This window comes from Lycium ferocissimum, chromosome 7 (assembly GCF_029784015.1).
Source record: "Lycium ferocissimum isolate CSIRO_LF1 chromosome 7, AGI_CSIRO_Lferr_CH_V1, whole genome shotgun sequence".
Taxonomy (NCBI): domain Eukaryota; kingdom Viridiplantae; phylum Streptophyta; class Magnoliopsida; order Solanales; family Solanaceae; genus Lycium; species Lycium ferocissimum.
In genome coordinates this window covers 41086095-41158183 of record NC_081348.1, presented here as the reverse complement: position 1 = coordinate 41158183, position 72089 = coordinate 41086095, and the positions used below count along the sequence as shown (strand labels likewise).

The 72089-nt window shown below is 34.5% G+C and overlaps 5 protein-coding genes and 2 non-coding genes across 8 annotated transcripts; 4 read left to right on the top strand and 3 right to left on the bottom strand.

The window, feature by feature from the left end:
• Positions 1-977: 977 nt before the first annotated feature.
• Positions 978-7906, top strand: LOC132065061 (SH3 domain-containing protein 2). Its single transcript, XM_059458287.1, has 10 exons — positions 978-1170; positions 3672-3788; positions 4450-4519; positions 4613-4764; positions 6024-6125; positions 6310-6510; positions 6609-6671; positions 6767-6922; positions 7016-7090; positions 7518-7906. Exons 1-10 carry the CDS (start codon positions 1111-1113, stop codon positions 7632-7634), a joined length of 1113 nt encoding a protein of 370 aa, XP_059314270.1. The 5' UTR covers positions 978-1110; the 3' UTR covers positions 7635-7906.
• An 827-nt stretch (positions 7907-8733) lies between these two features.
• Positions 8734-17178, bottom strand: LOC132065060 (squalene synthase). The gene is made up of 14 exons (XM_059458286.1): positions 16925-17178; positions 16416-16458; positions 15928-16017; positions 14213-14288; positions 13316-13385; positions 12621-12764; positions 12423-12527; positions 12104-12250; positions 11307-11382; positions 10739-10827; positions 10054-10145; positions 9935-9980; positions 9773-9842; positions 8734-9001 (listed from the first exon to the last, which is right to left on the bottom strand). The coding sequence occupies exons 1-13, from the start codon at positions 17117-17119 to the stop codon at positions 9780-9782; spliced, it is 1236 nt and encodes a 411-aa protein (XP_059314269.1). The 5' UTR covers positions 17120-17178; the 3' UTR covers positions 8734-9001; positions 9773-9779.
• Positions 17179-36285: 19107 nt separating this feature from the next.
• On the top strand, positions 36286-36388 carry LOC132065851 (U6 spliceosomal RNA). The gene has a single exon (XR_009416822.1). It is a non-coding gene; the product is annotated as a U6 spliceosomal RNA (small nuclear RNA).
• Positions 36389-44395: 8007 nt separating this feature from the next.
• LOC132065058 (protein DETOXIFICATION 46, chloroplastic) lies at positions 44396-52545 on the top strand. Of its 2 annotated transcripts, none has more exons than XM_059458284.1 (14): positions 44396-45105; positions 45793-45887; positions 46218-46326; positions 46460-46515; positions 47571-47626; positions 48898-49036; positions 49181-49318; positions 49398-49466; positions 49570-49680; positions 49962-50090; positions 50689-50766; positions 51735-51806; positions 51956-52050; positions 52108-52545. In XM_059458284.1, coding segments are annotated over exons 1-14 (1605 nt in total). In that variant the 5' UTR covers positions 44396-44648; the 3' UTR covers positions 52109-52545. The 2 variants fall into 2 exon arrangements, with proteins under 2 accessions (XP_059314267.1, XP_059314266.1); XM_059458283.1 differs by having other exon boundaries at positions 44399-45105; positions 51956-52018.
• A 126-nt stretch (positions 52546-52671) lies between these two features.
• On the bottom strand, positions 52672-55964 carry LOC132065059 (uncharacterized). The gene is made up of 3 exons (XM_059458285.1): positions 55431-55964; positions 53444-53659; positions 52672-53099 (listed from the first exon to the last, which is right to left on the bottom strand). Exons 1-3 carry the CDS (start codon positions 55935-55937, stop codon positions 53040-53042), a joined length of 783 nt encoding a protein of 260 aa, XP_059314268.1. The 5' UTR covers positions 55938-55964; the 3' UTR covers positions 52672-53039.
• Positions 55965-56024: 60 nt separating this feature from the next.
• TRNAP-CGG (transfer RNA proline (anticodon CGG)) lies at positions 56025-56096 on the top strand. Its single transcript has one exon. It is a non-coding gene; the product is annotated as a tRNA-Pro (tRNA).
• Positions 56097-60623: 4527 nt separating this feature from the next.
• Positions 60624-62565, bottom strand: LOC132062215 (protein terminal ear1-like). The gene is made up of 4 exons (XM_059454831.1): positions 61763-62565; positions 61442-61564; positions 61174-61315; positions 60624-61085 (listed from the first exon to the last, which is right to left on the bottom strand). The coding sequence occupies exons 1-4, from the start codon at positions 62188-62190 to the stop codon at positions 60915-60917; spliced, it is 864 nt and encodes a 287-aa protein (XP_059310814.1). The 5' UTR covers positions 62191-62565; the 3' UTR covers positions 60624-60914.
• Positions 62566-72089: the final 9524 nt, after the last annotated feature.

The window sequence follows — 72089 nt, the reverse complement described above, 5'->3', positions numbered from 1 at the left end:
AATGAGCTGGTACAATTTAATTGGCCACTTAATCCACGTAGGAGAGATCGGTGTTGGTTTTGCTCCGATAACGGTGCAAAAGTGTTTAAGTGAATAGAATGACCCACTCCAGTGTCTAAATGGAACAAGGGCCACTTTAGGTGCTCAAGTGAAAGAAGTGGACAACCACAGGTGTTTGTCGATGGGTTTGGCCAATTTTAAACTTCAATCAAATCATATTAAAACGACACACCACTGGCTCTTACAACAAATATTATCACCCAGCAGCATTATTGACAATTGTTTTAGGAATACCAATACTCCCACCTGAACAAATGATTAACATTCCTCTAGCTGCTACATGAAAAAACCCAATGATCGTCACTCTTGTGCTCTTTTACATTAAATTAGTCTGAAAATCATTTCTAGATTAACATAATCCTTTAAATAATAATAATTTTTTGTGATTCAATACAATTAGGTCTGGAAAAAAACTAACAATAGGACTTCAGGTAAAGCGTTTTTCAAATCGTCGCACGGATGATAATTATTTCATTCATTCTACCTATTTTATGTGATCCTATTTAACTTTTAATTTTTTTAAAACAAATGATTCCTTTTGAAATTTGAAAACAATTCAACTTAAACTTTCTGCTTTACCCGCTAGCAATAAGTTTTTATTGACACAAACATTATAACATGTTTAAGACCACACATTTCTAAAATCTTATAGCTACACAACTTTTATGACATGTTTACAAGTTTTATTTATTTTTTAAACTCAATGATTAGTCAAATATGTTCACATGAAATGAAATTGAGGGAGTATTTATTTAAGGAGTATTTTATAAACAAATAAAAAAAAATCTTTTTTCTTTTTCAAAAAAAAAAAAAAAAGCAAAAAGGGGCAACACGTCAAATTCCAAAACCTCAGGGGAAACAATGCAATTTACAGAGCTGTTAAATTCATCTTTCCTTATTTTCCAAAACAGCCCCATTCAAATTCTCCCATTTCGAAAAATTGCCGGTCCAAAGGAAATACATCACGCTTCGACGGATCGGGACCTAATCGGCACAATCTCAAATCTCTCTGCATTTCTATAAATTTAGAAGGTCCTGTTTGGTTCGTCAATGGACGCGATCAGAAAACAAGCTACTAGGCTTAGGGAACAAGTCGCTCGTCAACAACAAGTGTGATGCATTTCCTTTATCTACATATACTTGTTTGTTACTCCGTAATTCGTAATTTTTGTATTTTTTTTTTTTAATGTTTGTGTAGTGTATGTATTGATCCGTTTGTAAGCTAATTACATCGATTTTTTTACTTTGTAATTGCATTGATCTTTGAGAAATGAGAGTCGTGCCTTTTGAATTTATGAGTTCTAGATTCTAGAAAAGGCGGCTTATTAGGTTCTGAATAAATTTCTTATACATGTTAAATTAATTTTTAATACAAATATAAGATTTGAGCTAAAATCTTATATTTTTCACTCCGTAATTTGTAAATTCTATAGGATTTTGGTGTTTGTGTTGTCTATTTATTGATCCGTTGTTAGCTAATTGCATCAATTTTTACCTTTTAATTGTTCAGTGATTCGATTGATCTGTGAAATTGTGCCTATTGTAGCCCTGTTCTGAATATCGGATATTTCCTAGTTCAATTAGTTGTTGATTCATGTGCACCTATAGCTTTTACACCTATTCATTTCAATGATATCTGATGTTTGATAATTTTAGTTTTGGTAAAATGTATTTCGATTGATTTAGTAGACTAATTTTTTTTTTATTAGGGGTCGTTTGGTATGCTGGACAAGCATAAATAGTCTTGGGATAAATTATTACTGCCTTATCCCTTGTTTGGTTACAAATCCTGGGATAAGTTATATCAGGATTAGAAATAGTATCGGGATAAGTTATCCCTGCAAGATGGTGGAAGAATAATAGTACTAGGATAAGTTATCCCCGCCAGATGGTGGAATAATAGTTCCAGGACTAAACTTGACCAGTTTCCACCCCCCACAAAAAAAAAAAAAAAAAAAAAGGTACCGGGATTAGCTATCCCTGGATAAAACAATAAAAATGACAAAAGTACCCCTCAGGTCCCTCAAACCCTTTTTCTGCTATATAAGATGAAGGATATTTTTGTAAACAAACAACTTCTTCTTAGAAATAATGCAATGCATGTTATTTTTAATACAACACACCAAACAGAAATAACACCAGGATAACTAATCTCAGCTTAACTAATCCCAATATAACTAATTCCAACATAAATAATCCTAGCATAACTTGTCTTTAAATCAAACGACCTTGAAAATAGTATCATATCCTAGTAATGCTCAAAGATAATAAATTTTATATTATATGTCTTATTGTTTGAAGGGGAGCCTTGGCATAACTGGTAAAGTTGCTACCATGTGATCAGGAGGTCACGGGTTCGAGTCGTGGAAACGTACCTCTTGCAGAAATGCAAGGTAAGGTCAACGACAATAGACCCTTGTGGTCCGGCCCTTTCCGGACCCCGCGCATAGCGGGAGCTTAGTGCACTGGGCTGCCCTTTTATGTCTTATTGTGGAATAATGATAGTGAAAGTTTAACCCGCAAGGGTGGCTCAGTTGGTTAAGCATGGTACTTCCATAATGGAGGTCTCAGGTTTCAAACCCCTGCCTACGACAGCTGGGGATTTGTCTTCTGGGTCGAGCTCGTCGCACGGGGCTTGCCTAGTGCGGGTTATCTCTCCTGTGTAGTTTGCGGGCTATTGCACAGGAGCGGGGTTTACCCTGTGCGCACCCCAAAGGTATGGCTGCAGGTTCCCTTGTCATATCCAAAAAAAAAAAAAATGGTAGTGGAAGTTTAAATTTGTTTGATGTATTTTTAAAATATTCAAGGAGTCTGTATTGCAGTGTGTACTAAATCTCCCTGGTTTTAGACGATTATGCTTTTTGCTAGGTCTGACAACCAAAGATTTTTTGATGCTTTAAGATGATAAACTCATCATCTACGGAGATGAGAATGCATTGTTTGTTCTGAAATGTCTACATTGTGAAATCTTATGACTTGCCTTAGGCTCTCTTCAGTCAGTATGACACTTGTACTATCTTTTAAGCTTGTTCGGTCTTCTGAAATAGTAGATATTGAAAATCTTGAACGAGAAACCTGTTGTTATATTGTAGACTTGTAGTTGGGGTGTGTGGTACTCAAATTCTTGTAAACAATCTTGCTGCAAAATTCTGAATGCTTTTTCAATTTATTTTTCGAGTGATTTTTCTCGTCCACATATTGCAAAATGTTGTAGATTCTGTCATATTTTATAGTACTGTCGTTATAGCATAGGAAATTGAAATTTGAGAAGAATTGTTTTAGGAGATCAGTTATTCTCCTCGAAGAATGAGTTCGAAGTTCTCTACTCATAATTTATGTTATTATCTATTGTGTGGCCCACATGTCCATTACAATATTTATCAGTTCGTCTACCAAGCTCCTCCTTCATTTATAGATTCTTGATCCAGGATAGCTTGTCCAGCTTTAGCTTTGATATGATTTGTGGCTCTAATTCATCCATCTCTGGCCTCAATTTTTTTATTTTACGCTTTTTTTCTCGAATGAATAGTAATTTGGTATTTAGCTGCTGCAACTTATCAAATTGCTGTTATTGGAAGTACTTAATATATTCTTCACTTCTCTCTTTTCAGGCTGTCCTCAAGCAGTTTGGAGCAGGGGGATATGGTTCAGATCTTGCAACTGATGAAGCTGAACTCCAGCAGCATCATAAGCTTGAAAAGCTTTACATATCCACTCGTGCTGCAAAGGTTGCTCTTTTCAGCTGATAACTCTCCCTTTTCCCTGATTTGTAGGAGGCCTTTGTATTGAATTTAGGAAGTTGAGTCTCACTTGCAAACTAGTTTATGTAATACTGTATCTTACATTAATCAAACATTTTATCTTCTGCTGATGGTATATCTGTTTGAATGCAGTTTTTCATAATCGGAGTTTTGAATATTCTCATTTTTAGAGTCTTTCTGTGGATGAACTAAGCCACGTTCTTGTAGTTCTTTAGTTGCATTACTTTGAATCAATCAGTTAACTACTTCTCGATTGAAAACGAGTTGGGGTTAGTTATATAAATCATCTCTATTGATTTCTGCCCTAATCAAAGTCCATTTTATTCTAATTTTAAAGAATTTGCTTTTTAAGGAAGACTAGATTTTTTCCTAAATCTCACACTTACACCTACAAAGATAACTAGTTTTAACCCAACTAGTCGTCATTCCTACATAGATCGCTTCTTTCCATTATGTTTTATCCTTAGCTAAGTCTACACTGGCTCCTAAAGAGTCCCATTACTTTGAACCATTGAGCTTATTTTATTGTCAATATTTTGCTGTTTCTCTTTTCCAACTGGAGATACATATACAGAAACTTTGAGCTATAGCCTGAATTTGAAAACATTTGTCATCTTTTGAAATGCAGCATTTTCAAAGGGATATTGTTCGTGGTGTTGAAGGTTATATTGTTACTGGGTCTAAACAAATTGAAATAGGTCATTTTCTGACCCCTTCCACATTGATGATTGTTTTTTAGGTCAAAAACTAACTTTATATATCAGTTGACAAAATGAGCTTCTCTACAACAGGAACTAAGCTGTCAGAAGATAGCAGGAAATATGGCGCTGAAAATACATGTACAAGTGGTACAACATTGTCAAAGGCTGCATTAGGTTTTTCACGTGCTCGTGCACAGATGGAGAAGGAGCGAGGAAATCTGTTGAAAGCCCTCGGAACGCAGGTTAATGAAGAGTCTCAACTTTATAACCTTCTCAATAACGTCACTCTCTCGAACAAGTAGATCTATCTAATTGTTGTATTAGATGCATATTCTTTGTGGTTTATGTTTGGTATTAGGCAGAAATTAAAATGAATTGGCTCCGAAAGTACTCTGTACTTGTAAATTCTTTGTCTTGTGGGACCTTTCTATGTCTTGTGCATGCGTATGTTTCTATTCTGAAGTGCTTCCTTGTTTCTTCTAATCCATGCATCAAATAAGACGGAGAAGCATTTTCGACCACCACTTCCTGTACTGCACAACCCTTGTTATTGTTGAAGACCATTTTTTTTTCCTGCTACGCCATCTATTGTTTTTGGCCATGATGTGATTTTCCAGGGGAAATATAGTGTTTAAGTTTTTATTAAACATTTTATGTATTAAGAATTTATCGTAAATTGGAAAGTTATATGCTAGCTGGAAATATACTACTATCCTCCTCCTTTACCTGGGCTTGGGACCACCAATATGGGCAAACTCATACTAGCGATTTTTAAAAAAAAAAAAGAAAAAGAAAATGTCAGTTTCTTAAAATATGCCGAGCACTATTCACTCTTTGTCAAAGATAATGACGGAAGGACTTTTATGAGAATGGTATTCATTATATTCCTTACGCATAACAAACCAAGCGGGAGATGTCTTATTTAGTTCATCTCTTTGTCACGTGCTATCTCTTTGTACTCTTTACTCTTGATGAACCCTGGACATGTTCAAGCTTTTCTTTTGGGGTAAATCAGACCTCATCACAGTAAATGAAGTCAAGCGAAATGCTGCAGGTTCTTGAGATTGACCAAGGGGATAAGATAACTTGTTAGCAGCGCAAGTGCCTAGTTATCAAGAATTTGGGGCCATTGGTCGTACTTGAAGTTCATTTGGGTAATTAAGAAAGGGGGTTGGAATGAATCCATTAGATGAAAGATGACGTGGAGTTGTATGTATCCTTCTAGATAACAATGTTCTTTAAGGTTTTAAAATTTCGCCGCTTCAATCAATTGATGATTTTGGTTTATGTTCTATTTGTACAGCCAAAATTTGATGAGCTCTAGCAGATGTTATTTCTTTTAGATCTGAGACATTTTTTTTTCCCGTAAGTTGAAGTCCAAAAACACACTTCATTTTGGTAACCGTTTAGCATTTCTGTGCGAGGACCCTCCAATTGTTCTATGTCTAGCATGTCAGTCTGTTTCAAGCCATCTCCCTGACTGTTGATATTGTCTTTCCAGGTTGCAGAACCATTAAGGGCCATGGTGATGGGAGCTCCATTGGAAGATGCTCGACATCTAGCTCAAAGATATGATAGAATGCGACAAGAGGCAGAATCACAGGTATTTAGTTGCTTCACTGTTTTAAATTGTAACGCAGGACATCAAAGCAATTGATGTGCAAATTTCTTCTTTTACATACTTCGTTGATGGTGCGGCTTTAACTTACTTTGATGACAATAAAAACTTTGGAGAAGTTAATTGCACTTGCTAGATGCCAGTTCTCCTTTCTGACTAACCTAGATAGGCTGTTGAAGTATCCAGACGACAAGCTAAATTGAGAGAAGGAACAGGTCATCCTGACATGGCATATAAACTGGAGGCAGCTGAGGCAAAGCTACAAGACTTGAAGTCAAACATGAATACATTAGGAAAAGAAGCTTCAGCAGCTATGGCTGCTGTTGAAGCTCAGCAGCAAAGATTGACACTCCAACGATTGATTTCCATGGTAACCTTCCTTTTTAGAGCTATGGAATATAGTGCTGTTAAAAGGTACCACATAAAGTAATTTTGATTATTTTAAATGTCATTCATCTTTATGATTAGGTTGAATCAGAACGGTCATACCATCAGAGAATCCTTCAGATTCTTGATCAGCTAGAAGCCGAGGTACGTGTGATTCGTTTAAAAGAATTCTGAATATGATGGACCCCTTCTGATTTTTCCGGAGCAACTAAGGGTAATTTGTTTTTTTTATGATTCAGATGTTATCAGAGCGCCAGCGTATTGAAGCAGCTCCTGCTCCTGCTCCTAGCATGGATACTATGCCTCCACCTCCCTCATATGAAGAAGTAAATGGTGTCTCTACTTCACCCGTACAAAATGGATCAACTGATAGTATGGGTTACTTTCTCGGAGAAGTGAGTATTTTGAACTTTCAAGTAACTTGAAACGATTTACCAAACTCGGTGTTGAGTACTCAATAACTTTGCTTCTTTCTGGTTTGGTAACAGGTCATGTACCCGTATCAAGCTGAATCTGATGTGGAGCTTAATTTGTCTGTTGGAGAATATATCGTTATTCGCAAGGTTTGTTAGTTTATTTTGGTCTACTCGATTCACTTCTGCAGGGTGGTGTCTTATTTATGGTATTTCTCATCCAAACTTGAGAAATGACTTAAACAGAAGTATAGTATGATGCATTTAGAAGACTTTCTGGAAGCTTTTGGGTTCCAGTGATATAGCAGTTCCAGATGTTTTACTGAATCTCCTTAGCTTGTGATTTTACTCCGTATCTACATTTATAGTTTGCGTATTGGTTCAGTTACGACCTCTACGAATAATAGTTTTCTAGAAGTATTAGATACATTTGAGAGCGATATTGTACCTGGGAGTCGCCTGCTCTGTAACATCTGTTTCTTGTTACAATTCTCTCCGTCAACTCCCCCAGTGGATGTTTTTCAAATGGTTGCTAATCATTTTTAGATAACTAGCCAATGTGTTTCATTGGTTGCAGGTTTCTAACAATGGTTGGGCTGAAGGTGAATGCAAGGGCAGAGCAGGATGGTTCCCTTTTGGTTACATTGAAAGAAGAGATCGTGTCCTAGCTAGCAAAGTGGCCGAAGTTTTCTGAAATGCAGGGATTTTTTTATTCTAAAGGTGCCATCGGATTTCTGTATCTTCTGCTGCTTGCAATCGTTGCTGCCTTTTTGCAACATTCTCTATGTTGTTCCCTTAAATACTTCTTATATGGGTCTTTCTTTCTTCCCTCTTTTTTTGATCGTTTATTCCGTTTGTGGGTAATTTCTTCTTTATATCCCCCGTTTAAGGACTTGGAGATGACTGTTGTATGTTGCAATTGTTGTGATTAATTTTGTAGCAATGGCTATCCTAGATTCCTAGTAACATCTGTTTCTCTGCAAACTCATTTTTATAGCTTGTTCTCTTTGTTTTTGGGTCTCATAGAATGGGAGCAAATAATATGCTGTCCCTTTAGAAGATGATGGATAGCACCACTTTGATAAACATTGCAGAATTTTGTATCGAAACATTTCTAATTGCAAAGACCGGCCACTAAGAGGCGTTCCGCGCTACCATAAAGGGAAAACCACATTAAAGATCAGGATAAACCTACGCTGGTCAATTTAAGAGTTTGAGTAGGTCCTAGCATATTCAATTCACTTACCAGTAGAATTTAAAAAAGAAAAAATTAATAACAGTGATATTCAGGTCAACTTGCTACCTCCCAAGGTTTAAGAGGCGTTGGAAGTAATCAGAGTTTTTTCACCTCCACTTGTGATTCAAACTTGAAATCTTATAGTTCTCTTCTCACTTTATTAACTACTAGGCTACACCTTTGGATGTAGAACCGAAAAACTATCTTTGGCAGATGAGGATGACTGTTCCAATGTTCCGGTTATGGTCCACATGTAATCAAAATCTGAAATGTTTTCTTTATATTTAAATTACGCCTCAAGTAAAAGTATTTTCCTTTGCGTATATTGAACAATAAAATTTTGTAGAGCTTATGGGCTCTAGAGTAATATTGCACCCACCTAGAGACTAGTCTCACCTCAAATAATTGCGTAGAAAGGTCGTCACTTTTCATTTCATTCACACTTTAACGATCACACGAAATGTGAAAGACACTACTGCAATTGCTTCCAGTTCCGGGAAAATATCTGAAAATATGGAAGTCAAAATACAACGGCTATTCTAAAAATATACGTCAATTTACCACAAAAATGGACACACTATTAATATGAAATGTGTATTACAGTAAAGCGCCTCTACAACAGTTTGGAATTTGCTTTTGTAGCTTGCAAACAAGTACATACCCAACAAGCTACCGAAAATAGGCTTGCAATTATCTTGTCAGGTTGAAGGTGCACTATCACTTGATGAACATAGTAATTCAAACATTACAATTTTCACTAATCACATAATTGGCCAAGAGCTTGTGCTGTCTTCCTTGACCAGACTTCTTTTTTGTAACCCAATCTGCAAAGTAGGACAAATAAAACTGGTTTAACGATCTCCATGTTAAAGCTGAAAAGGCTACAATTTCCACGTCTCTTTGTTGACTCTAAACATAATTCACTTACTTTAAGTCTAGGTAAGCAAGATGCTACTCATAATTAATGACATTGTTGACTTATGAATGAATCTAACCAATTATATGATGTTACAATTTTAGCGTTTCAACATATTAAGCAGTGGCACTTCCACCTATGTGAGCTTGCTCATATAACCAGTCTCAAGCCTGAATAAAGGAGAAGAATTGCGCCAGGTTGACAACCAGTGTGAAGCTAGTCAATTTATGATCAAACAATATCTTTGGAGCGTAATGGGTCTAAATGGAGTGAAATGAGTAGTTAGGATCCATACAACCAAACTCAACTAACTAGGAAATGAGGCATTATTATTTTCGTTTGACATATTAAATAGAGGAAAATATCACCTTACACATTTACCAGGAAGTCAACAGTTCATTCAGATAATTTTCACTTAGAATTCGAAATCTGTGATGGCAGAAGAATGACATAATCGAAAATAAATTGTCAATTACGTTCAAGGAAAGAGAGAATACAAATAACATGATTTGGAAAATTATCGTGCTTATTTTTTGAAGGCCAAGAAAAAAAGTCCTGTAATGATCCACAGGCCTATCATTAAAACGAAAGTTAAGGTGCATAGAAGGTATACTTCTGATACATGAGGCATGCATCAGATTGGCATGCCACTCAAGTAAATCGTCATTATGATACTTACAGATGGTCTAAGATCGATTTCCAGATAGCTGTGCAAGAATAATAGCCAGTATGATGAAAATGACAACAATCTGCAGTAAATATGAGAGAATAAGAAAATATCTACTGCAGAAAGGCAAATTGTATCTAAAGCCTGAATAAACAATAAGCATTAAACACTTACCAGAACTGGACTGTAATTAGACTCGCTCTTGATTACGTAAGATTTCCTGGTGATAAGAAGAGGCATTAGTTGATACTCACAGCATTGTGAAGATGAGAGCAACTAGGATATGTACAAACCTTTTGTTCAAGGTTCCCGAATCTCTGCAAGTTTTCAGGATCGCTTCAAGCCTCTTCAAAGTTTTTGTTGCATTTGGATCATTATTATTAACCTAAGACAATAAAAAGGCAGATTTAGTAGCATGTCTTTTCATCAAGAAAGGAAACTTTGACATAAAAAAAGGAACACAGATAGCAGACAGATTGAAAACCCATTTCTCCTGCCCATTAAGCAAAAGCTTCACCAAATTTTGTATCACCAGTTCAAATAGTAGGTATCAGTACTGTACTAGGCACATGTTACGTTTAGAGGAGTATTAATTTGTTCTATTCTTGTGTTACACCTTTCCACATGAGAGAGAGAGAGAGAGAGACTCCAAGGATAACTAATTTTTGCACTAAATAATTAAGTATTTCTGGAAGATAACTCTAAATCTACAGAGTGACAGGCATCTGTAGTAGGAACACAGTTCATAAGCCCCATCACAATTTGTATGCACAAGGTTTGTAGTAGCATGATGCAAGGTCCACATAATCACTACGAGCCACAAAGGCACACTGCACATATACCTCTTCCAAGACAAGACATGGATTTTAAATATTAAGCAAAAGGGAGGGGGTAATCCTCAATATGACCAAGCAACTTCAACATGAGCACATCACAACTGGGTAATTAGGCATGGTCAAAAATAAATAAGTTGCACACCTTGGATTTCAGCATACAAGAAAAGTCAAAAAAAGCACCATATACATCTGCCATAGTCCTGGTCCGGTCAATGACCTTAGCAGTCAGACCTAGAAAGAAGAAACAAAAAGTTATTAATTATGACGGGAATGATGGAAATATTAAAAAGCCGAACAAGGATAGATATATTAAAAACAGAAAGCCACAATAATGCTCAAAAAACACGAAATTTATTTTAAATAAGTTCAATCTGCAAATGTAGTAGAACATATAGATGCATGAATAATACATAGATAGATATAGGGAGCTGTGGAAAGAGTTCTGAAAGAAATGATTGAAAGACAAGAAAGTTCGATCCTATAAAATCGATGAATGTATAATAGAAAGAGTTTAAGATTAAAGTGCCTCCATTACATGATGGATTGCTAGTGGAAGAAAGTCATTTTGCACATTATATCTGGGTAACAAATTGCTATTGACAGAAGGATGGGATGCAAAAACAATTTGGCCGAACTTCAAGGGGTCAGATCGCAATTGGGTATGAATTCACAAAAAATGCATGTTGATAAATGAGAATCATAGTTCTTACCACGCCTCATTTTTACCACTCCTCTGAAGACTTCGATATTGTCGTAGCACATAGCTAATGTCCCAATTGCCATGACCTGGTACCATTAGAATATACAACAAGGCAAAAGCATAGTCAAGAAGGATGCTCAGCAAAATACTAGTGCAAAAACAATGTTTCTGGATACTGTAAAAGGCATATAACTGAACAAAAACAGCAACGCAAATTTCTTCTTCCCCAGCCTACAAGACCATGTTTACAGAAATGCGCACTGCCTCTTTTTTTTCTTTTCCGGATAAAGTAAGACATGGTATAAATGGCATTAAGAAGATGCAAGTTAGATAGTTACAAAAGTAGTGAGATTGTAAGCTCATTTACAAGTGTCCTATGCAATGACTAAAGAGCTTACAAAGTCCAAAAGATCGACATTAGAGTCTAAAGGGGCTAATCTATCCCAACTATATAAAGTTAATAAACAATTGGTCTTGAGATACACTATCTATTCATTCACCACAGTTAACTCTATGGCCAATTAACCAAGCATGAATATCAATCATGGCAAGAAGACAATATGAAAGTACCGAGTTTGCTGAAGCAAACTCTGTCGAATCAGCACTCCCCCAAACACAGAACATAATCCATCATAAGAAACACTTTTTGAAAAATTGAATAAATGGGAAGAACAACAACTGGGATTCCAAATAGTTAGAAAAGGAATCGTCAACTGTGGCAGTAGAAATGTCTTCATGTAGGAAGCTTTTAACTTGATAGCCAAATTGAAAGGCTAGAGAGCCTAGAAAATAACCAAGAGGATATACCTGAGGAATAGCACAGAATCGAAAGATGGCAGGATCACGCAAATTGTACATGTAAGTCAAGCAATCTTCTACATGTGACAAAGAATTGGTGACCATGTCATTGAGACATTGGACTGCCTTGTCCGAGTTCTCCTCGTACTTTAAGTCCTGTGGGAAATAAACAGAGATGTCAGTTAAATTATGAATGAAACCCATCTTTGAACTTTGACCAAACAACAGCACTTGCTACAATGCACTCAAGTTAATTGATAACTATGATGGCAGGGGAAAAAACAAAATGAGAAGCTCATACAAGACCAAGGAGATGAAGAACTCAAACCTCAAGCTTGTTAACATATTTACTCCAAATCTCACGGGGCCAGAACATACGGCACTTGGGCACTTCATTTATGTCTTCCAAATAATCTCTGATGATGTTTGTTTTCTGCAATATTTAGCAAATATGTTAGTATTACTGCCCTCAACAAAGAAGAATCTCCATGATGGACAGTTGTTCCTGCCACACATGCTAAGGTACCTGCAGAAATAAACCCATGGAGTTGGAGAGAGAATCTGAAGCCAAATCTTCTTTCCCAGAGGCATGGAACAGTTTTGACAATCCCAACCCAACAAGCCCAGCTACATAGTGACAATATTCGTCATAATCATCGGTTGTTTCCACCTGCAGGAAGAGATTTGTTGAAACTGAAATGCACAGGGATTGAAGAGCGTTCTAGTAATGAAGCTTGGAGCAAAAATTATTAACTCAGTAAAGTAGCTACACATTCGGCACTCTTAAAGGTTAAAAAATTACCTCTCAAAATATACAAGATTTTAGCTAGTGTTAATTGCCTTGTTTTGTTTAACAAGCAAAGGCTGAGATGATAATTCTACAATGATGACAGTATTTGTACGGGCTAAGAACGCTTAACATCATAGACCAACAATCTTCCAATAAAATGTTCAAGAAAATATATAGGTGAAAAAGACACCTAATCTCAAATAGCATAAAGACTAGTAATGATCACGTCAATCACGATGTACTGAAGCCGAAACCATGGTTTATACTTTTGAGGAGGTGGAATCCAATGGCTTGAAGACGAGAAATTGCATGAAAAGGGAAAACTTAGAGATCAAGCCAACGCATACAAAACAAAAATGCAAACAAGTATAAACTGAATTATGTGAGTATCAGATAATCTAATCCTGCTCTTTATGGTACATCTTGCATACCTCCTTGCATATAAATTTTGCCATTCCTGCACCCATCTTCATGGTAATATCCTCAATTGCCTGTTGATAACTGCACAGGTATAAAAACACAATCTTCATTATAACCTACTAATACAATGGGACACAGAGTTTATATGTTTTAAAATTCAGACTACAATTCGAGTTCACATTTTTTGTTTCATGAATAACATTTTCTCCCAATTTTTAGGGTTGAGGAGGGCAGAGGAACTGCACCGTTCATAAGTAACATGTCTGATTTCATATTAGGGACAGGTATCACGTGGATCTAGAGTTGAGTTTGGTTTTCTCCAAGCCTTGCAAAAGAGTTTAAATTCTGGAGGACATACTGCTACATCATATTCATTGTCTGTCTGAATATTGACTCGTAATGATGTGAGACTTGTCATTCGATCGGCTTGGATTGCCAGGGAACAATCATCACAAACAGGCAATTCGCACAAAGTAATTATTTGAACGAGAAAGTAAAACCCAAGAAGCCTCTAGTTCTGGCAACAAGAAAACTGTTCAGTAATGAATAGGTATCTGTTTCATCAAAATGGTATCCAAAGTCTGGTAGAAAGCTTGTGGGACCACACTGGGTATGTTGTTGTCTGGTAGAAAGCTTCATGCTCCCTATTCCATGAAACTCTTAAGGTTCCAAGTATAAAGAGGCTTTTAAATTAGTGTCATCATAAGATCACTCAGGTGATTTCAGATATTACATGATAACTATTAGTATTTGTACAAAATAAGAAGGGCAGGCCCATTATCCCCGAGTTTCGAAGGTTGCGGTTGGTCCTAAGGGTTGGCCCCCACGAGTTTCTCGAACAAAAAAGCTAACCTCTCAATTGAGCCAGACCTATATCAGAAATGCATACAAGCTGGGTAAGAACTCACTGTTTCCCAAGCTCCAGAAAAGCAGTTGAAACATGACGGAACTGGTCCATGAGAACCTTGTACTCCTTTGTACCACCTAACATGTTGAAGTTGGGATTAGGAAATCAATCTATAATACTTCAAATTAGTTCCAAAAAAAAAAATGAACATGGTCCACCCTAGGCAGAATGTCTTTGTTGGGAGGGCAATGCACACAAACAAATAGAAAAAGAAAAGCCTCCATTTAAGGTAAGAAACTGCAGTATAAATAAGTATAACAAATTACAGGAGTTCTAGCTTGCTCCTTTCCCCTTAGCATCCTACCTTTGAGTCAGGTTGACCCCTTAGGCCAACATGTCATGACGTTTTACAACCACTAGTAATGCGGAAATCATTGTTAAACCAGAGATTTTGAAGCTGTCATCCAGCTATTTATATATAGAAAGAAATAAAATCAATATAAGTTATCTACCCAGAGCAAGTGAAAAGTTGGACTAGATGACCCACCAAAATGTCCTAGAACTAGTATATATTATCTTATTCATGACAATATTTTAAAGCTGGCCACTGGCCAGCCAGGGTGGGAAGGCTCCTCCATGTTCATACATGAGTCGGCAGGTGTATAACTAGCAATGCAGATCACTGTGATTGCTTCCATAGCATACAGATGATGAGCTAGTAATGATAGGGTCTCGAGCTTTCCCCCTAAAGTATGGATTTATTTTTTCAATGAGGTTGTTGAGAAATAATATAATTACGTAATCAAAAGTGCTCTCTCTAACAATTTAAGGTTTTAGATGAGACACTTCAACCTGATAACAGAAACAGGCAGAGGGCCTGGGTTCAAATCTCACCGCCACCTAAAAAGAGCAAAATATATTTCCATGTGTCTGGTCCAAATCAGGCCCACATGTGTGCTGAGACATAATATAATTTTCAAGTATTATGAGTTGTTTGGTGTTGAATGACTAAGCATGCTGACAGTATATCTAATGTGGTATTAATTAGGACATTCAAAAGGAAGCTATGGCCTTTATCACTAAGTGTGAGAGGCGGGGCTCAATTTTGACATCCGACAACCTGAGAAGAGGGGAGTGCATTATGGTCAGCTGGTGCAGTATGTACAAGAAGACAGAGAATGGCATCAACCACATGCTACACTGCTACTACTTCATTGCGAATACGCGTCACAAGTGTGGGCATTGAGTTATGAACAGAATGTATTTGATAGTAGATGATCAAAGGCACTTTTGATAAATGGGAACAGTGTGGGACGAGATTAAACACCATGGCTGGAGGTAATATAGATGGGTGACATGTTTGCTATAAACTTAACAATTAGCTTAACCTCTTTCACATTGATTACAATCAGTAAAAGGCAAGAGGTTATAACGTCAAAGCTCTGATTTTCTTTGTTAGGCAACAACCATCTATTTTGATGCATTCTGCGCTTTCAACTATCAAACATGGTCCATGTCATCATTGCCAAGGTTCTGCATATGCGCAGCCTATAGAAGTTTGACTCCAGAGCCAAAAGAGAAACATTTTTGGGTAGCCAGTGAATTATTTTGCATTGGTTTTTATCTAACTTATTAATAAAAAGTTCCATACAAACCTCCAAAAAGTAGTTGAAGTCTTTCCAACTTGGATTCTTCGATTGCAAAAGCACACCCATTATAAGTGAAAAGCGATATTGAGAATTTAGGGAGATCGGCAAGTTGAATTCAGAGACTTACAAGAAAAATGCCATTCACGATCATAAACATGCTGATGAAAAGAGATCAGAATAGGTACTTTAACATCAGTGGGAATGCTGGTATCATCCTCTGTCCAAAATAAGAACATCCAATTATGAAAAAGAAGCAAAATATGTGCTACTGAAATATGACTGCCACAACCCTTGAATCAACTAATATTACACGCTTAAATCCCTTATGAATGTCTAGAATGAAATGAAATAGAAAGTGACAGATGATAACTCACACTAGTACGAAGCAATAAAAGTTAGTCAAAGCTTGTTCATAACCAAGAAGAGTTCCACAGAAAGCTGATAGGCAGCTCGGAATCATCTAAACTACATATCAACTAATTAGTATTTGAAGAATAACTTTCTTTTTTTCCTTTTTTTAATTATTACGCAGTTGAAGTTTTCAATAATTTATTATACCTCGGAATTCCTAAAATATATATTTTTTTTTAATAAAAAGATAGTAACTTAGCTTACCAACAGTGTCAAGTGCTCGAAGGACCAAATAGAAGATGCATACCTACAAAGTTCAATGAAAGTTAAAAATCAACCTTCAAAATATCAGTAATAAGAACACACCGAATCCAGCAAATTAAGACAAATCAGCATAATAACAATAGTTTATAGCAATTCCAATCAATTCACAGAAGCAGGAAATAAATTATTTCCTAATTAAGCACAAATCCAAACTTGTATAAAACAAATAGTCAAATACACGCACACACACACACAGATCAGCGACATGTTTTAAAATGCATCCAAAAGACGATGGATTGAAAACAAAACAGAAACGGAAGAAAATTGAAAGTGTTATATCAGTAATAGGAATTACACTGCAACGGAATAACGATAGTTTAAAGCAATGGAAATAAACTATTCTTTCCTAATTAAGCACAAATCTAAACTTGTATAAGACAGATAAGTCCTTTAGAATGCATCGAAAAGCAGAATCCGAGACATGCATTTTTGTAAAAGAAAAAACTTACAGCGTCACGAAGTTGGACAGGAAGTTGTTGAATGACGAGAGCAAAGCTACGAGAAACCTTATGAAGCATTGAGTAACAGAAGCCCCAATGTGGCTCTGGTGGGATCTGCTTTTCGGCGTGTCTAGCCGCTAGTTTCAATTTTATCAATGGATACAAATCATCTGGATTCTTCAAAATCGCTCTCAAACTCCCCATTCTTCTACAACGGTTATCAATTTACCGATCCACAATCCAATTAACACGAATGCTTATTTATTTATTTATAAAAAAATATCCAGAAAGGGAAGGGGAGATTCCAAATTGTGTACGCACTATGTGAGCGAATGAATGGTGTGGTGGGGGGATTGTTCGGTAGGAGAGAGCGTTTGCAAAATGGGCACTATATGAGAAGAGGTCCGTTGAATGATGAATTTGTGGAAACGATGAAACCATGTCTCTTTTAACGACAATATAATAATACTCAGCCCCCTCGCTAGATTAAAAAATTAGAGTCAATTTCTCATATCATCCCCCAAGATTAGAGAATTTCATATAAAAATTATTTTTATTTTATTTAAGATAATAAAATCACACATATATTATTATTTTTCTCAAAAAATATCTAAACATTCAAAAATCTTTTTCTCTCCTAATTAGCATACTATGTCATTAGAGCCCCATATTTTTAAAATAATACTTATCAAACTTATTTAATCAAATTCATAATTTATATTCAATTAAATATGACCCGATTAAAAAGCACCAAGGAATAAACTGACATGTAATCAAAATGAATTAGAATTAAAAGATGAATTTTTTAAAGCTATAGATAAGTTTTAAAATTAAAATATATATAAAAAAATTGACTGAAATAGGGTGATCATCCGAGAAATTGAGTGAAATATAAAAAATTAGTGATCATTCAAGAAATTAACTCAAAAAATTACTTTGACCAATTTTTCCATATGTCATTTGTGAAAGTGAAATAGGTTCATGCTAATTAGTAATTACGATGATTGTACTTTTATAACATCAGACTGGTCCCTTAAAAGATATATCTACTTTTTTAATATCCTTAGTTGTAACCCCGCGTTGTTTGACGAAAGATGACGAGCTTCCCGTTAAAACGGAGTATGAAGTTTGGCAGTTAATGACCTAAAGTCGCGTTTGGCACGATCTTATTGTTTTTCCACCATTTTTCTATGGTGCTACTTGAACAGATCGATTTTTTATTTTTTACGAAAAAGAACTGATTGAATGGACTTCCTGTTTTCTTCCTTCTCTGGTAGGTAATACCCTAATTATGATGGGTTAGGATTTTTCCCATTGCTCAATGAATTCTAAGTATTGCAAGTTTGCAACTCAATACCACTTAGAAGTCAATTGGACATGTGATGAAGATTTTTCTAGAAGTCGCAAAATTTTAATATTTTCACTAACTTCTAAATATGTGATGTAGATTTTTCTAGAAATCACAAAATTTTATTATCTTCACTGCCAAGGTAACTTCATATTGGCACATAATAGTATTTGATACGATGGAAGTCACTTTTTTTAAAAAGTATTTTTCATGAAAAGGATATTTTCTTTTGATTATTAGAAAAATACTTTCTAAGACACTTTTTTCTTATCATACGCAGGAAAATGACTTTCATTATTTACTTGAGAAAAATATTTTCTTATAATTATTTTAACTTTTATTTCATATCAATTGTTTTAACTAACATTTAGCCGTTACTAATATTGCTCTTAATACTCAATCTATTTATCAAATCACTTACCGATTTGGTAATGTTATTGTTAATCCTTAATATATACCTTTTGGAAAGAAAATTATACTCACCAACCAAATATGAAATTTTTATAAAAAATGTTTTTGATCGTACCAAACACACACTATATGAAAAATGTCTTTGATTGAGCTCTCTCTACTTTCTTGTCCGAGCTGCCTCTTTTTTGTATTTAATCGATTGATTACCTTTTTGGTCCCATTAACATGTGAACAAAAGCTAGAATATAGAATAGTTTAATGAACAAGCAATAAAATAAAATATGCAGACTCTGATTAAGTGCTCATGTGGCATGCCTGTTCATGTGTGGAATTTTGTAATTTAATGCACTATGGTCCACTTCAATCTCTAAACTGATTAAATATTCAGCATGTATAAATGAGTTATTCAACTAGTGGATTTGCGAACGCCACTTGTTCATGATGAGACAATTTTGCTTTGATGCTCTTCTTTGTCGACTTCTATATATTCTTTCCCAGCGACTACAATTTTATGGTCAGCCATGTTTTAAAAGTAGCTTACGAGAGATTTTATTCTGGTTATAATCTTTTTGTGTTTGGGAAAGATTAATAAACTATTCGGACACATTGTATTAGAAAAGGAAAAAAAAAAAAAGATTTTTCTTCTATTTTAGTCTTCAATGATGGATAACCTATTAACCTAGTAAATTCAAGAGAGTAAAATTATTAATTACTTTTCGTCAGCTTCAAAAAATATATATATATATATGCTAATAGATGCGTCAAAGACCGTTGCCAGCTACTGCTAGTCGCAAACAAGCCCTTCACTTCTAATACTATGTGTATGTTTTTGAAAGTATAATATATTGGAAAACACTCAAAAACAAAGTTGAATAAAGTTTAATTCCATTAATTCCGACCACTTATCAGATAAATATTTCATTTGTTGACATTATTTGTTGTTACTGTCTTTTTTTTTCTTTCCATTTTCTTCAAATAAAATCATTTTGATATTTGGTTCATTTAATTTCATTTAACAAGGTTGTGTACTTTTTTTTTTTTTTGGTAAATAAATGATTTTATTGATACCAAAGTGAACATTACAAACTGTTAGCGCGGAAACGATAAAAACACAGTAATTAACGTGGTTCGGATCGATGTGATCCTAGTCCATGGAGAACGACCGACACTTTTATTAATATCAAGGGAGAGAGTAAGATACAAGATAGAATACTCTTAGGTTCTATGTTCTGTCCTACTTAATAAATACTACTGGGTCTAATCCTTTCCTAGAAAAGATTTAAATCCCAATAACACTCGAAAACCAACAAAGAAAAAGGTTTCCTTTTATTTCTTTCCGCTTTTGAGTAGGAATTGGCATGAATATCTTCTCAACTTCGCAATCTCCACCTTTGAGATGAATTTCGAGCCTCCATATGAACGTCATTCAGTCCAATGTCTCTAAGTACGTGAGCTAACTCTGTGTAGGAAACAAGAGACACTAACCGAAACCTTGTACATACTAGTAACTCTACGTTACCCTGTCGTTCTCCATCCTGATGCATCAGTTGATGCGAATTCCTGCCAAATTCATACAATGACTGAACTTGACAAAAGGAACCACCTTGGTCAACATATCCATTGTGTTGTCCTTTATGTCAACCTTCAAGACCTTAATTGTGCCTTGTTCAACAACATCACGAATAAAATGGAATCTGATATCAATGTGTTTGGTGCGAACAGATCATGAAATCTCTGATTTTTTATCAAACGAATAGCACTCTGGCTATCACATTTTAGAGTTGGTTCATGTTGAACCCTACTCAATTCTGACACCAAACCTTTCAACCATATAGCCTCCTTTACTGCTTCTGCTGCTGCCATATATTCAGCTTCTGTTGTGGACAAAGCAACTATAGACTGGAGAGTTGCCTTCCAACTTATGGCACTACCTGCAAGAGTAAAGATAGCCCGTTGTTGATCTCCTTCTATCAAGATCACCTGCAAAATCAGAATCCACATAACCAAGGACTGAGAAGCCTTTATTTCTCATCCTACAAAAAGTTAGACCAACATTCGAAGAACCTTTAAGATATCTCAATATCCACTTAATTGCTTCCCAATGTGTCTTACCCGGATTAGACATGAATCGACTTACCACACTCACTGCTTGAGCAATATCAGGCCGAGTGCAAACCATAGCATACATAATGCTACCAACTGCACTAGAATAAGGAACTTTTGACATGTACTCCACCTCTTCCTTTGATTGCGGTGCCATCAAAGAAGAAAGTCTGAAATGTTGTGCTAACGGTAAAGTAACGGGTTTACATTTATTCATGCCAAACCTCTGAACTACCTTCTCAATATACTTTTTCTGTGAGAGATGTACCTCACCATTCTTCCTGTGAATCTCCATTCCAAGGATTTTCTTAGCTTCACCTAAATATTTCATGTCAAACTCCTCACTTAGTAGTTTCTTCAAACCATTTATCTCTGTCATACTATTAGTAGCAATAAGCATATCATCAACAACTGTAAATAAATATTTGAATTACCAGATACCGTCATGTGATACACGTAGCTATCAAATGCACTTCTCGAGAAACGTTAAGTAATCATGAACATACCAAATCTCTTGTACCACTGTCGTGGTGACTATTTCAAACTATACAAAGATTTCTTCAATTGGCAAACCTAGTCTTTTTTTCCTTCAATAAGGAAACCCTCGGGCTGATTGATGAAGATCACCTTTTCAAGTTCACCATGTAAGAATGCAGTCTTGATATCAAGTTGATGAAGCTTCAAGTCATAATGGGCAACCAAAGCTAGCAATAAACGAATTGAGCTATGCTTCACGACTGATGGAAAATCTCATTGTAGTCGATTCCCTCTTTCTGACAAAATCCCTTATCAACCAATCTCGCTTTGTATCTAGCATCTTCTACACCCAGAATGCCATCCTTTTTTCTGAAGACCCATTTGCAACCAACAGTTCTCTTCCCCTTTGGTAGACTCACCAAATCCCATGTCTAGTTCTTGTGCAGAGACTCCATCTCTTCGGTCATGGCTAAACGTCATTGATCATCTTCACTACGCATAGTAGCTTCTGTATAGCTTGAGGGTTCCAGATCTTTTATTTTCTCCTCGGCAGTAGCTAATGCATAGGTCATAAGATTAGCTTGCGAAGGCTGAGGATAATATTTTGGATTAGGCTTCGGAGTTCGTTTGTCCCTTCCAGTAGCTATACTGTATGGTTCACCTTCAGGTACTACTGTGTGAGCTTTTTCATTATCTGACTCCACCTGAGTCACTTGATCCTCCTGCTCGGTGAGTTTCACATTTTCCTCCACCATTTCTGTTGTAAGAACTTTCTGTCCTGCAAACTCAATAGAAGTCTTTCCAGGATCAAGCATAGAGGCCTCATCAAAAGTAACATCTTTACTGATTAAAAACATAAGAGGAACTAAACTTCATATTCTATATCCTTTTACCCCTTCAAAGATATCCATAAATAAACCTTTTCGAGCTCTAGGTTCTAGTTTTCCATCACTTACATGATAATATGCGGGACATCCAAAGATTCTTAAGTACGAGTAATCAGACGGTTTACCCGACCTCATTTGGAGTTTTGAAGTCAATCGCCGGCACTGGAAAACGATTAACAATATAACAAACAGGATTTACTGCTTCCGCCCAGAACTCTTTATTTGTTCGAAAACACTTAATCTTTCTGTTCGAAGACACTTAATCTTTTTGTCACACTGATTTTCAATTAATGTCTTCCAGTTTTTGAAATTCTCAAAGACATCACTTTTAGCCTTTAAGAAGTATACCCAAACCTTGCGTGAAAAATCATTAATGAAGGTAAGAAGATACCTCTTTCCACTCTTGGATAGAACCTGAGATGGACCCCATAAATCTGAATGAATGTAGTAAAGTACCCCTTCGGTTTTGTGCTTGCCCGTGCTAAAGCTGACCCGTTTCTGCTTTCCAAGGACACAATGCTCACAAAAATCAAATGTACTAATCTTCTCACTTTTCAAAATATTTCGGTTGCTCAAAATTGCCAACCCCTCTCGTTCATGTGACCAATCTCATATGCCACATTTTAGCCTTGTCATCATCTGATAACTGTGAGGTTGCAGCATTCGCAGTACCTAGAATGGTGCTGCCCATAAGTACATAAAGATCACCCTCTAATTTGGCCTTTAACATGACCAGAGAACCCTTGGTCACCTTGCAGATTTCACGTTCACCCGCATGCTTATATCCGAGCTTATCAAGAGTACAAAGAGAGATCAGATTCTTTTTCAAATCGGGAACATGTTGAACATTAGACAATGTTCTTATGATGCCTTCATGACACCGTATACGGGCTGAACCAATGCCTGCTATTTCACATACTGCATCGTTACCCATAAGTACAGTCCCACTTGTCTGCTCGTAGCTAGTAAACCAATCTTTTCTGAAGCACATGTGAAAGGTACAAGCTGAATCTAAAATCCACTTGTGTGTCTAAATGTCATCTGTTGAATCAGTTAGTACATAATCTTCTCTACATGTCTGAGCTTCCTGAACTGTAGATGCACTGGCTGTTGTTTTATCAATCTTGTTATTCGAGCAATCCCTGTCAAAGTGACCCTTTTAATGACAACCCCAATATTCAGCATCCTTCCTACTCACCCTTTTTCTACACTTTGACCTAACTACTGATTTGCCTCTCCCTCTTTGGCTCGAGCGACCTCTAACCGTCAAACCCTCACTATGGTCCTCCAAACCCTCACCATGGTCCTCTTTCTCACCGTTATTGATATAGTTTCTTAATTCATCCGAATTTAATGCATGTCTTACCATTTGTAATGTGACCACCTCCTTACTGTACATCATTGAATTAACTACGTCTTTGTACGCCAATGATAATGAAAACAGTAGAGTGCACGCAAGTTCTTCATCTCCCACTTTAATATCAGCATGAGTAAGATCCATAGCCAATTTATTAAAAGCATCAAGATGATCCTGTAAAGTTGTACCTGTCTTCATCTTGAAGGTGTGTAAACGCTGCCTTAACAACATTCTAGTTGTTACTGATTTCTTCTGGTAGAGATCTTCAAGTTTCTTTCCCAAACCCGTAGTTGTTTTCTCGGTACTGACTTCACATCACACGCTGTCTGATAAGGATAATTGAATTGTGCTAAACGCATCCATTTCAATTCGCTGCTTCTCAGCCTCTTTCCTATTTTTGGGATATGAGTCTTCCAAAGCATAAACTGAGCCTTCTTTCCGTAACAACGCCATGATCTTGATCTTCTAGATGTTGAAGTCATTACTTCGTCCATCAAAATTCGCTACCTCAAACTTCATAGATGCCATAGTCTCCTCGTCTCCTAGATCTCACGACTTGTAGGCTTCTGATACCAATGGTTAGCACGGATAAAAACATAGTAATTAACGCAGTTGGGATCGATGTGATCCTAGTTCACGAAGAACGACCGACACTTTTATTAATATCAAGAGAGAAAGTAAGTTACAAGATGGAATACTCTTAGGTTCTATGTTCTGTCCTACTTAATAAATCCTAGCTAGTATGTATTTATATTACTAGGTCCGATCCTTTCTCCCAATAACACTCGAAAACCTACAAAGAAAAAAGTTTCCTTTTATTTCTTTCCGCTTTTGAGTAGGAATTGGCTTGAATATCTTCTCAATTTCACACAAACTAAATAGGGTTGACCACCTGTTTCTCAATTAGATAAAAACCCCAAAATAAACCAAGACTCCTACTACCACATGATCCGTATACATAACAAGCAAAATCAAGGTTTACAGACTCCAAACAAAGAAACAGAAAACTAATACAATAAACTCAGCTAAACAACTAAATCATCAGTAATCAAAAATTGTATAGTAGCAACACTTTATGGCACAGAGTTGAAGCAAACTCTATCGAATCATTGTTCAATCACTCAAGCATGAATATCAATCAATAAGACAATATGAAAGTATCGAATTTTCTGAAGCAAGCTCTATTGAATCAGCACTCCCAAAAGACAGAATATATAGTTCCATCATAAAAAACACTTTCTTTCACACAAACTAAATAGGGCTGATCACCTATTTCTCAACTAGATAACAACCCCAAAATAAAGCAAGACTCCTACTACCACATGATCCGTATACATAACAAGCAAAATCAAGGTTTACGGACTCCAAACAAAGAAACAGAAAACTAATATAATAAACTCAGCTAAACAACTAAATCATCAGTAATAAAAAACTGTATAGCAGCAACACATCATGGCATAGAGTTGAAGCAAACTCTATCGAATCAGCGGTCAATCAACCAAGCATGAATATCAATCAATAAGCCAATATGAAAGTATCGAATTTTCTGAAGCAAGCTCTATCGAATCAGCACTCCCAAAAGACAGAACATATAGTTCCATCATAAAAAACACTTTCTTTCACACAAACTAAATAGGGCTGACCACCTGTTTCTCAACTAGATAACAACCCCAAAATAAAGCAAGACTCCTACTACCACATGATCCGTATACATAACAAGCAAAATCAAGGTTTACGGACTCCAAACAAAGAAACAGAAAACTAATACAATAAATTCAGCTAAACAACTAAATCATCAGTAATAAAAAACTATATAGCAGCAACACTTCATGGCATAGAGTTGAAGCAAACTCTAACGAATCAGCAGTCAATCAACCAAGCATGAATATCAATCAATAAGAGAATATGAAAATATCGAATTTTCTGAAGCAAGCTCTATTGAATCAACACTCCCAAAAGACAGAACATATAGTTCCATCATAAAAACACTTTATGAAAAATTGAATAAATAGGAAGAACAAGAAATGGAATTCCAAATAGTTAGAAAAGGAATCGTTAACTGTGACAGAAGAAATGTCCTTATGTAGGAAGCTTTTAGCTTGATAGACAAACTGAAAGGCAAGAAAGCCTAGAAAATAACCAAGAGGGTATACCTGTGGAATAGCATAGAATCGAAAGATGGCAGGATCACGCAAATTGGACATGTAAGTCAAACAATCTTCTACATGTGACAAAGAATTGGTAACTATGTCATTGAGACATTGCACTACCTTGATGGATTTCTCCTCGTACTTTAAGTCATGTGAGAAATAAACAGAGAAGTCAATTAATTTATGAATGAAACCCATCTTTGAACTTTGACCAAACAACATCACTTGCTACAATGCACTCAAGCTAATTTGATAATTATGATGGCAGGAAATAACAAAATGAGGAATTCATACAAGACTAAGGAGGAGGAACTCAAACCTCAAGCTTGTTAACATATTTACTCCAAATCTCATGGGGCCAGAACATACGGCACTTGGGTACTTCATTTATGTCTTCTAAATAATGTCTTTGTTTTTACGCAATAGATAGTAAATTGTTGGGTGTGCGAACAAAGTACCACATTGATAGCTAAAAAGAAAAGGGAGTTATTTATAAGAAGTTGGATACTCTTAATGATGTGAGGCCTTTTGGGGAATATTGTGCGAGCTTGGCCCAAAGCGGACAATATCACATCATGTTAAGAGTATCTTTGGGCCGTTTTAGCCTAACAACTGGTAGCAGAGCCAATAGTTTGGCGGGACAAGTATGAAGATGGCGGAGTGTGGCGTGGGGCTCGGCTTAGTGCCTTTGCTCATCTATGGACCTGTTTACGACCTTTACCCATAGATTTGAAGACGCATTCACAGCCTTTGGGCTTCGGTGACCGTAAATACTCTGACAGTGTGGGTGGCACACAGACATATTGAATCTCTAACCCGTGGTATGATAATGAGCCACGTGGAACTTAGTTCGAGGGGAAGATTGTTGGGTGTGCGAACAAAGTACCACATTGATAGTTGAAAAGAAAAGAGAGTTATTTATAAGAAGTTGGATACTCTTAATGATGTGAGGCCTTTGGGAAAAAATCGTGCGGGCTTGGCCTAAAGCGGACACTATCACATCATGTTAAGACTATCTTTTGACCATTTAGCCCAACACAAATATGTTAGTATGACTGCCCTCAACAAAGAAGAATCTCAACGATGGTCAGTTGTGCCTGCCACGCATTTTAAGGTCCAAACCTAAAGAAATAAACCCATGGAGTTGCAGAGAGTATCTGAAGCCAGATGTTCTTTCCCAGAGGCATGAAACAGTTTTGACACTCCTAGCCTAACAAGCCCAGACAATATTCGTCGCAATCATCGGTTGTTTCCACCTGCAGGAAGAGATTTGTCGAAACTGAAATACACGGGGATTGAAGAGCGATCCAGATATGCAGCTTGGAGGAAAAAAATTATTAACCCAGTAAAGTAGCTACACATTCAGTGCGCTCTTAAAATTACCTCTCAAACCTAACAAGATTTTAGTGTTCATCAACCAAATACCATGTACTTGTTTTCTACTGTTAATAGCCTTTTGGTTAACAAACAAAGACAGAAACGATAATTCAACCAAGATGATAGTATACATACAGCCCGTATAATTCAACAATGCTCAACACCGTAGACCAACAATCTTCCAATAAAATGTTCAAGAAATATATACGTGAAAAAGACACCTAATCTCAAATAGAATAAATGCTAGTAATGACCACGTCAATCACGATGTACTGAAGCAGAGACCATGGTTTATACTTTTAAGGAGGTGCAATAATCCAATGGCTTGAAGACGAGGAATTGCATGAAAAGGGAAAACTTGAGAGATCAAGCCAATTCATACAAACAAAAAAAGCAAACAAGTATAAAACCCACTATTTCAATGGTAACCTATTTCCCACCATGCGTTTTTCTACTATTTTCTCATTGAGCTGGTTCAATGGGAATGAAGTGGGAAAATCACGTTTTATAACACAAATTTTTCACTGATTTGCGGTGGAAAAATCTTTATTTCTAGTAATGTCTTTTTTCTAGCATATAAAACAAAAATGTTGAAGTATCTACAACTAACAACAATGGGTCCTCAACTTTGTATCTTCTCCTTTATGTTATTGAGGCTTTATGAGAACAAATTCCATTTTGATTGAGGAATATACAGGAAGAGTGTTGAGAGTGTTCAAAGGGCAAGAAAAAAATATTTGCAGAAATGATCATATTTTATAAATTCACAGCAAACTAGGAGGAGAATAAGGATTTTTTTTTTTTTTTTGGTTATTTGAAGGGCATATTGTTCCACTGTTACTGAAGTGGAAAAGGCGAGAGGCCTTGGCAGGAAAAAGGAAGAAGAATGTCCGTGAAAGTTTTATAATATTTAAGTTTAATTTCAATTTTCCTTTTTAAATTCTTTTATAGTTTTTAGTTTGTGCAAGTTTTGCCAAGAAAAAGAAATTGATTTTAAAAGTAAACACATGTACTATTAAGGGAGGAGTAACAAAATAAGAAGTTAACACTCAATTATATTATATAGATTAAAGAGATAAGAGTAAAAAACACACTTGAAGTAGCACGTTTTGAGTTTCCTACCCGAACTATCAAGTGTGAGAGTTTTCTGCTTAAATTATCACCAAATAGTTAGCAAAACATACCTCAAACTACTAATATGATGATGCATATGTGACACCTTCTTTTTTGTTTAAAAATGATACCAAGTGACAATTCACATGTATAAATATTTTCTTCATGATTGAAAATAATTGTTAGGTTAAACTTTAACAGATAATATTTTTGGATAAAAATTAGAAATGAATCTTGCACCTTAATCCAGTAATGGAGTAGTGTCGAAAATTGAAGATTTATTAAATTTTATAAGACAGATAGTTTCGTTACTCGCATTTTCACCTATAAATTAGATCTTTTATTAATGTAGTTCTGCACATATGCTAAACATAAGTAATATTCTAACACCTTAATCCAGTGACTAAATTATATTAAGGAAATCAAGAAGCTTCAGGTTCAAATGTAGCCAAAGTACAAGTTTCCTTTAATTTTTTTTTTAGATTGAGAAATGGCTAGTACTCTAGAGACGATACATCTTTTTTCGTAACTAGAGAATTAATTGCTACTTTATGTTACAAATTAGTTAGGCCATTATAATACTCATTATAAACAGTACAACCATGATGTCCTTGGTGAAAAGATAAAGACAAAATACATGAAATCCCCTCAAAATTGTCCCCAGAACTTAGTTTAGCACTAAGGGATAATTAATTTAGCACTAGGGATAATTAATTTCACTTTAGACTAGATTAGGGTGTAAAGAAACACGTATAAAGTTAAAGTGCTAAGTTCTGCAGACAAGTTTGAGGGAATTATTCCCACATTCTCATCACCAACTAGATTTTCGGATGTTGAAAATTCTTGTAAATTCATCGGATCCAAAGAACAACAAACAAATATGGATTTCTTGGATCTCCCGTAATTGCATTTTAGATGAAGTACAAACATATATCTCCTCACCCACAGGGGTTGGCACGTAAAAAAGCTCAGTATCGGTGTCTGTTCTCAAATCTATATGTAAGAACACATTAAATCACACCATTAGCCATATAAGGCTCAGTCAAAAAGAAGTTGTGGGAAACCTAACTATTGGAGCACATGTTACCTGCTGATCAGAACTGAGTTGACCACTTCTTTAGCTAGTCATTAGGAGTTTGTTGTCTTTTATCTTCTCAATAAAATCTCCCTTTTCTAGGAGTTAGCTTAGCAAGTAGTTTAGTCCTCCTCTTTCAAAGGAGTTAGTTTAGGAAGTGGTTATTCCTTCTTGTATATAAAGGCTGCATTGATTCAATAAAAGATATACAAGTCTTTTGTGCTCTATTCTTGTTCTTATACTAACCACGTCCATATCTACTTGTCTCAATTCTCGCAGATTAAGCTCTCTTGAAAACTGAGAATTTTGATATTACTTGGATGGAATAAGAGCACCAATTTTCCCGGTTTTCAAGTCCCAGAGTGTGATCCTTTGGTCATCAGAACCTGATATGACTATTATCACCATCAGCATTGAAGCTAATCGTATTCACACAGCCCCTGTGGTTCTCCGGCTTCCGGAACACATCAAGCTGGAGGAAGCACGAGATCTGGTACAACAGTTAGCACGCTCTGGGTTCTGAGACTGACTTAGAATATAAAAAGGACACAACACCTAAAGAATCTTTATTCAAGTGAAAATAAACTCCTCATCAGATGTGGTCATATTCAGTATAATTATGGACGCAGATGGCAAAGGGGTGCATTTAACAATCACTTCACCCCTTAGCTAAGTACCCCTGGACAAATTTACGGTCACCATCTAAGTCAATGCAAAAATTAAGCAAATTGATTTTGTTTCAAATTTACAATCCACTCTCTTTTTCTACTCGCTGAAGATATAAATTTTTCAAATTTTCTCAAGAACGCAAAACTAGAAAAGGAAATAACATAAGAGCTAAGAAAAGGCAAAACAACCTACCCTACCTATGTCCTAAGCTCCAATCGGTGAAATAACAAATGGCTACATAATTTGTTCTTTCTTGATAACAGTGGTGTCTTGGTTGCGACCTCTCACCAGCTACAGGAACCAAATATCTATTGTCTTTGTCTCTGCTGGCATTTGAACCAGAAACCTCATGGTTCTCAGTCAAATGCTACATAATCATGAATTGACACAAAGCAGCAACAACAACTACTACTACAATTATATTGTTTTAACAGCAATAATGCTGATAAATACAATAGGTGAAAACACTTCACCTTAACATCTTTTAAGTGCTAAACTCATCTGAACAATCAGTTAAAAAACAATAATGAGAAAATCGGGGTATATAATACAGCTTAATACTAGGAGTACAACTTATGTATTTCCAGCGGAGAATAAGAAAGGTTTCACAAGTTTACCTCGGCATCTTTCCATGATCATACACTCATGTAATAAACAACTAACACTACAAAAAAAAAACGCTATAATTGTGGAGGTTAAATTCACATGCCGCGGCGGTCAAAAAGTCCCTGCAAATTGTTGTCCCAGCGGACCTCAAAACCTCGGCAATAGTGTTCGCCGCTACCTGTTTGCGGCGTTTAATTTGCCAACCACCGTAAATTATTAGCGGCGGTTCATAATCTCGCAATTTAAAATTTAAAATTTTAAGAAAAAATGTTGTTGGGGTTAAAACCCTCGCAATTTATTTATTTAGCGGGGGTTAAATCCCCCACAGTTAGTTTTTTTTAGTTTTTTTTTAGCAGGGGTAAAACCCCCCATCAATCTGTTTGTTTAGTGGGGGTTTTTAAGTCAAAATATTATATAGTAGGTATTATTTATATATAACCTCCTCTATCTATTGTTACTCCAAAACTAAATAATGTGATGTTTATAATATATTAATAAAATAAAGCATCAACTTGTTATTCATGTTGCTTTCTAATAAGTAACATCAATGCAATATCACTGCACCAGAGCTATATGAAATGAATTCAACGCGTAAAGAAAATTGTGAGGTGATTCTGGAGCACTAAAAAGTCAATACACCATACACCTTATAGAGAACTTGACTAATCGTATATATAAAATCTTGTAAAATACAAGTGCGCAGTGAACACAATAGTACTGAGTACAACAAGAACTCAATAAAAGTAATCCAGATGTGCCCGATTTAAGTTATCCGCAAACCAACTATTCTGACCATCTTTACCAGTGATGTTTCTCAATTACAGAGATAAGGAAACTGCTCAAGAAGCTCCCTATTAAACATGAAGACATTAACATAAAGCTAAGAATTGCCATTAGTCTCAAAACTGCTCAAGAAGCCCAAACACATTAATAAGTACTTTACTAAACTTGCTGCCAATAGATGCGAAAATTGATTCCTTTGGATTGATATTTGAAGCATGTTAGTAATCCTTGTAAATCATGCAAACGTCCATACCACCACACAATAACCAATACTAATAAACAAGAAATCAAATAGCACCAGATCGATGGATCACAAAACTATGCATTATTCAATGGATCACAAAACTATGTGCTAGCTATATACTCTATTTAAGGTATTTCATTTCAACAACAATAAACCCAGTGTAATCCGACGTCCATTTCATTTCAATACAAAATATTTTGCCTTTACCTTGTAAGAAAAACTATGGGTTCACTCTAAATCACACAGTTATCATACTACCTGATAATTCACTCCAAACTAGCAGATACATGTGCACATTGGCAAAGTATGCTGTAGAATCAAATACATCTAGAAGCTAATTTTGATACACACAATCCATAACAAGTATTCTACCTAAAGTTATACGAATTTATAAAAATAAAAAACACTTCAGTTAACAAAGTCAAAAAATAGCTAGTTGATTAAGAAAAACATATTCAGAGTTAAAATTACTCATCAGGTTATTCAACAAATTTTGTTAAGATCTGAATATTGAAAAAAAATTGAAATAAAAAAATTAAAGAACACAAGTTTTCAAAGGACATGTGCAAGGGCGGCTCAAAACTGTTGGAGGCCTAAAGCCAAACCTCAACGGGGGGCCTTAACTTTTTTTTATCACAAAAATGAGAATAGAAAAAAGAATTCATTATTATTTTTCATTTGAAGTCTACTTTTTGAGGATCTATGTCAGATATCTCATTTACTTTCTCAAGAGCTCCCTTTTGAGATTGTATCAAAGATTCAATTCTTCTTTCTTGAGTTTTGAACAACTGGATTCAAATTTTCTAGTTGACATATTGTATATTCTAATAAATAATTAAAGAGACAATATCTATTACATAGTAAGATATCAAAACAAGCAAGTTATAGATGAAAAAAATACTAAAAAGTTGAAATAATAGAACCTAATTCAAGAAGTTAATAACTTGATTTGAGAATACTTATTTGGTGCTTCAATATACCTCTTGCAATATTTGGTGCCCGAGAAAAAACAAAAATAGAAAATTCATACACTGTGTCTTTCATAGCAATATAAGTCAGAGACTCTCTTGGAGAAACAAAGAAGAACATAAAAGCTTAGAAATATATTAAAGTTTAGATAAAGGTTAAAAGTAAATGGAGTATTATAGAGAAACCAATCAGCTTCTTTTTTGTCAATATACTAGAGATTGAGTATTTATATACTATACATTACTTACTGATTTAGGGGCCTTATTTTCTATCAATTAATTAACTATTTTCTTTTAATGACAGAAAGTACTTAGAATGCTTTATAATTTTTCAAAAATAAATTATATTGATGAAAAATGAGGCCCCCAAAATTAAGAGGCCTCAAGCCTAGGCTTTAGAGGCTTCACCCAAAAGCCACCCTGGACACGTGGAACCCATCAGTTAAAAAGATATCAACTTTAACCAAAAGTTAGATCTAAAAACTATAAGAAAACTGAATATGGGCATGTTACCGGGAAATCTAAGAAGTACACAAATTAAACTAAAACAGGAACAAACTACAACTGATTAGAACTAGTAAAATCAGATCCATCACATACATACAATAACAATAAATATGTAATCATGAAATAAACTGTAATTAAATAAGCACTGAAACAAACCTCACTGCTACCATTCTTAGCTTGTGAAATAGCAACTATATCCAAGCGTCCTGAGTAGACTGAACGAGGAGAAGTCAACTGTCCACTTGTTAGCAAGCCAACATTTTTTATCAGAAGCAAAAACACATGAAAGAGAAAACGAGGCTGACAAATTGCTCAAGTGTTAGTAGTAGTTGAGTTTCTAGAGCTCTAATCCATACTGCTGCTTCTGAACTATCTGAAACTAGTTATAAATGTTAAGAGTACAGGTGCAAAGCAGGACTTCCTTTTAGATTACAGTTGGCAATTAGGAGTCCAAAGAGATGGTGTCCATTAGAATGGACAAGATCTCATCTCATGGTTATCATGAATAAAGGGATTAGATCAATAATGTTTTTACTTTTTTGGTCTGGCATCCTAGTTCTCCTTCATAGTCAATGTCCTCCTGGTGTAAAATTACCTAGTACTCCACTTACTATGTTTTGGTTTTGTAAAATACCTAGTACTGTATATAACTAGAGAGTGCTAAATATTAGTTGTGAGATGCCTATAGTAGAAAGTGAAGTGCCTTTGCCCCTGCTTGTATGCAGTTCGTGTCTTCCTAGCTGTTAGCTAAATGCAAATCAAGTTATTTTGCTCTAAGTGAACTGTTCTGAACTTAAACACAAGTTTTATCTGAAGAGATTCTCTTTGTGCAAAGTTGAGTGGATTATTTTTTCTGTCAAGCTCATCCATTGACGAATGAATAGACTGTCCAGCATATTTAACAGTAGGAATAATAAAATCATCACTAGCTAGTTAAAAAGAAGTCATAATCAAATCTCAGTATTTTCTCAGTAAAACAAGTCAGACAGTTAGATGAATCTTTTGCATTAAGTTGACGAAACTACTCTTCAGCTAAGTATCTGCTTCCAGTCATTAACATATTTTAGTCAGAATTTCAACATTATGTTACCAAGATTAAATCTTTTTCATTTATTATTGCGACAATGCATGTCTCTTCTTTGCTTTTCCTAAAAAAGGGGGAAAAAAAAAAAAACTGAAACCAGACATTAGCTTTTCCAAAACTCGAACTGACTCAGATGAATGGAGTAATAAAAAAGTATCAAGACTTTAGCTTTTCCAAAACTCAAAGTAACAGAGATGAAACATCACAAATTAATTCAGATGCAAGCGGCACTAACTGTATGCATTTATGCTATCCAAGGAGTGCCACCAAGACTATAAGTACATGGCTTCTGAAAATTCTGTCTGACATGTGAGAAAAGTCTACTTGGAGAAGTTTGAGAAAATGAAAAAATATCTTGCCTACACGAAAAAGTTAACATCATGAACTCTGATATGCAGCTCCGACTGCGAGTCCATAATATGCAGCTCCGGATGCTTGTAATTTGTGCTGTTGCTTTTCATTCTCAGATTAGAAGAGGTTTTGTCTTGAAGTCTAGTTCTAGAGTCCATATAAACTAGCAACTGTAAATAGATACATTTGGTTGAATAAAATTTTAACTTTCGACCAAATGTTTACTATCAAGAAACTCCACTTCTTGAGACAAATTAAAGACAATAGTATATATAGCAGTTGCAATTGTAGTCAATTGCTTTATTCCACCTGAAGTAATAATATGTCCTGTATTCAGTGGAAGAGCAAAATCTACAGATTTCACTTGTTCATAATTGAAATACACCCGAACCTACTTAAAAAAAAAAGGGGGCAGCCCCGTGCACAAACATCCTGCATTAGTAGGGTCCGGGGAAGGGCCACACCCAAAGGGTGTGACGTAGACAGCCTAACCTAATGCAAGCATTAATGTCTGCTTCCACGGCTCGAACCCGTGACCTACAGGTCACACAGAGACAACTTAATCGTTGCTCCAAGGCTCCCCTTCACACCCGAACCTACTTACTGAACAAAATTTTCTTTGCATGATTTGTTTACCTGCAATGCTAACTAAAACAACAAGGATTCATATAATTGTCATCTACATCAAGGATTCTTTAATCACTACAGGATACAAGATTCCATATAAGTGCGAGTCACATAGAGGATTCTTAGCTCGATATAGGATACAAGAATTTTTTGCTTGTTGTTCCTTTATCGGCAGTGCGTAAAATCTTCTCTGCTATAGCTCACTTCTCTAATATATACACTTGGACTAACAAGTTCAACGTCAGGTAATAAATATATCCAGCTTCACATCAGAACTCAAGTAAAATGGAAATCAGAACTCAAGTAAAATGGAAATAAGTAATGCATATAAATCAACAAGCAAAAAGAAGATCAGAAGGAGAGAGACTTAGCTCTCACCAACTTAGATGTATCAGTCACTCAAAATTTAACACTTAATTTAAAACCATAATAACGTGGACTAAAGCACTCACAACTTTTCTAGAAGGGCATCGGTCATCACTATCCGATATGGATCTCTTGGTCTGTCTGCTTCAGTATGTTCAGCTTCTACACAAAGTTGAGTACCTAACATCCACCAAAGAACATACATAGAAAAAAGTACATTAACAAACAAGGAATTGAATTTATACACCAATACGACTATGAGATCAGAAACATATACATGTGATAGAGAAAATACATACTTTTTGTAGTCATTTTTTCCAGTATCGTGCTAATAACGCATGCCAATAACTTTAATACTAGAGAGCCGTTCATAAAAAATAAGCTAAAACCTCAGAATTAGCAAAATATTCACACAACATTAGATGTTTATACGGATTCAAGATGACTTGAAATTTACACAATCGTATTTGAAGGTCTAATTTACACAATCACATAACAATTGCTGCACTGTTAAAACCAACTAGGGGCAGACTTAATGTATTATATTCCCTCATTTTAATGGTGAGGATAGAGATTGACATATACATTAAACAATATTCACATAACTGTAAATCCCCTTAGGAGGACAATTAGAGCAAGTACGCATCTGCCTCATGTTACATTATGTTCTGAACAAATATTTTTAACTTCAGGTACCTCAACTGCAAACATATGTAATTGATTGACAAAATTATAACATATGTACTTCCACTGTAAACATGTCTAATGCCTATTCAGATTTCACTTTCTGTTGCTTTGGTTTATACAATTCATTTCTAATTAATCTAGTATTTGACACCCACTGGCTGAAGGGAACTTCTTGCTCCCTTCCGGGGACATGGAAATTCGATAAAATCGAAACGATATAAAAAAGATTAGCATGTTCCATGCACAATAATGACGCACAAATCAAGAACCTTTTGGAATATGATAGCACTAAAGATACCACCATTTCCTTTTTGCAGATAAAACCCAAACATGTTCACATTTCTTTCAACATATAGACCAAAATCAAAATATTTTCTGCTTGATTTACTAGAATACTGATGTTCAGCCTAAAATCGCATATATTTATTCATTGTTGCCTCACATTTTAGTACTTTTAATTGTCTTTTGAGTATTAATTGTAATGAGTTGTGCTTAATATTATATTTTACTACGTAGGAATAAAGCGGTGTGAAGATGAAGAGATTTGGAGCAAAAAATTGAATAAAACACGGGAGAAAAAGAAAAGAAGTGAAAAGGATCGGAAAAAAAGGGGACAAGAATTAGTGGCCTATGATTAGGCAATGATGACTAATGATTGGACCAAATGAAAGAGAAGAATAACAATTTGAAGAAAGCAAAGAAGTATAAACAATTGAAATTGAGTGAAGAAACGTACCTGGCAGCAATGTGCTGCTCGCGCGTCGCGCGCCTGACGCGCAAAAGCAGGCCTCTGAATCTTATTTTTCTGATCATTCCGCGTTGCACCTGTGACGCGGGTGTGACGCAAGCCCGCTATTTTTTTCCTAGTCCGAGTTGGATTTGGTTTTTAAAAGCCCAGGCCTTTTGGTACCCTATAAATACATATCCTACACGGTTTTTACAGAATTTTGGGGAACTTTGGATTACTTGAAACCCTTAGTTCACAACTTTTGACATAGAGACAGCTTAGAGCCGCTGTGGAGGTACGGAGTTACAGGGTTTTATATTTTCGTCTCTGTAATACTTATTTTGACATTTTTATTCGGATGATTTATTATTTTTCTTCCTTGTCTATGTGGAGCTAAACTCTTTAGTTCTAGGGCTTTGACACAAACATGAAAGTTGACGTTTGATTATCGTTTTTTCATCTATTGATTTTCCATCTTTGGGTTATTTATTTATTCTTGTGCTTAATTGTTTAATTACTTGATCACTAATTAGACACTATCTGTGGTGTGTGAATTGAACTAAGGATAGGGAATTTGCATGCGTAATAAGAATAAATAGAGCTTGTTCGATTAATTGTTTCGCTAATGAGGATAGGAATATACCCTTTAGCCTTGCTTAATTTAATACGGAGAAGTAAATGTGTTCTTGTTACCTCTGGCGACCATACGAATATAGGTGTTATAGTAGCATCTACAGGCTTGTGAGCAACTCGGAAGATACTCATAAAGTTATAATTAACCCGTCAACTAGTAACCCATAGGTAGAATGATTTGAAGGCTCAACTGGATTGTTAGTGTTCATAGCCCTAGATCTATCTCTTCTCCGATAAAAATCCGCTCTTTCTTGGTTAAAGTTCATCATTTGTTTTATTTTATTTTTAGTTAGTTTATAAATATAACTTTGGATTTTATTTCTTGTCTAGATAATTATCATTAGTTTAATTTAGTAAATAGTTAATCATAAGTCCCTGTGGGATTGATATCTGGACTTAAAAATCCTATATTACTTGTACGACCGCGTATACTTGCGTGTGCATTTGGGAGCAACAAATACAACATAGAATTATAAGATTAGTGCAGATTAAACACCACTAAAAAATAAGGTCCGAGACATACTTTCAAATGTAGCATTTGAACTTAAATTCAATCAAGTGTGTCCTAAACATATTCAAAGCGGGATATCCCCAAATTTAATCAAGAGTATGTCATCAGCTCCACCATTACTGTTTTCGGCTGATTTGGAATTCATGGTAGAACATGAAGAAGTTTTATCACACCGTTGGGTGAAAGGACCTTGGAATTCAACTTTAGAATTACTTATTCAATGGTGTCATCATCCTGTTGAAGAAGCTAGTTGGGAAGAGTATGACTTAACTGCTGGTCGGTTTCCTTCCTTTCGGCTTGAGGACAAGGGGTCTTTTTAGGGGTGCACTGATACGACCTCACGGAAGACATATTTTAGAAAAAGAAAGCGTGAAAGGGGAAATAAGGATTCTTCTCTTGGTAGTCCTTTGATCTTTACCTTTGCAGGCCAACTAGATTTAAGTTTCTCTAATGCTTTATCTACATCGTGATCTTCTGAACTGAGTATATTTTCCAAAAAAACTTGCTTTACGCATTTCTTAAAATGTTGCCGGTACTCGCCAGGAGTTTTGACAGAAAAATTGAACTTGTTAGACTCGTCCATGGAGAACGCCGCATTGGAGTATGATGCTCAGGAGTTAGTTAGTGGTAATTAGCATGTAATGATGATGCAGTTAGTTTGTTAGAAATCATGTGCACATCACGTGCACTATACCAACTGAATGTATAAAAGTTCTTAGCTGGCATTGTAATCGTTGCATTGTATAAAATTGTAGGATGATAATTAATTAACAACGTAGACCTTTAGTGGCATTTTTTTTAATTGCCATAGAAATGTGTTTATTAGTGGCAAATCTTTAATTGCCTGTAAATTTTGGCTTTATAAAATTAATTAGTAGTAAATAATTTATTGCACTAAATACCTCTTTTTTTGTAGTTCTCACACTATAGAATAAGTTTTGTCTTACTTTTTTCGTATCGGCTCTTATTTAATTATAATTTTTTTTTTCAAAAATATTTTGAAAACATTGTTTGGTTATAAAAAATGATCAGCTTTTGGATATTTTTTTTAGGATGAATTTTTCAATTTTTTGAAGTTTTTACTCACAAATTTTATCTTTTTTTAAAAGTAAAATGCATGTTCAAACATCATTTAAACTTTCAAAAATTATTTTTCATCTCATCTTTAATTTTTTTCAAGTTTAACCCAAATTTATGTTCAAACACTAGCTTAATTTCACATAGTAATATTATTCTTTATATTAATGTAAGAGTTGATTTTAGTTAATAAGATGTTAGTAATGTGTTTGTGATGTATTGCATTGGATCTTCTTGTGAAAATTTTATTTACATATGAAAATTTCGAATAGTTTAGTCCAAAGTTCTAAAATATTTTTATTGTAAGTTCTAAAATATTTTTATTGTTTTAAAGTAGTCAATTTGCCTTTATTTGTAAAGATTTTATACTTTTATCTTTTTTCCTATAATTTTAAAATTATCTAAGCTGAAATAAAATCATAAATTTCACTTATTAAAATTTTTGGTGTTATATGCGTAAAGTAATAGCTTTACAAGTCTCCCCTCGAGTCGCTGTTAAATCATTGCATTTGTTTGATTTTTTGACATGCCTTTATGTGTATTCGGTGATGTATTTTAATTTTTTAATAATTAGCTTTTTGCCGTGCCTTTATTTGTTTTCGGTGTTGTGTTATCATTTATAAATAATTAGATTTTCCTATTTTATGATTAGCAGTTGGAAAACATAAAATAAATTAGGAAACTTATAACGATATACAATACAAAAGCAAAAAAGAAGAGGTATATCTTCACCAAAAAACGATATTATTTTCATAATTGGATAGTTTTAAGGATTTAAAAGATTTCTAAGGGGTCGTTTGGTGCATTGATAAAATGGGATAAAAAATTGAGATTGATTTTATTTCATGTTTGGTTTAAGATATTAGTTCATTTTGGACTTATTTTACACCATCATTAAGATATTGCTCGATTTCTTCCTTGGCTTCTTGAAGATAATTTTCAGCAAGGGAGACTCCCCCCTCTTCAAGAAGCAGTAAACCAATGTGTAATTTTATATAGCAAATAGCCGGACCCGACTTGATATGATTGACCCTCCAATCTTCCAATAAATTTCTCAGATACTCAACATCGGAAAGTTTGTAAAGGTAACGGCGTGAAATGCAAACAGCCGAAATCGCCCTTTGTTCTACAGTGCGACCATCATCCATACTCTACATATGAAACTAGGGTTCAAATAAATTCTTTAACTGAAAACTAAGAAGTAACAAGGGAAATGCATACATTATCAGTGGATGCACCTTTAGCCAGCAGTATGATTTTTTTGATGGTATCATCCAGCATTTCACGTTTTATATCGCACTTCAGATTCTTGACTAAATTTTCAACTTCTTCGCGGATTATTATTGTCTTGTTAGTCCATTGATTTTTACCTTTGCGGACCAACTTCATGTATTTAAGTTTCTCCAATACGTCATCTACAACGTGATCTTCTAGACTGAGTATATTTTTCGAAAAAACTTGCTTTTGCTTTAAGCATTTCTTCAAATGTTGCCGGTACTCGCCAAGAGTTCTGACAAAAAAATTAAACTTCTTGGATTCATCCTCAGCCATGGAGCCGGAAAAGTGTGAATTTCAACTAAGAACGGAAAAAGAAAGTTGAACTACTTTGAAGCTAAGTTAAGGAAAATAAGGGCAATTTCATTAAAAGAAACTTAGTGTAAAATAGCCTTTATTAAAATGGCATTTAACAAACTCGACTATGGTCTTGGGATATATAGGGTTATAGCAAATGTAAGTCTAGTAACTGATAGGCAAATAACAAACTCAACTCCCATGATTTTGGGGTCAAAAAATAAAAGAAACTTAGGGGATACAAAATAGGCAAATGTAGATCTAGTAATTGATAGGCAAAAACAAACTCAACTCCCATGTACACTTCTTGAAACATATAGTACTACTTGTCGACTGGAAGTACTAATTGAGTAAATTGCGTCCTACTCCCTATGTCTCAAATTAGTTATCATGATTATTAAAAGTATTTATCTTAAATTAATTGTTATTTTAAAAATTCAAAATATAATTAATTATTTTTCTCCGTTTTATTTTTAGTAAAATATTATCATTAATAAAGATGACACATAATATAGAGTAAAATATTTAATAAAAATAGAATATAACTTAAATATAAATAAGTGCAAAATAGTCAAATACTCCTCCTAATTAATATTTCTTAAAAAATATGTAAAATAAAAAAAGCTACTAAAGACGGATAAAATAATCTTTAGAGGGAATATTTAGCAGGCGCAAAAATTTGGGAGGAATTTAAAAATACTAATGACTTGAAAAAACAAAAGATACAAAATAATGAGTAGCATAAAGGAGAACTTTTAGATGGCCAACTATTTGCAATTGCCGTTGATAGTTCAGTCTATAGAATGATTCATGGATAATTAGCTTATGATCGCTAAATAATTATTGCTAAAATCCCTTTTTATAGTTGCCATATTGTTATATGAACTCATAAAATCAGCTCATTAATATAAGTATTAGAAAATTAAAATAGAAAAAGATTGTTTATTTTTATTTTAATTGAATAAAATGACAAATATTTAGAAATAAATTTTTGATATTGAACGTAAGAGCTTGAATAAAAAAATATAATAAAAGGCTTGGAAGACAATATGACAATAATATAAATTTATTGATTGCTTTCAGATATGGCTTTGATAAAAAGCAAATGCCTTACGATGGAGTGAAAGCTTCTATTTATACAAAAGCTATAAAACACATATTTCTCGAATAATACTTTTATTTATTATTAATACTAATAATAAATTCTTATACAAAACAATAAAAGTGAAAAAAATTATGAATCATTTGTAACTGTCGCCCATTGAGTTTTTTGGTACTTGGGAGAAAGCCTCTTTTCGAACTACCTCCTCCAAAGTCTTTCTATCTAAGCATCTGAACACTAAAATCAATTTAACACGTCTAGTCCGGCCACATTTTTCTAGTCGATGACTCTACCCTTCCTGACTTAGATATGATCTATCAATCTCTGCCATGCGTCATAATTTAACACGTCCACCTGACTCTTTCAAATTTTACCCATTAAAAGGACGAGTGCCAGAAATTTAAATGAGTAATTATGATATTATGTGACGTAATAAGTGTAGGTGGAGTATGGAACTTAAATGACTCAAAAAAATTCAAAATGATCAAACTAGCACAACAAATAAAAAATGATCAAAGTAACTTTAGTGCACTAAATAAGTGCATTGAAGGGATGTCATGAACGGAATTGACCTAACAGTTGTAACTATCCACGGGACTCCTTTAACACACATAATTAGTGCACTAAAGTAATGACTCCTTTAACCCCAGCCTTTCTCCTTAGTCTATCGTCTCAATTTTTTCACTCCTTTTTCATAGATTTTGTGAAACATTAGTCAATGATTGAGAGCAGAAATCTCAATATTTTTTATCAAACTCGATATTTTTTTGCATGAACAATACTATAAGCCCAATGAATTAAACATTCTTAGAAATTTGGATCACTATTTTTGAAGTTAAAAAGTCCATGAAGTAAGATTTTTTTACAATCTTTTGTAATTAGGTTTAAGTGCTTTATTTTTTAAATTTGTATATAAATTTTTTTATTTTTTAATTAATAGAAAATTTTATTTCGGATATGTCAAAATCTTTAAAGTATACATAAAATATTAAGTTAATATTTTTCACACTTAAATTAATTAACTCATATGTACACTAAAATTATGTAAAAGAACATATCATAACTTTATATAAAAAAATTTATTAGTACCCGAATTAGATAATAATACACTTTCTTGAAGGAGGATATCGTCTAATGATAATTGCCATATTGATTGTCAAATATATTCTGATCGTGACATCAAATTGGATAATAATAACATATCAAATAGTTATCTAAAATATAATGGCATTCTTCAATCACTGGCTTTCTTTATAGCATTAATGTACTTTTTGTGATCATCTAATAAATTAACTGCATAACACACATCTCTGAAAGTAGTGTGGTCATGATTGTTGATTCTTTTAAGATCTTTATAGCATGTTGGACCTCTAACCACATTCTTTCAACAGTAGCATGAAATAATATAACTCGCCACTTTCAGGCGGAACAAAACTATAGAAAATACAAAAAAAATCTTTTCTCTTATTTTTTTCAATTTTTTATTTCACACAAACTTAAGAGAAAATTTTGTATTTGATTCATAAATCAAATTATTCCAAAATTATAATTTTTAAATTAGTTTATCTTACTCGAAAGATAAAATAAAATAATTTTAAATTTGATAGTACAAAGTGAATTATTCAAAATTAAATTTGAGATTAAATTTATATTATATATAATTGATGATAATTTATACTATCAAATATAATTTAAAAGTTAATTCAAATTTAAACGGGGAACTTACACATGACATACCAACAACTCTTTATGTGATAGAATAAAAGTTAAATTTAATAAGTATATAACTCTAAAACCGTTCTACCTCTCGAAATAGAATAAGGTCTGCGTTCAACTTAATCTCAATTCTCTCTCACATTCTATTTGTGAAATTACACTATCTTTAAATTCTCAGCCTATCTTTAATTCCATCGTATGTCTCATTAATCAATAACTTGTTATTTGCAAATAACATATACAACAACACAACCCGTTAGATATGTCATTTTAATTCATCTATCACCAACGGAAATAAAAATAGGCTAAGAATAAATTCCCAACACAAATCCATCATAATCAAAAAAGATATTTTGAATCACCTTCCGTTATTTTTATTTGAATTTTGACTTCTAAATATTCTTACTTACCCTAGTATAAGTTAAAGGTACACCTATAATATATCAATAACATAGTGGCAACGAACTCTATGAGTCTCTGGTGCACTTTATTAATAGTATATTCAGCAATGCACGTCGCCAATAATAAAATGGATTGAAAATTCTGACACATGAACTATCAAATGTGCCGAAGATGTTATCAATTAACAACAGTGACGTAATATATTCGATTTTTTTTTTTTTGAAAACCTCTCTACCTTAATAGAGGTAAAATCTGCGTGCACTCACATTTCTCAAACCACACTAAATGAAAATACACGGATTTTATTGTTTCTGGTATACACTTTGTTAATAGTGTATTCAGCGCAGCACATTGTCAAAAATGAAAATGATCGGAGATTCTGACACATGAACTATCAAGTGTTCTTGTGTCAGGGATGTTAGGTTAGTTCTACCCTACTAACAGTGATACAAGATACCCGCAGGGCTACTTATCCCATAAATTATTATTAAAATGGCCTTTGCGTAAATCCAAGTGTAAGCGAAGGGGTTAGATCCCACTGAATATGAATATTATTATTGTTGTGTAACAGGGCCGTTGGCATGACAGTTACCGAAACTCGAGCATATTCGAAGCAGCCGCCAATTTTCAAGTGGCTCGAAAAACTTTCTATTTAAGGCCATATTTTCCAGTGGCTCAAAACTCTTTCCATTTACGATCAGATTTTCCGCCTTATATCTTTCTGTATTATTCCAACAAATTATAACGCACTGCTGTTTTTTCGTCAAGTTGTTCAATCAAGCACGGACTCTTCATTTTGAACAATGAATATTCAAACCCTAACTTGTGAATCTCACATTCTGATAAAAAACCCTAAATTCAATCCGAATTTCCATGTTGATTTCTCTTCAACCCGACTGCGAACCTATCGGGTTACACAATTGACCCGAAAATGCAATCACCGCAAGCGAATAATCACTGCTTGCGTAAACCCTAGCCAAGAGATTCCAGTAAAACTAGAAAACTTGAATTTGAATTCATGTAATAGCGAAGAAAAAGATGAAGAACAAGTAGAAGAGGTAACAGTTAGAGAAGAAATTACAGTGGTGAATTCTAATGGTAAAGGTGAATTTTCTGGAAATGAAAGCATTTGGGCACAAATGGTGGAGATTGTTAAGTTTTCAGGGCCAGCAGTTGGGTTGTGGTTATGTGGGCCTTTAATGAGTCTCATTGACACTGCTGTTATTGGTCAAGGAAGTTCCATTGAACTTGCAGCTTTAGGTAGGCAACTCATAAGCTCTCCATGATATATACTCCTTCCGTCCATTTTTACTTGTCAAGCATACTAAAGATGTCCATTTTTACTTGTTCAGTTTATAAAATCAAGAGATAATTTAATATTTCATACCCTTTTTACCCTTATTAGTAATTGTTGGGTTGGAAACTTTAAGGAATTGCTAGTAAGTTGCATAAATTTTAAAGTATGTTTGATTTATTTCAATTATTTAGATGAAAAAGGGCAGCCCGGTGCACTAAGCTCTCGCTATGGGCGGGGTCCGGGAAAGAGCCGGACCACAAGGGTCTATTGTACGCAGCCTTACCTTGCATTTCTGCAAGAGGCTGTTTCCACGGCTCGAACCCGTGACCTCCTGGTCACATGGCAGCAACTTTACCAAAGAACGCCAAGGCTCCCCTTCATTTCAATTATTTAGATGATTTAGAATAATTTGGGGTGATATAGTAACTGTCATTTTATTTATTGCTCCTCAAGGGGTGTGCCAAGTCAAATATTGTAAAAATGGACGGAGGGAGTACGTCTCAATTTTTATGACACTCTTTGCATTTTTGAATGTCCAAAATATTTTGACAAAATTCCTACCTTTATATATTTTTCATATAAAGTGGGGAGGTTGGACTGTATAATGTTGTTTATGTTTAATGATTTAGCTTGACTTTTGTAATTGACAGGTCCTGGAACAGTGTTTTGTGATAACACAAGCTATGCTTTTATGTTCCTTTCAATTGCAACTTCAAATTTAGTTGCTACGGCACTTGCCAGCCAGGTATGTTTATTAAAAAATCTTTTAATCTTTTCACTGTAACTGCTTTTGGGAAATTTTAGGCATGTTGAACCTGTATATCAATTTATAAAGGGCAGCCCTGTGCGCAAAGCATTCCGCATTAGCAGGGTCGAGGGAAGGGCCGCACCCAAAGGGTGTGATGTAGACAGCCTAACCTAATGCAAGCATTAGTGGCTGCTTCCACGGCTGGAACACGTGACCTATAGGTCACACGGGGACAACGTTACCGTTGCTTCAAGACTGTATATCAATATGTAGTTGTTGGTATTTGCTGTTTACCCTTGCATTTGAGCATATTGGATTATGGTGCAGGATAAAGATGAAGTGCAACATCAGATATCTATATTGCTCTTCATTGGGTTGGCCTGTGGTGTTGTGATGTTTAGCTTTACAAGATTGTTTGGTGCTTGGGGAATTACTGGTAAGCATCTCATTCCTTTTTTGGTGGTGGATTTATCAATCATTCAATATGCATACTTCAGAATGTCCTCTTCTTCCTTCAGTGGTTGTGTATTTTTTATGAGCAACTGATGGTAAACTTGTCTCATTTTCAGCTTTCACGGGGGCAAAGAATACGGAAATAATAAATGCAGCAAATACTTATGTCCAGGTTATTCTGCTATTGATTATTAGTGCATGTTCTGCTGGACAGTAAGAATTAGAGAAGTCCAATAAAAATTGGATATATTTGTTCTCTTGGTCTTTTAAGAGTCCAAAGACTTTAAAATAACGTAAGATTTGAATGATGTACTGTTTCATATAGCTGTTAGATGACTTAGGTTTGAAGTTCCAGCTGACTAAAATGAGTAATTTATTTCTGGAAAAGGACTAGGAAAAAAGTTGTAGGAGCTGGGAAGTTGTTAGAAAAGCGCCAATAAATGCTTTTCGCAGGATGACATAGTCTTGATCGATGAGACTCGTAGCGAGTGTCCAGGTTATTCCAAGACAAGTACCGGGGAGTGCAAGTGCTATTGATTATTAGTTTCAAGTATCTCGGGTGTGTCTGCTGACAGTAATGAAATGGAGGCTCGGAGTGCTATGTGAGAGAAGTCCAATAAAAATGGTGGTTAGACCGACTGTTATATTTGTTCTCTCACGTTGGTCTTTTAAGAGTCCAAAGGAATGAGGCTTTAAAATAACGTAAGATTTGAATGATGTACTGTTTCATATAGCTGTTAGATGACTTAGGTTTGAAGTTCCAGCTGACTAAAATGAGTAATTTATTTTAGATAGGAGGGTATGGAGGACTCGGAAAACGTTTATACTTTCATATTAGTAGTCACATTTGTGCTTTGGTTTATAACTACTTATTTGTTATCTACTTGATTATCTTATTTTATACGACTAGGAAAAAAGTTGCATTTCCATATCGGAATCTCTTGGGAAGTTTTATGCTTTTATGTTAGAAAACTGAATGAATTATTACAATTGATTATTATCTAAACTTTTTATACCAAAGCTTCAAAGTGGGGTCTCATCCATCCTAGTACAAACTTGTAGATAAAGACGTTCAGTCATTTGTTATACTTTCTGAATTCATATGCTATAGCAGGGATAACAATATTTGGCTGAAATTTTTATCGTTCTGGGATGATCAAGTAAAATCCACTTATGCTTGGTTACCTGAGCATGACTTCATCTGAATAGAATATCTTTTGGTGATAGATTCGAGGCTTGGCATGGCCTGCCATGCTTGTTGGTTGGGTTGCCCAAAGTGCAAGGTACCATCTACCTACCTATACTCTAATTTATACTCCATATCATTATGTAATCAGTGTGCTTTGAGATATTTTGTACGTGAAATTAGTTGGCTGAGTGATATATAGGGTTGTGTAGCAATGTCTTATGTTTCTTCTCCATATTGGCAGCTATGCTTTGACAAGAACCACTAACATATGCACTTAGTTCCTATGGCTACAATTTGTCAATGTTCTTTTTCTTGTCTGCACAGTGTCATGTTTCATGTCGCTGTATCCACAACCAATTGCGGGACAATGCCAAGCACCTAATTTTTTTTCTCACCATATTACATCTTCGTTTTCCTGTTTGTGCTTTCATGATGGATGCAAGTCCTCTACTTCAGGAAGCACTCATTCTGTTCTGTGTTTACATGATTAATTATGTCTGATCAGACTCAGCTAAACTGATTAGTCCACTTTTCTTCTTCATATGAGAAGAGTAGCACTGTTAGTGAATATTAAAACACATACTGAACTCCTAGAAGACGATGAAGGTGAGCACATTTTTATTTATTTTTAGATAATGAGGATGAAACAATTTTAGTAAGCACAATTAGCTTATGACCCTATTGAAATGGGTATAATGAACTTGAGCGTTGTTTGAAAGCAGTGTTTTTAAAATTAAAAGCGCAAAAAAACAGCAAGGTCCAAGCAAAATGCGAGAAATAAAGCACATTTCTTTGAAGTGAAGCGCACAATTTACAAAAAATTAGAAAATACCAAGTATATGTGAATTTAGTACAATAATATTTAATTGATAAACAACTAATTTCAGCATCCTATATACAATGATTCTAACATTGGTCCAACTCTTCAAAGTTGAGATTAAGAACCAAGCGCTTCTCATTTACATCATTGTGCACATTATTGTTTGAAGCGATGTCTTTTAACAACACTGGTTGAAAGACGTTCGAGCATGATTGTCTTTGCTTGCTTTTTGTTTTATAAATTTGTTCCAATGGATTGTATCCCTCCTGACACTATTCTTATGTACTTTAATGAAGTCCTGACGATGAAGCTTCTAAAAGAAGGAAATTACACTTAACATTTAGGAATAGCTGTCAATACTGAAGGTCTTAACGGCTTTCGGCCAGTATTTATATCTTTGGAGAAGTGCATTACTTGGTCAGTCTTTTGAGGTTTAAAGCTGAAAGCTGTTTATGATATGCTGTTGTTGGTTTTTGTGTTAGCATAAGTGCATTGGTCAGTCTGTTTCAGTGTAATAGTATAGTTTTTTGTTTATGGATATACAGTTTAGGCATGAAAGACTCATGGGGACCTTTAAAGGCTTTGGCAGTTGCCACTGCTATTAATGGCATTGGCGACATAGTCCTATGCAGAATCTTTGGATATGGTATTGCTGGAGCAGCTTGGGCAACAATGGTGTCCCAAGTACGCACCTTACCAAGAACCTTTTTCTTCCTCTGAATAAACCGGATCTGCTCTTCAACTCTCTGTCCCCCTCCCCCCCGGATCTCCATTTTCATTCTCCTTATGGTAATATGTAATAGTCCTAGCTTACTAGCAATATTTTAGGTTGTTGCAGCTTATATGATGATTCAAGCCCTGAACAATAAAGGGTATAATGGTTTTGCCTTATCTGTCCCATCAGTGAATGCACTTCTACAAATTTTCATGCTTGCAGCACCTGTGTTCCTAACAATGATGTCAAAGGTTTGTTCGACTCAGCAGCATTTTTATACTGCATGAAAGTAATAACCATGTCATGTATCTGATAGTTTTTGAACTTCAGGTGGCATTCTACTCTTTACTTGTCTACTATGCTACATCAATGGGCACACACTCTGCTGCTGCACATCAGGTCAGTTTATGTGGAGTAATATTTTAGATGTATTTTCTTTTTGCATCTTTCCAGTGACAAGGCTGGAGAAATATTAACATTGACATATTACTTTTCTTATTAGGTCATGCTACAACTATTCTGCTTATTTGCAGTATGGGCTGAGCCTCTCTCTCAAACAGCACAGTCATTTATGCCTGAGTTGTTGTATGGAGTGAACCGGAACTTGTCGAAGGTCATAAGTTAGTTTATGTAAAATTTACAGTTTCCTGCATCTGTTTTCTTACTACCACATCCAAACTTGGAAAGCTATCAAATAAACTTTCCATTATATCTGTATAAACCTCTTCTTTGAGGAAAACTTTGACATTCATGAAATTTTGGCTGTGATATCCACGTGCTTGTTTCTATTATATATTGTAGTTCTTGATTCATGCCCAAGTCTACCACTTTAGAGCTGTGTTCCATGCATTTTTCCTTTGTAGGATATTCTAAAAAATGAACACTGTGAATCAGGCCCGAATGCTGCTGAAGTCCCTTTTGATCATTGGAGCATCAAATGGATTACTACTGGGATCTGCGGGAGTGTCAATATCATGGTTTTTCCCCAAATTATTTTCACCTGATCCTTTGGTCATACAAGAGGTTAGCTGTGTATTATCTTTGACATTTCTTATCCTTTGGCATTGCAATGTACAGATGAAATTCACGATGACACATTTTTTTTGGTCATGAGGATCTTAATCCTCTCCACACTCTCTTTTTAATGAATAGTTTTGCTACTTGGAGCAAACAAACACGATAAAGAAAGAAATACCGCATAAAATAAAGACGATGCAAAGAAGCTATGTTGACCAGTTCCATGTTATACTGGATTAAGATCGTGTAAGCATCATCATCACCGTCATCACTGGATCAGTTATTTCTCTAGTGTTAGTTCTTCCTGTCGTTATTGCCTGCTACCTCTTATAATAGATCAGCCAAACTCAGAAGCTTGAATCTATGAAGTGAAACCCATTTAAAAGCTGTGATAGAAGCTTGTAGGTGGCCCGGTTGACACAAACAGTACACTTGCATCATAGCAGCATAACCAAATGAAGGTGATGGAAAACGATGTATAGGCTGAGTGTTTGCTATACTCTGTGCACTTCTAGTTGGAATATAAGAATCAAATAAAGATTTTATGCCACTGAAAATAGTTTTAATGGGATCTACTGATTGTTCTCACCGCCTGTTGTTGCAGATGCACAAAGTACTGCTCCCGATGTTTCTAGCTCTCTGGGTGTCGCCGTGTGTTCATAGTCTTGAAGGAACCTTGTTGGTATGGTTCCATACTTTCTTCAAAGTATTTTTTGACCATTGTAGATATTTTGGTTGAAATATATAGATGATTTTTATCTGAAAGTCCTGTTTAATTTGTCAACGTCTGCCATAAATTTAAGGAGTATGTTCTGTTTCTTTTGAAAAAAAAAAAAAAAATAGAATTTCAAGTTTATTGAGGGGTAAATACTACAGGGTAGGAGGGGCGAACTATGGTTAAGTTTATTTGCCTAGCAAATAGCTTTTTTCCTACTAAAACCAAGTAAATCCTGTCAATCAGCAAATTGATTAATCTAACAAAACAAAGAGAAGTTCTACCATAACATTAAAGTGATAGCAATCAGAGTGAGTTTATTACATGGAAAAAGCATTGCTGGTTTGAGATTTTTACATGCTGCAAGGACTGAAACAGGGAAATTGATAGAGAGGAGAGAAAAAGAAGGTGGGGTTGGGGTGGATGAGATTTTATTTGCTGTTTATTTAGCATTTTTCTTTATCCAAAGTGTGATAACACATAAGGATGACAGCTCCAGTTTGAGTAGGTACCTTTTCAAATCTTTTTGTAATCTAGATCCAAACTAAGGGAAGAAGAAGAAAAATTGAAATGGTGGTGCTTAGGATATCCCATTGGAATTCTTTGGCCTAATTTCAGTTATGCATTTATTTAGGGACCATTTGGTTACAAGGATGTGTATTAGTTTCTTGGGGAAAAGAGCAGCTACCTTCCTTTTCTTTTCTTTTTCTTGTAGACGTTCAACTCCTACTCAATGCTAGTATTTCCATCTTGTACATTGTTTAATTTTTTTTATTTGGTTATTATAGCGTATCAAGAGACTTAAAATTTATTAGCGTGATGATCTGATTACTTTTTATTTATTTTTGGTTATTATACAATAAGATATTCTTTAATTTTTATTATTCTTATTAAGGTTTTTGAGTCATTATCTCAACTCTCTGATTACTTTTTAGGCTGCAAGAGACTTAAAATTTATTAGCGTATCAATGGCCTCAGTATTCGGTATGGCGTCGCTTCTCGTCATAGTAAGTCATTCCATTTATTTGCAATGAGTCCGCTCATGATTTAGGTGGCAAAATAAGATTTCTACCCTTGCTCAGGAAGCTAGATCCGTTAATCTTTTTCGTAAGAAAAAGGATATTACTGACCAATAATTTTTATTTATTTCAAGCAGCTCTTTAGCAGTAAAGGATTTGGTTTGGCAGGATGCTGGTTTGCGCTAGTAGCATTCCAATGGGTAAAGAGCCGGAACAGATTTTCTAGTCTTTGGTAAGAACTGGCTCATGTTGTTTTCCTTTTTAATTTTTTACTTTCTTTTCTTTCCAGACACGATTTTCGATAGCTCTACGGCGGCTCACTTTGGCTAATGGCATACTTTATTTGGAAGACTCAATTCATGATGAGTTAGAAAAGTTGAAAGTTGCGTAGGTTTAATACGCTCAAGACGAAGTGTCCACATAAAAATGAAGTTTTGCGTTAAAGATTCCAATCTACAGCTGGTGCTGCAGTGATCAATCGTCAAGATAAAAAATTAATACCGTTGTCAATATCAATTATTATTTTTTGAGAAACATTTGTCAATATATCTAGTTAATTCACCCGTCATGTATCATAACTCAAATGAGTTGACAATTAATTACTATTGACAGGTCCAATAGTCGGAGCCCTATGGTAGTAGGTTTGTCAATGTTTGAGAATTTGAAATTCCTGTAAACATTATTAAAGTTTATACATCAAGTCCAGAATTAGCAATCTTGTTATTGATATCACTGACCGTAACGAGCTGTGCACTAAAATCGTCATTTGACATATAATTACTTTGATGCGTGTCATTCGTGTAAGTTACATCAACTAAAAAAACATAAAGACGAAAAGAAAAGATAGCATAACAAAAGGGCATTGCCCAGTGTAGTGACCACAATTAGTCAGAACTATGATTACGAAGGTGTAAATTTAAGGCATCAAGGGCCCATGAATGAAGTCCGCTATTTCTGCACTAGTCAAGATTGGCAATTTCTTTCTTCTTGATCTTCCACCATCTCACCAAAATTACAAAAGCTACAAATGCAAACTTCTCTTATATAAATTTCTTCTACTAAGATATATCAAATGCAAAGTCTTTCCTCCTCGGATCTTCATCTTCAGACTGAAATATATGTGCGCCCATCCAAAGGAATACTTGGAACTTTAACCGAGCCATCGGAGCACTGTGGTGGCTACTGTGGTAAGGAAATGAAGAAATGAGCCACAATGAAAAATCACACACTGCTACTTCCTCGGCGACCACGAGCATATGGTCTTGGTACCTCTCCTTTACTCTGCACACAAGGAGACGACTCCAAAATGAGCAAGGCTGATCATGAAAGAAAGAAAGGACAAAAAAGGAATAAGGAGAACAACGTGTATTTATTTGCGGTCAAGGGTGTCGCTTAGAACTTGGTGAATACCATAGGATAAAAATGCTCGGTGATTTTTTTTTCATCCGTCTAAGACTTAATGGGCAAAATTATTCAGTACATGTACACAGGTGGAAAGTAGCATGAGCCGGGTGTATAAGTGGAACCCAATAAAATAGTTGAGTTGCACAGAACCTTAGCCTGGAAACCAGAGTTATAAAAGAATAATGTATTCATTTATCAAAACTGTATAATGAAAAGGTGACCTGAGATGATCGTCTCTCTGCGTATTGTTTTTGTTTTCTCATAAAAAGAATTTGATTCTGTTTCTTCTTCTCTTCAGCTTTCATTTTTGTCAGGCTTGGACGGTAGAGAATCACAGTCCTACCAATCTGACTAATAACCACTGAGCCAGTTGCTTCCTCTAAGTGCTTTACAACATCATCAAGCTCTCCTCCAGGACAGGTACCATGTATTTTGAGCTGCATACAATAATGCGGCCATCAAAAATCGAACCCAAGAGCAATGCTTTGATCACATTAATCAACACTTAACACATTTGCTAAGAAGATAAGCATGATTTGTCATCAATATAGCTGAAAACGCGAGCTTTCAACTTAGTTGAAGCAAATTAAACTCTATTCATTTCCCACCGCGAAAGACCCTCATTCCTCAACAGACGAACTTATTATCATCAATTTGAACATTTGTCACTTTTACTGGAAAACGGCACATAAAAAAAAAAAAAAAAAAAAAAAAGGGCAGCCCGGAGCACTAAAGCTCCCGCTATGCGCGGGGTCCAGGAAAGGGCCGGACCACAACGGTCTTTTGTAAAACCCTTAGCCTATACTGGAAAAGGCTAATATTGAGCTTCTTGCTATACCAGCTTAACCTAAAACATATTAATCTATATTTCTCATACTGCTAATATCAATAACCAGATTTTAACTACTAATTCAACAATGACAAAAAATTTGACTAAGCATAACGAGCAAAATCAATAAGAACTACTAATTCCAATGACTCTTTTTTATGTACAACGTCTACTTGCTAGTAATCGTACTAATTAACCTCGGAAACTTAATAAACGTCCAGATAAAATGCAAGCTCATTAGAGTTATAAGGATTCCATAACATGTTTGTGCAGAATTTAGCTCCCTGCTTTCATGCTCCAGCTAAAAACTATTAAGCAACAGAGGTACCCACAACATCAGAATTCCTATGGAAAGATTAACATTAACTCACTAATCAGTTTACAGATTTTGTTAAAATGCACATTATCAAGAACTAACAGCGGTATGCAAGCACAAACAGTTCTGTCGGTTAAAACAGCACGCTTAAGTCAGATACACAGCAAGATTCATCACCATTTTACCTAATTATCTCTACTTGTTACTTATCAAACATAAATATCATCTCTACCTGTTAAAAAGCCAGTGTTCTTATCTACTACTAGTTCAGCACACTTCAACCTTTGTATAAATTCCACATATAACCCAGGAAATTCAGATAACTCGAAAAGCTTCGAAGGCCTACTTGAAAAAAAAAGAATATAACCACACTGAACTTGAAGATAACCTTTAGAACAACAATTCGATATAAAGGGGTCATTTTGTAGCTGATTAGAGTTATGCATGTATTAGTAATACATGGATTAGTTATGAGAAAATTTATATATTATTTTATTCAGGTATTAGTTATGCAGGGTTTAGTTATTCATGTATTAGCTATTACACTTTTTGCCCTGCATAAAATAATACATAGATTTAACTTATACATGTATTAGTTGTGCAGGTTACTAAATTTCAAACCAAACACTGTATAAATTTTATCATGAATAACTTAACTCCTAACCGGCTACCAAACGTGGTATTACTTATGCAGTAATACCTGCATAACTCACCTCCAAACTAACTACCAAACGACCCGTGAGGGGTTGTTTGGTTCGTGGACTAAATTATCCGGGATTATAGTCGTGTCATTATAATCCTTGGACTAATTTATCCTAGAGGAGTGATAAAATAATCCCAAGTTTGATAAGATAAGGTAGGATATCTAGGATTAAGTCTGAAATTAAATTTATACACTATTTGTGTTTTATTAACGGTATAAATTTATAAATTTAATCCTAGACTTAATTATAATATTCCACCTTATTCCGTGTACCAAACGACCCTGAGTAGTAGCCTAAAACCTGAATAAATTGTTTGCCAGCAGGAGGGAAAAAAAAAAAAAAAAAGAGGGAAAAAGTACCTTGAGAAACTCCTTAGATTCAAGAGTCTCATCCAAAGCAAATACCACATTATCAGTAACACCAGATTTTCCAACTTGTTGACTCTTTAACTTCTTCCCTAAACTATGTGCATACGATGCCAATTCTTTTTTCTCCTTTACTGTTAGGCTCGGTAATTTCGCCCGTAATATTTTTGTCTCTGACTCACTAGGCCTTGAAGCAATAACTTGTCCATTTTCTTTTGCAATTTCCACGTCATCAACATCCTCAACCAAGAGGGATTGAGAAGTAGAGTTAACTGGAAGGTTCGAGAAAGTTGTAGAACGAAGGAAGAGGGGTGAAGGGGTATGGAGAGAAGGGAAGAAGGAAGGAGAATTATTGGTGATGGGATGAAGCGACGTCGTTTGATGGGGAAGAGAGAGGTGTTGATTAAGGAAGGAGAAAGAGAGGATTGGAGCGGGTCCGGGTCGGAGCAGGCGATGGAGAGCCATGAGTTGAGAGGAAGAAGATAACATTACAGTATCCATTTTGCTCAAGGCTGCGACACTATTGAGATTTTATGAAGAGAAAGTAATATCAGTCTGTATATTTTTATTGAACGTTACTGCCAACAGGGGTGTTTGGTCTAGTGGTATGATTCTCGCTTCGGGTGCGAGAGGTCGGGAGTTCGATTCTCCCAACACCCCCCGGGCCTTTCTTCCAATTTTTTCGAACCTTTATATTTTTATTGTATTGTTTTGATTAAAAGATTGTATACAAATGAGAAAAAAAAACACATAAAATATAATTATTAGACAATACAAATGAGAATGACATAAATAATAAAGTATAATTATTAGACAATACAATTGTTACATTAAATGTGAGTTTTCATGTTGATCGTTACATTAAATGTGAGTTTTCATGTTTTAAGAAAAATCAAAATAAATATTGTATTTAAACTAACAACACAATATAATAAATTTAAACTAACAACCATCCAAACAAGCAGTTAGTGTTTTCATGTTTAATTCTTTGGTATTTAAAGTTTATTGGCTTGATACTCAAATTTTGTAGGATCACATAAGAGATAAGGCTCATTTAAGGGGATTGTCTTCACTTTTGAGAACCAGTTAAAATTCTCTCCTCTTTTCTTCCTTTTCTTATAAATGATTTGGTGCTTTTTTGTTTGTTTGTTTAGTTATTTGGAATTAAAATTTATTAGCTTGATTAATTTAAATTTAATTTATGTAAGACTCTTATTTAAGTGAAAAAAGCTCGAACTTGGGATTTTATCGATCTCATTATATCTTAATTTTGATGATAACAATTTGGTTTTTTTTCCAGTAAAACATTTTTCGTCTTATAAAAAATATTTTCTTTGTTAAATATTTGGTATATGAAATTTGATGATTTGATTAATTCACCCCTCATTTAAGTGAAAAACGTTGGAACGTCCTTCGGCGTTTAATTAAGGTAGTTCTAAGGAATCTTACCCATATTTATTGTTTGGTCTTTTGAGGTATTCCCATCATTCCTTTTCAATTGATTTTAGTCTACTTAACACTCTTCTTAAGAAATTATTGATTAGAAATTTATTTTACTAAATTATTTTTATTAGTTATTCTTTTGAAAATTTAAAGTTAACTATTAATATTTTATATAGTTACTTAATAATAAGATAATATTGAGAGAAAATATTAAAAATCTCTTGATTATTAAATGAACAAGTACAAGTAAAAAAAAATATATATATTACAAGGGGATAAGGGAAAAAAAAGATGGATCAGAGCAAAATACAAGGTGAAGAAATCTCGAAAACAATTGAACCATTTTGCCTACATTTGGAAAGTGAAGATAACAGGCATTGACGTGATCCTAAGGGCCAATTCTTTTTGTCTCATTCTTGTATTTTGTTTTTGTCCATCTCAAAATTTCCTTTTCTGGATCATCTACTCAACAGTCAAAACACACACACTTTTATCGTGAAACAAAACAAGAGAAAATTTTCTATTACACTAGTATAACTGTAACAGAATCTTTCCCCCTTCCGAAAAATCATTATTTCCAAAACGCATAACTGTCGTTTCACTACTTTATTTTAATTATTTAACTTTATTTTTCATCACTTTTATTACGATGTAGAAGGGCAACACTGGAACAGACATGAAATGTTGTTCTGTTGTAATTCTAAAATTCTCAAAAGCCATTAATGTTATGGACAAGTCACAATATGGAGAAAAAGCTTTTGATTCTTTTCAAGTATACTTATCTTCAGATTGCTTTAGTTGTTAAATGGGCAAAGGGTCAAATTTACCCTCCAAATATTGGTTTATAATCTAAATTTGACCTTCATCAAAGTTTAGGATCAAATTTGTCCTCTCCGTTAGGATACATGGTATATTTGCCCTTTTATGGATGGAAGTGTGACTTGGACTCTACAACACAAAAAAATTAACCACGTAGACTCCCAAACCCAATTATTTTAACCCATGGCCCGTGACTCGTTTACCATCATATAAAATAATACAACCCTAGTCCCTTTTATTTTAGAAAAGAGAGGGAACGAAAGACAATATGTATATTCCATTTTCCCTAAGTTTCCTATATATCTAGAATATGTATATTCCATTTTCTCAAGCTTACTTGACTGTAATGGAAGCTCTTAATATTGTTGCTTGATATCTTTGTGCTGTAATTAGTTTTCAGTTTACTAACTGTTTGCTTGCAAGGGTTAGTTGATGCAATTAAGACCAATTTTACAGAAGCAAAGTACAGGTATTGGGCTAGACATGATATAGAGCACAATTGGTTGAAGAGACGGGGTGGTCCTGAGGAACTGAAGAAAAAGATGTGGCATTGTGCATGGATGTATTTACTGAGTTCTCTCTTTAGTTCCCTCTCTTTTCTAAAATAAAAGGGATTAGGGTTGTATTATTTTATATGATAGGCAAACGGTCACGGGCCATGGGTTAAATTAATTGGGTTTGGGAGACGTGGAGCCTATGTGGCTAATTTTTTTGTGTTGTAGAGTCCAAATCACACTTCCATCCATAAAAGCGAATATATACCAAGATCCCAATCTTATGCAAATTTGATCCCAAACTTTGACGAAGGAAAAATTTAAACTATAAACCATACTTGGAAGGTAAATTTGATCCTTTGCCCGTTGTTAAATATAAGAGATGGATGAGAATATAAAGGAGCCAACTAATTTACTGCAAAAAAAGAAAAAGAAAAAAAAGAGTAAACATGCGCAAAAACTTCACATGGGAGGCTTCATTGTCTCTATAATATTTGTTTAGATTATATATATAAACACTTTTAAAATAATTATGTATTTCGAAACACCAAAAAATAAGTAAAAAGTCACTTATTTTTCAGAAAAACAAAACATTCTTCTTCATACCAAATACATATTAAAATAGATTATTCAACCATCTTTAATTTCACCCTTCATTGCTTTACTTAACATAACAATTTTTCCTTGCTCGTTTCATTTCAATTAATTCAAGAAAATTAACAAAGTCCCTAATGTTAAGATTATATGCCAAGTGAATTTTAAGATTATATGCCAAGAGTAGACGAACTCGAAATGACTTTTAGAAGGAAAAGGTTGATCGAACAATTTGTATCTAGGCCTATAGGTTAGGCTATAGGATAAATGGATATATGTATTACTTGCTTGTTTTTTTTTTCAAAAATTTAAAGCCATCACCATGGTTGTGATCCCATTGGTGTGGAGGGTTAGGCTTTGACCCCTACCATGTCCATTAATCGCAAAAAGTTAAAAAGTTACATATGTTAGAGGGGATATGGATCAAACCTCTAACCATAGGAGTATTTACTCTAACAAAAGAATGACGGATTAGCCTATACAATATCCTTCACTATACACTAATATACATTAACTTACAAAGAAGTTGCACTTCTCAAACCTTCTTCTCATGGTAGGAAACTGCCACTTATCTAGTTGAATTAAACCTTTCACCTCTTTAGGAAGATGTTGTAAAGAGGAACAAAAGGTTTCATTTCCACTATTAGAGGCCATTCTAGTTGATATATGTATTACTTGCTGTATTCTAACTTAGAGCAACACTTTTTTATACCAAAATTTCTCAATATTTGAAGCCTTATTTTTACTTATTTGTACAATGATCTTTATTTTTCTTCCTTTGCAGCGGCCACCATCATTTTTCCAATAGACTGTTTCACTCAAGAACCAATATTAATACCAGAACGTACACTCTTCAAGAAAAAATACCAACAGTAAACAACAGTCGTTGATGCAACGGCTCACAAAGAAAATAATGTGTCACACAAGATCAAGATTAAGAGCCTGTTTGGATGTTAAAAAAGTCAAGAAAAAAAAAAAAAAGTTGGGGTAGCCCAACTTATTTTTTTTTTTTTATAAGTCGCTTTCGTTCGCTTGGCAAAATTAATTTTTTGGGCTTTATTTTAAGACAAAATGATTTTAAGTTCGCCTCCAAACACTAAAAAGTGAAAATAGCTTATAAGCAACTTATAAGCCAATCCAAACGAGTTCTAAAACGCTTTGGCAAATTACATCAACAGCTCCTAAATTTATTTAGACGTTGAAATTATGATATATTTCAATTTAGTACTTAAACATATGGTACGGGTAAGGTCTGCATACATCCTTCCCATTAATCTAGACCCCACTTATGAGAATACACAGGATATATTGTTGTACCTGAATATATGATAAGGTAATCATAATATTAGATTAGATACTTTCAATTCAAACTATGGAAAAAAAAATATGGATATATTCTCAAATGCTTATTACATAGATACGTTACCACTTAAAATATGTCACATCTTTCAACGCATCAGTCTCAAGCCGCAAAACCTCGGGTCCTTTCCCATTGAAAACAGACGCAGAAAAATTTCTAAAACTTGAGTTAAAAGTGTTTAATATTTTCATTTGTTCAATTGTAACCTATTGTTGTTCAAGTATCAAACTAAACTTAGAACAAGTTTAAGGGTCGTATTTATAATGCCAATCTTCTATGCCATTGTTCTCTTAAGATAACCCACACAAATCTGCCAGTAACTGCAAGTCTACAACACTCCATATCTAGAGCAACAGACCAAAATCAACTTTAGGGAAGCAGCAAAAGATCCTCAACATGCAAAAAAAGGCAACATATCTAAAAGGCAATAATGTCATAGGCATAGCCCTTGCTAATTGCTAAACTCGTCCTTTTTTATTCCGTAAACGAAACATTACAACGTCATACAACAACAGCAAAGGTGGACCCCATCACCTGCTATTCAATGTATGGATCGGATGAGGAGATTTTCCGGTGCCAATATCCACCCTCAATTTCTCCGCCCCACAAAGCTAATATGAACCCTAGATAGCTACCTGAAGTTAGGTTTTAATTTGTAAAGAGAGAGAGAGAGAGAGAATACTTCAACTTTGAAAATACCGGAGCAGACTACACTGAACTTAACTAGTAAAGGCATTTATGACCTAAAACTGGTTGCTGATTTCTGATTTATCGAGATAATGATGAGCAGGATGGAGTAGCTTTGCATTTTCCTACGGTAATCATTTGCACCGATTCCCCAGAGCCATCCCTTGAAGGACTAAACCAAACTGGCAAAAAACCTTCTGATTCACACTCAAACCTTGTTTCCTTGAATCGGTGCACCAAAGCCTCTTTTCCCTGTTAATTAGAAGAAATATCACATCAAAATCACAAACTAAATTAAGGAACATAGTTATAACTTGTAAATTTAACAATATTCACGCACCTGGAACTTTGCAGTGACAATCTTAACCCTCCTATAAGATCCTGGAAACACGTTTAGTTTGTCATTAAAAGCACAAAAGAATTTCCACACAGTTCTGTGATCGGTGAAGTTCACAAAAGCATATCCTTTGCCTCTCTTGCTTCTGCAAAAGAAAATCCATCTTTTTACGTTAGTATAATAGCTAGACGTAGAAGATATAATAAGCTAATGGTATTCAAGAATTAAAATAAATAAGTCAAAGATATCTAGGTAGAATTACGCGACATACTTGAAATCCATAGGCAAATACAAGAAATCATAAGCAGAGACAATGTTTTCTCCCTTTGAATCTGTCGCCTTTTGATTTTCCACTGAGCAGTACTCATCCAGAAATTGCATCAACATTTCACGGCTGTAAAGGAAAAACGAAACAATCAAATTCCAATGAGCACGAAAAAATAAAAGCTAGCAATTAGTAATTAAACTGATAAGGATATGCAACCGGACTAATAAATCTCATGATTTAATCAACTTATTCCAATAAGTAAAAAGTAATACTATGAACTGCTATAAAAAAGGCAAAAATGAACAAACAAAAATTAAAACATACTTATAGTCATATGGGATATTTTTTATCATGACAGTAGTATTATTTTTTCGTGACCAGCTCAGAGGTATCACATCATGTTTCTTCAACCCATTGTTCCTTGACCAATTCCTATAACAAACATTACGCCTCTGATCATCATTTTCCATTCTCCGACAAACTAAACCCTCATTTGAACTACAACTTCCTCTTCCAAACACACCTCTGTTCCCATTAAAAAAACCTCGGCCCTTTCCTTTTCTCAACCTAGGAGGAGTACGAGGTCTAGAGACGCTTTCTCGTGCTTTGACCAACTTCGTAGGAATATTCCGAGGGCCACCTGTCACATTCTCCCTAGGCGGTGAAGGTGGATGAAAGGCAGTGTTTGAGACGTGCGAGATAGGGGTATATTCGGGTGCTTGAGGGTTCAACAAACTCCTTCGAACAGACATGGTAGTACTATGTTAAAGTTGTTGTAGTGATTTTGAACAAGTGTTTTTTTTTTTTTTTTAAAATAGTAGTATGAAAAAGAGAGAAATTTGGACAAGAGAATGAAAGAGACAGACAAAAAAGGGCAACAGAGATAGTGATAGTGGAAGGAAGAAATCTAAAGAAGTGGTGATTCACTGCATTGTTGGCAGCCAAAGGGCCTTTTTATAGCAGCACACAAGCAAAAGGAATTTAGGACCCTCTTTCTAACTTTTTTTTTAGAATAAAGAATATGATGCGGGAGTTCTTTCCCGGATTCTGATTATTTAAATAGTATTTAGTATTTTTATTGTAAGTAATTTAATTTAATATTGTAAAAATATAAGTAAAGAATATGATGCGGGAGACGGAATTATCTTTTCTTAAAAAAAAAAAAAATCAAGTCCAGATTACAAGAATGAAAAAATATACTCTTTCCATCCCATAATAAGTGTCACCTCAATCAAAAACACACATATTAAGAAACTAATGATAGTGTAAAGTTTACCAAATTACTCTTATGTAAAAAAAAAAACTCTTGATTATTAGAGCATACGCAAGTAGTTCATTTTTTAACATTGGGAATCCAATGATCATCATTTAGAGTACTACTACTTCTTTTGCCTTTTACTAATCCTATCTTCCATAGGCCAAAACTTCCATTTTCACGTGAAACTCAAAATTTGACATTGTGAATTCAACTTTTGGCCTTGAATAAAGAAACTTATCATTTTTTGTCCAAGGCAAAGATGGAAAAAACTAGTCAACATATGCATTGGTATCCTAAGATGACACTTATTATAAGGCAAAAAATTTGACTAAAGTGGCACTTATTATGAAACGGAGAGAACACTAAAAATAGTGTTTCCTTTTAATAAGACCTGAATTTAACCAAATAAAGTAAACATGTGCACTTGTATCTTAAATTTGGGTACAGATTTAGATAAGTAACTAACGACCTTTGAAAGTGAGTAATTCTGAAAAAGGGGCTTCATTTCAATATACTCTCCGTTTTAATTTATGTGAACCTTTTCAGAGTACGAGGGTCAAACTTTATAACTTTAATCTTAAATTTCGACATAGATTAATTTAAGTTTGTAAAAATATAATTTATGTATTTAGAAACTACATTAAAAGTACTATAAGTCATGATAATTTGTAATATAAATAACTTAGAAAAAATATAAGAAAAACGTGGTCAAAGAATCACCTAGTAGACTCCCCAAATATGTAAAGGGTTCACATAAATTGAAACAGAGGGAGTATATTTTTTTTATAAAAGTATCCTCGAATCAAAAATTGTGAGTAGAAACATTTTGAGCTACAACAACAACATTTTTTTTTAATGCAATACCGGGGTGACTCAAGGGCGAGGCTAGTAAAATCTTTGCATTAGGCCCCAAAAACTTTTAAGGATGAACTTTATGATTTTATTTTCTCTTAGACAATACTCCCTGTTATCTTAGTCAAAACCAAGACATAAATTGATTAATTTTTTCTAATTTTATTCTTACACAATAAAAAGAACATCTAAATAATGATTGGAAAAATCACGTAGTAACTTGATATTGTTGGATTTCCAATGTCAAAAGGTTTATTTCTCATGCATGCTCTAATCAAAAGGTAAAAATAATTTATTTTTATTTTATAGGGGTAATTTGGTAAATTTCATATTGCATTATTGATTTCTTAATATGCGTATTTTTTGCTAAGATGACACTTATTTTGAGACGGAGGGAGTATTGAAAATTGTAAAAGAAGTAAAAAATTTATATAATAAAAGAAAAACTATCTAATTTGTGCCTGCTCAATTCATATAGTTTCTCTTCGTCAATTGCAATTATGTTGCTTTTCATTTTCTTCAAATGGTCCGCCAAACTCATCTTTTTTTAAATAAGCGCTTGTAATTGATTCAACCGAAGACTAATAAGAAGTAATCTGGTTTCATGATTCTGGTTGGTTCTGCTTGCCATCAGGTTTTTCTTCCTGGAGAAGACAGAGTGCCTTCTTTTTTCATTACTCTTCAATCTTTCTTTCTCTTGGTCGTGTTTGCTATGAGTTTAGTGTTTCGAGAGAATTTAAAAATTAATAGCAGTTTTTGTGTGTGTCCATCGACAAAATCAGCAAACAGAGCCACTTACCTAAAGTGTACTTTTGGCTTACCTAAAGTGTACTTTTGGATAAATGACTTCTAGCGCAGCCGTCCCCAAGGCTTCAGTTATGTGTATATAACGCAACTGCTCTCCTTTACACGCTCTTCGTTTATGGCTCCTCACGAGCCGACTACACTTTTTTTTTTTTTTTTCCTCTTTGTTTGAAGATGATGTGAAATGAACATTTTCATAATTTTTTACTTTTCTGCAGGTTCGACATATTTTATCAATATTAATTGCTCTATAACATCTTCGAACACATGAAATTTACCAAAACATATAAATATTTTTAAAAAAATTCTTATTCCCTCCGTATCAAATTATTTTTCGCGTTTTTGCTTATTAATTAGTAGGGAAATTTGATTAAATTTACCCTTAATTATATCTAAATTATAATCTCCATTAAATATTTACTTTATTTGTGTGTTATTTCGTTAATGACAAAATTCTACTAAGGATAAAATGGAGACTCTAAAACGAAATAATTTGAGATAATTATTTTTAGTAACCAAGATAAATAATTTGAGATGGAGAGAGTAATAAACAAATGTTAATTAAAATTATCGGGTTTAGAAATGTGGGTGAAGGGCAATAGTGTGATCAAAGAAAATTTAGAAAGATTCAATGATTTTTTTTTGCTCATTCGAATATTTATATTAAAACTTTAGAAGATAAGGAAATGGAGGGACTATCTATCTTTAAGCATGGAATTATTTTTTAGAAAGTTACCTAGATCATCTAGTAGAGCAAAGGAAAATTTTAAAATGAACAATTAATGTTGTCTTAATTAATTATCATAATATTTATCTTTAACTAAATTTGAAAGACTAAGGGGTCATTTGTAGGATGTATAAGCTTAGTGCTGAATGTCATGCATTAGTAATGCTGGTATTAGTTATGTTAGGATTATTTCTTATTCACAGTTTGATTTGGTATATTAAAACATCTGCATAAAATTTAAAAATTTGCTTGATTACAAAAATACCGCCACATTTTTTAGCTTTGTACACCTATTTTAGTGCAGCAGCTTACCAGTCGACAACTAAAATACAAATTCCAACATTATTGCAATTTTTTTAATTTCCCCAAAAGTTGATAATGAATAATCGAAATCAGGTTCAAAATAGGTCATTTTATCCTCGTACCTAAAATGCAAATAAATATAAGAAACAAACAATCTAAAGTTTACGAGAATTTAGGGGTAATTGTGTCCTTAACTATATTATATTAATGCATGTATTAGGTTGAAATAGAATCCCACCAAAGGGGGTCGTTTGGTAGCTGGTAAGCTGGGTATGTTGCTGTAGTAGTTATGCAGAGTTTAGTTATTGTTGTTGTAGTAGTTATGCAGAGTTTAGTTATTGTTATTGTAGTAGTTATGTAGAGTTTAGTTAATGTTGCTGTAGTAGTTATGCAGAGTTTAGTTATTTATAAATAATTTCTTTGGATATTAGTTTGTTATATTAAAAATTAATAAATCATTATAGAAAATATTGTATTAGAAAATTGGTTTAGTTAGGATCTGATGCTTGACCTTAGGAAAACTCGTATTAGAGGATCTAATTGTTTATATAATAAAAGGAAAGTATTTAAGTGAGGAGTGATAAGGGTAATATTGTCATTTCAACTTTTTTTCATGTATTAATTATTTCATCTTCTACCCCGCATAAAATAATACAGATTCCCTCATAACTCGTATATGTATTAGTTATACGGATTTTCAAATTGCAAACCAAATGTCATATTAATTTTGTATATGAATAGCTTATTTCCTAACTAGCTACCAACATAGCATAAACTGTGTAGAAATTAATAAATAAATAAGTTGTTTCTTTACTAACTATCAAACATGATTTAAATTATGTAAAAATTAATACATGAATAAATTGTCTATTTACTAGCTACCAAATAACTGCGATAGATTGAAACAAAGAGGGAAAAAAGAGAACTCTATGGCGCGTCACAATTGCTTTGTGCATTAAAGAACCTCAAGGATTTTTTATTTTATTTTTTTACGTGTGAGGAGCACGTATGACATGGTGTATGAGGGAGTATTTAATAGAACTTAGGGCCCTTGAAATTATAAAAAAAGTTCAGATCTGCCCTTCTACTATACGAAATTGCACGGATATGCCCGTCGTTAAAAAGTGGTCTCACATATGCCCTTAACGTTACTTTTAGGGTTACTCATGCCCTTGATTTAACGGAAACCCGATAAAAATATTGGAGGGCAGATTTGTGCAGTTTCGCATAGTATAGGGGCATATTTGATCCACTGAAATTTTTAAATATTATGACAAAAAAAAATGACATAAAATATCATTGTATTTCAAAACATAAAAAACATTTGTAATTACAATCTATGCATCCACCATTACATTGCATCTAAATTATACAACTAAAAGATTAAATGCAACTACAACCATCTTTTAAAGATTGTTTTCACAAACAAGAGTACCATTTTCCCTTTTCAAAAGATTTGTTTTACTAATGATGATATAATTTTTATTTTTCAATTTGTTGATGACCTGGATATTTTTCGTCTTCCCAGTCCGAGTATTTACACGATAATGCATGCAACAACTGCCGCACAAAACATAAACATAAAAAAAATTCATTATAGATTTCCCGCAGTGCTGAAACTTTGATAACAATAATAGAGAGAATATTACATTTTAAGCATTTATGCGATCTTACATAAAATTCAATGTGGTCTGGCCCTTTCGCGAATTCCACGCATAACAGAAATTTACTAGATTTGTAATGACTTGTGATTTTTTTTTTTAATCTGTAATGACTTACATTAGACTTGTGATATTTTTTTTTTGTGACAAATCTATAATGATTTTTTTTTTTATGTTTATGTTTTGAGCGGCAGTTGTTGCATGTGTTCGGAGATCTTATATTGGAGTAATTAATATTGATAAAATATGTTTAGCCTGCGGAAAATAAATTATCAAAAAGTTCATTTCACATCACCTTGAAACAAAGAGGCAAAAAGAAAGTGTAATCGATGCGTGAGTAAAAGAAGAGAGTGGAAAGGAGATCAATTGCATTAAATACACATAACTGAAGCCTTGGGACACGTGCGCCAGAGGCGGTCTGTTTCCAGATTTTGTTGATGGCTGCCTGCCTTACACACTTGAGGTCCTTCGATTGGAATGACATATGGTTTTAAAATATTAATTTAATTTGCACAATATATACAGAGCAATAGTAGTGTTATCTTAGAAGATAAAATTACAGTACTGGTTGAAAGTTGAAACAAAATACTCCTACGAATTACTGTGAACCGTTTAACAACTTAATTTTTTGAAAGCTGTAAAAATTGTCAAAAACATATTACCAATTACTAATAATTTTACCTACTAAATTATAATAAATTTATCCAATATGAAAAAAAACCTAAAACTATAACGTGTAGCAAGAACAGTCAATGTCTTACAATAAATCATCAGAAAGCTCTTCGTTAATCATGATTCCTAAGGGTGAAATCGTTTACACCCTATCTTTCCTTTAAAAATCAAATTTCGCTTCAACTTTGAACAATAGATATTCTTTCCCTTTATCGTAATTGACTTTCTTAAATGACTATATTACCCTTACATTATCAACATGTAAATTATGATATTTTTCATTTTTTTGATATATTTAACAAATTTCCTAAAAATAAATAAATACTATCTTGAAAAACCTAAGAAATACTAAGTATATACTGATGTTCTATAATGAAATAAACTGGTAGAATAAAAAAATTCACTAAGTAGGCGTTTGGCCATGAATTTTGAAACCATGGTTGGTTTCAAACCAGCGTTTAGACATGCGTTTGAAACCATGGTTTCAACTTTTTAAAATATAAAATTTAACCCATATGTTTATATTTTGTAAAAAAAGACCCATAAGTTGGTAGATATTTTTAACAATTACTCCCATCAATCATTTACCAATCTCATTAACTTCCACTAAATTTTATTTAAGTCTACCAACCTTTTAATTTTGTAAAAAAAGACCCATAGTTTAATTTTATTTATTGAACTAAAATTTGATCAATTGATGTTGTATTTTTAGAAAGGTCTTCTAGTATTAATTTTGAGCCGGTTGTTATGAATTAGTGTATTAATTTTGTTATGAACTATAACTTGCTCATTTGGTAAGATTATATAAGAATTGAGAATGTTTTGATAGTTTTCACAATTTGTGGGGTTTTTATATCTATAAGAGAAAATACTCCTTAAAATATCCAAATTGCATATCCAAACGGGGCCTAATAATAATCAAAACTCTAATATTTAATTATGCAAGTGAAAATAACAGGTAATAATATTTCAATGAGGGTAATACAAGAAAAATAGAGATTTTCTTTTAAAATATTTATTTATATTGTAAGAAAATTTTAAATAATAATTTAAGAAATATTTCATTAATGACAACAAAAACTTGTTTATTTATATAAACAACAGAGAATAAGAGAGAAGTGAAACTTAAATATACACATACAGCTGTGCATGTATGTACATGTATGCATATTTAATGCATATAATAGTGAAATAACATTAGATTTTGTGACAAATTTATAAAAGTAGTTTTCTATATATATTTACAATGTTAATGAACTTGAATAAAAATCTATAAAAACCTAGGTTAAAAAATAAATATTACATATAATATAAAAACGTATTACATAATTGAAAATAACAAGGATGAAATAAACATTGCATAGGGTAAAAGGGGAAGAATGTTTATTGTTCAAAGTTGAGGAGGAAGGTTGATTCTTAAAGCAAATTAAATTGGGATGAACCCTAATTTATAATCCACAACTTTCGAAAGCATCTTTTCCAACTTCAAATACTCCACTATTTTTTACCAATATCAAGCAATTCACCGTTGTTCTCTAAATCAGAAATTTGTATGCAAATAACTGCATGACTCCACAACTGAGTCCGGAACCAAAATGCTCCAAAAAAATTATTTTGAACCAAAATACCCCAACAACAAAAAAACGTTACAAAAGTACCTTTAGCGCAGTAAAATACTGCGCTAAAGCACTTGACTGTAACGGCTCCGTTAAGTGCTTTAGCGCGATTATTTTCTTCGCTATAGCAAGCTTGAAGTACCTTTAGCGCATAAAATAATGCGCTATAGATGCTTTCATCTATAGCGCATTATTTTACGCGCTATAGTAGTCCACCATTTTCCTAACTCTTATTCCATTTTCACTCCTTTTTACGTAGTTTAGCCGTATATTAATCATGCTTTGAGATTAATCATGCTTTGAGACTCCGGAACTTCAATATTTTATATAGAACCCTACTTATATTTGTACAATTAATAAGATAAGCTCAATACATAAAGAATACGCAATACTTTGGATTGTCGTTTTAGTGGTTGAAAAGTGCTCAAAGTCCTTTTTTTGTTTGAAGACTTGTAGTCATTAGCTTTACGTTATTTATCTTTTAGGGTTTCGTCTTATTTTTAAATTAATGCTTAACTTTATTTCGAATGTGTCACCTTTTTTTTTTTTATCAGTTTAGGATGTGAAACTATAAACAATAATAAAAACTAAGATAATATGTATAAATATGCAAAAAATATAATATTTACGATAAATTGTATAACACTAATGTATATACACTATAGAGGATGGGTTCCACATGTAGTATGCCGGAAACTATCCTAGGCCTAAGGCTCATGCCATCCCCACCGCTCTCGCCATCGTCTCCATCGTCCTTTTTCCTCTTAATAACCGAGCGCTCCAAGTCATGATCATTTCCTCTTCCCCTGGCCCGGGCGTCCTTGACTAGAACGTGCTTCTTCGGGATACGGTCCCGCTGGCACGCTCGGACCTCGGAGCTAGGTCCGGAAACTCGACCTCTTCCTCGTCGGGAGTCGCCACCTCAGGCGCGAAGGATGAACCTGAAAAGTATATAATAATTAGTACCATTTCTTATTTATATTGAATACATTAACGTTATTTATTTAATCAAACTTGTGTGTCAACGGGCGCCTGAGTAGGCTCTGAGATGGGTCGTAGGCTCGAGATGGGTGTGGTGGTGAATATGAGGTAGTCTCCCGCACGAGATGCTGTTCGAAGTCCAAGTAAAGGTTATAAAGATTAAATAAATATTTACCTTATATTGAATAAAAGTAGTTTTAAGTAAAAAAACTTACATGCGCCTCGGTAGTCCCATGAGAAGACACCTCTGCCTCGGCAGGCTGATGAGAATGCACCTGAATAGGTCGCTCCTGTGGACCCACTGGCGCCGAATCCTAAAATATCAAAAAAATGAAATAATAAGTAACATACATATTTAAAATAAGTACTTTAAATAATCAAATATATATATTAAATATTGATCTTGTATTGAATAAAAGAAATTTTAATAAAAAGCTTACTTGTGGCTCGGTGGTCATATAGGAAGACACCGCTGGCTCGGCAGACCCATGAGAAAACGCCTGAGTGGGTGGCTCTGGTGGACCCGCTGGCGCCGAATCCTAAAATATAAAATATTACTAAATAATGAGTAACATATATATATATATATTTAAATAAATAATTTAAATGAACAAATAAGTATTTTAAATACTAACTGGGATCAAAAACTCATCGAAGTCAAGAATCCCGGGTCCCTCTAAAATTCCTCACGGCCGCTCGTCGCCCACTGAAAAGAGCGTAACGCCGCCCAATCAACGTTATCACACTCCTCCATGTATGCGTTACGCTCGGGCGTGATGATGACCGGGTATCTCATTCGGGACGGCGTCCCCGAGCAACACGCGTCCTCTGCCCGGCACGGCCGCCTCCTCTCGGGAGCACCGGTCCTCCTCCGGCGTTGCACGATAGTCGACCCGAAACGCTCCTCCCTACGCCTAATCTTGCCTCGCCCGCCGATACCATCCTCGGATATCCGTACCATCTCCGACGCAAGCCCCGCAAGCCCGGGGTAAGGCATATGCTCTAACCCCAAGATGCGTAAACGCTGTACGGCCACCAGCTGCATTTGTGTTCAACAGTAAAAAAAAAAGTTATTTTTTAAAACGTAACAATTAATGCAATTAAATAAATCTAAATACGATAAACTTACCAATGCCTCGTACTGCCTCGCGAGTGCTGAGTATCCTACATTCCAGGGGGACGCAAAGCCGGGTTGCCGATCAATCGGCGTGTGATACGATGATACCGCGCATGTAATGCTCGATGGGAGTCAAATGGCCGCCACCGCTAAAGTGCACTAACCCGTTCTCCCAACGGTGGAGCCGAACATCTATGAAAGCCGAAAAAATCATTATCAATGGCGGCCGATCGTCCCGCCGGTAGTGTCGGAGCTCATGACGGACGTCGGGGGGTATACTCGTGTGTATGCCCAACGAGCGTCGTAAGACACGCTTGGGCATGTGCTCCTCTACGATGTCCGTGTGTATCAATGGACACCGCGACCTCCAAACCCCCGACCTCGCCCTACGTATGCGGTAAACCATCTAATATAGCAGCGTACGACGTCCATAGAAATAGCTGCATAATATATACATACAAATCAGTGATCACCAAGTCGAAAAGACGTTTAATTAAATTATTAATGTAAATTTAAATTGTTTTACCGCGTAAAATGTGTGATCAAGCTAGTCACGGAATGGAAGAATCGTGCGTGTATCCACATCCCGATCAAAACCCGCTGTCCACCTCCTCGCATAAGGCATGTCAATCTCGAGGTGATGCCTAGGTACGGGCTGAA

Coding starts and splice junctions, on each gene's coding strand:
- LOC132062215 (XM_059454831.1), bottom strand. CDS start 62,190: ATGTCTGTTCGAAGGAGTTTGTTGAACCCTCAAGCACCCGAATATACC. Junction 61,565..61,762: donor AATATCCCATATGACTATAA/GTATGTTTTAAT, acceptor TTTCCTTTACAG/CCGTGAAATGTTGATGCAAT. Junction 61,316..61,441: donor TATTTGCCTATGGATTTCAA/GTATGTCGCGTA, acceptor TTTCTTTTGCAG/AAGCAAGAGAGGCAAAGGAT.
- LOC132065060 (XM_059458286.1), bottom strand. CDS start 17,119: ATGGGGAGTTTGAGAGCGATTTTGAAGAATCCAGATGATTTGTATCCA. Junction 16,018..16,415: donor TCGAGCACTTGACACTGTTG/GTAAGCTAAGTT, acceptor TATTTTGGACAG/AGGATGATACCAGCATTCCC. Junction 9,981..10,053: donor TCGGGAACCTTGAACAAAAG/GTTTGTACATAT, acceptor TCTTATCACCAG/GAAATCTTACGTAATCAAGA.
- LOC132065058 (XM_059458283.1), top strand. CDS start 44,649: ATGAATATTCAAACCCTAACTTGTGAATCTCACATTCTGATAAAAAAC. Junction 47,627..48,897: donor TGGGTTGCCCAAAGTGCAAG/GTACCATCTACC, acceptor ATGGATATACAG/TTTAGGCATGAAAGACTCAT. Junction 50,767..51,734: donor GTCTTGAAGGAACCTTGTTG/GTATGGTTCCAT, acceptor ATTACTTTTTAG/GCTGCAAGAGACTTAAAATT.
- LOC132065059 (XM_059458285.1), bottom strand. CDS start 55,937: ATGGATACTGTAATGTTATCTTCTTCCTCTCAACTCATGGCTCTCCAT. Junction 53,660..55,430: donor AATCTAAGGAGTTTCTCAAG/GTACTTTTTCCC, acceptor TATTGTATGCAG/CTCAAAATACATGGTACCTG. Junction 53,100..53,443: donor CAGAGAGACGATCATCTCAG/GTCACCTTTTCA, acceptor CCTTGTGTGCAG/AGTAAAGGAGAGGTACCAAG.
- LOC132065061 (XM_059458287.1), top strand. CDS start 1,111: ATGGACGCGATCAGAAAACAAGCTACTAGGCTTAGGGAACAAGTCGCT. Junction 1,171..3,671: donor AAGTCGCTCGTCAACAACAA/GTGTGATGCATT, acceptor CTCTCTTTTCAG/GCTGTCCTCAAGCAGTTTGG. Junction 4,520..4,612: donor GTCTAAACAAATTGAAATAG/GTCATTTTCTGA, acceptor TCTCTACAACAG/GAACTAAGCTGTCAGAAGAT.